The 60,948-nt window shown below is 43.0% G+C and overlaps 1 long non-coding RNA gene across 1 annotated transcript; it reads left to right on the top strand.

The window, feature by feature from the left end:
- Positions 1–5,476: 5,476 nt before the first annotated feature.
- Positions 5,477–49,306, top strand: LOC148142131 (uncharacterized). Its single transcript, XR_015752200.1, has 5 exons — positions 5,477–5,794; positions 6,223–6,441; positions 6,642–6,692; positions 45,007–45,527; positions 48,852–49,306. It is a non-coding gene; the product is annotated as an uncharacterized LOC148142131 (long non-coding RNA).
- The last annotated feature ends 11,642 nt before the right edge of the window (positions 49,307–60,948 follow it).

Raw genomic sequence — 60,948 nt, 5'->3', positions numbered from 1 at the left:
AAATACACACTTTGTAAATTAAGTTTCCTTAGGCGCTGAAGGATTTTACAAGTCAGATGCTCATAGGCACTGTACGATCTCTTATGGTTTGTGTGGTTATTATCTTAAGCTGAAATATGTTTTTAATAAAGAAATATAAACAGCTGGTCTGGGTGGAAGATTGCTAACAGTAATTGTACCAAGTTTTTAATTTTGACTCTGCATAAATAAGTCTGAGAGTCCAAAGATATTTCATCCTGAAAGTTTCAATTCCTAATTTAGCCATCATTTGAGCACTAAAACTTTCTGGTACAGATGTTTGAAAGCAGGTCGTAATGATAACCCCGACAGTTCATAACATGAAGCAAGCATTTCTGTTTTCCCCTTGGCTCCACCAGAGGAAGCCGACTTATGTGTGAGACTTGGAACTTTGCAATGTCTCACTCATTCAAGTGTAACAGTGACAGTGAGTCTTGGCAGGATATTCAACCACAGTAGCCATCACAGGAAAGTTTGAACCCACTGACATCCAGCAGCCACTTTGCTGTAGGTGGTTCAGGAGTCAGGAGCGTTCGGAACACCCGTAATTTCTCCTCTTCCTGACTTAAAAGGTGCGGAGGCCTGTTGTTGAGCTCCTGTTACCAAATCAAGTCAACAAAGTGAACACAGCACAAACAGCGACCTTGGTTCCACAAGGTTGAAGGATTGCACAAGACTACATGTCTTTCACTGGACCAACAACTAGTTGCACATCTTTGCCCTCAGCTCTAGCCAAATAAGCCAATGTGAGGCATGATGCGTATCTTCCTCATGGATTCTCTACCTGACGTCAGGCTTGATCCACAGTCTCCAACAATGGGTAAGGCAAAGATCCTGAGTTCAGCTCTGCTGGCATAGGGATCGAACCCTGGTCTGTGGTACCAGCCTGGTCCAGCTACCTGATTGCTGGTGCTGCTGGAGAATACTCCTGCCCTGAGATTTGCTTCCATCACTCGGCTAACCATGAATCTCTCCCACTCTTACTGCCTCCCAATGACAGACTTTGGAAAAGTTACTGAATCACAGAATTGTTACAGCACAAAAGAACACCATTCAGCCCTCATGCCTGAACTGGTTCTACACTGAGTGCCAAACCCCCTGCCTTTCCCCTGTTCCACTGCACATCATTTCTACCTGAATATCCACACAATGACCTCTTAACTGCCTCAATTGAACCCATCTCCATCACATTTCCAGTCAGTGTATTGCACACTTTAAGTGGAACACCACCACCTGCAAGTTCCCCTCCAAGCCAGTCACCATCCTGACTTTGAAATAAATTGCCATTCCTTTAGTGCCACTGGGTCAAAATCCCTGAATTCCCTCCCCAAGGTCATTATGGGTCAAACTACAGCATATAGACTGCAACAGTTTAAGAAGACAGCTCACCACAATCTTCTCAAGACGGAGCTTGTGGTGGCATGGTGCTCAGTAGTTAGCACTGCTGTCTCACAGCACCAGGGACCCAGGTTTGATTCCAGCCTTAGGTGACTGTCTGTGTTGAGTTTGCATGTTCTCTCCCTGTCTGTGTGGGTTTCCTCTGGGTGCTCTAGTTTTCCCCCACAGTCCAAAGATGTGCAGGTCAGGTGAATTGGCCATACTAAATTGTCCATAGTGTTAGCTGCATTAGTCAGGAGTAAGTATAGGGTAGGGAGGTAGGTTACTCTTCAGAGTGTCGGTGTGGACTTATTGGGCTGAAGGGTCTGTTTCCATATTGTAGGGAATCTAATCTAACTAGGGACAGACTCTAAATGTTGGCTCAGCCATGAGTGAATAGAAAAAAACTACCCACTGAGTGAAATATTTTTCTGACATCATCCTTACTTCTTCTGCACATTATTTTAAATATTTAGTCCTCTCCACAGTGATTGTAATGAGGTCAGCCAGGTGGACTCATAGAATATGAGTTCCCTGATTTGGGCTGTTAACCTGGTCTGATCAGGGAGTCCTGGCGGACAAATATAAACAGGAGGGTCAGGGATTCTGCTCACTCTAGGAGCCAGCTCTGTGCTAGCTGGGACGATGTCGTGTGTACTATCTATGTGTAAATAAAGGGTGACTTGGTGAGGGGAGACTGGCCTCTGTGGAGTTATTTCACTCTCATTCTTTCTTCTCTTTTATGAGTGGGAACATCTCTCTATCTCTCTCTCTCTACTTCATTCAGCCTGCTCATGATTTTGGAATGCTCTGTCAAATCAATTCTCAGCATTCTTGCCTCTAAGGAGAACAGTCCCCAACTCAGCAACAAACTGCTTGTCTGGGCTATGAACTTTGCAGTATGAAGCCGAATTTTCTTTTATTTATTCCTAGGACGTGGACATCATGTCAGCATTTATCAGCCATCCCTAATTACCCTTAAACTGAGTGGCTTGCAAAACCATCTCAGAGGGCAGTTAAGATTCAAAAGCATTACTGTGGGCCTGGACTCACATATACGCCAGACTAGACACGGATGGCAGAATTCTTTCCCTGAAAGGCATTGGAAGGTATTTATAACAATTGAAAGTGATTACTGTTAGAGTGGCTTTTTAATTCCAGATTTATATTGGATTTACATTTCACCACATGCAGAGGTAGGATTTCATCTCATATAGAGAAAGTGAGGACTGCAGGTGCTGGAGATCAGAGTTGAAGAGTGTGGTGCTGGAAAGGCACAGCAGGTCAGGCAGCATCCGAGGAACAGGAGTGTCGATGTTGCAAGCATAAGCCCTTCATTAGGATTGAGGGGTAGCCCAAGGGATTTTAGAGAAAAATGAGAGGGGGGTGGGGCTGAGGGCAAAGTAGCTGGGAGTGTGATAGGTAGGTGAAGGTGGGGGCTATGTCGGAGAGGAGGGTGGAGCAGATAGGTGGGAAAGAAGATGGACAGGTCAAGAGGGTGGTACCGAGTTGGAGGGTTGGATCTGGGATAAGGTGGGGGGGTAGGGGAAATAAAGAAACTGGTGAAATTGACATTGATCCCATGTGGTTGGAGAGTCCCAAGGCGGACGATGAGGTGTTCTTCCTCCAAACATCGGGTGGCTGGAGTACGCCCAGTATCCCCAGAGCATTAGACTGGGAATCTGAATTTCTACTTCAGTGACTCTCTCTCCATGTGACTTGAACCTGGAGCATCTGGCTCTGATGCAGGGACACTACCCATTGTGCCAGAAGATCAACACAAAGCGTAGAAGAAACAACATAAAGATTTATTAATCCAAGTTGACCACCAACCTCTAACTCTGTCTATTTTTGTTTTGAATATTTGTCTCCAACTGTCAACCTATCTGTCTTCTCTCATGCTATCATTTTACCTTTCCCTCTCTGATATATTTGTATCATTGACAATCAGAGCTGTAACCACTGACGCTCAGTAGCAGCAGTGTGTATTATCTACAAGATGCACTGCAGAAACTCACCAAAAGTCCTGAGACACCGCCCTCCAAACCCACAGCCATTTCCATCTTAAAGGACAAGGACAGCGGATACATGGGAACATCACCACCTGCAAGTTCCCTTCCAAGCTGTCCTTCACTGTCCAGGCTTGGAAACATATCGCCATTCCTTCACTGTCGCTGGGTCAAAATCCTGGATTTCCCTCCTGAAGGGCATTATGGGTCAACCCACAGCACTTGGACTGCAGCGGTTCAAGAAGGCAGCTCACCCCCACCTTCTCAAGGGGCAGTAGGGACTGGTAATAGTTGCCCAATGTACCAGGAATGAATTAAAAGAAAACTCACTTCTCTCCAGGGATTCCATGATGATCTCTGGTGAAGGCCTCACTGTACTAATGTCAACATTCACTGCTTTTGGTGGTTTCCTGGCAATGGAGAACTGTTGGCCACTGATTGTCTCTCACTGTTTGGCAGGTATGACTTTCACTGCTGGGACCCTTTATCCTAGTGATGGCCAGTCTCTGGCTAATTTGTTTGGGCCTCTCCCACCAAAGCACCACAGACCTCCCAGAGGCCATCCGCTCTGGGAACACATACTTCAGCTCAATGCAGAAACATTCATACACCCACCGAATATTTGAGTGAGGTCATTTAACCAATATTTGTCAGTGCTTGTGGAACTGTACCCCAGCTTATTAATTGCCTCCCAGTCAGGAAGGGGGAAATTTAAGAAAGAAGTCATAGGTTTGGTTCATTAGAATAAAATAATTCCTTCAGGATGCTGTAGCAACATTCATCAAACAAAGCGATCTTTCCCTCAAGGTCAGTCAGCACAGAGCAGGCACAGGATGTGATATTGTACTATGTAAAAACCTATTGAAGATTTAATCTAGAATCTGATCAAATACTGCACTCTCCCTGAAGCAACAGGAAACCCTCTATAAATTAACAGTTTGGAGCAAAATGCCAGATTATCTGGTTGATATTAAAATAGAGCTTACACTATTTATAAGTGAGTTTATCCCTGAATTGGGAATTTGCGATGCAAACTTTGCTCCTCATTTTGGTTGCTCCAACAGTGTTCTTGACCAGTGAACCATTTTTATTTTCTTGAAAGCCTTGTAAATCCTATTTTTTTGCTTCACACAATCTTTTCATCTCCTGTCCATAGATTTCAAACTAAAGATTTAATTAGAATAGTTTGAGAATCTGCTTGTCTGCCTGTTAACGCATTCTGATCTCTCTTAGCCATCTTTTCAGGTTCGGTGATATCAGTCACCCTTCATTGTTTGTTTGTGTTACTACCATGTGGTCACAAATTTGCACAGTCCTTCAAAGAAAGGAAGGAATTGTAAAACAAAACCTTACATTCTATTTCAAATCAACTGTATGCTTCACATCTAAGGCATGAAGGTAGCCTTTGTATTGGACAATCAACTGTTTCCCATCTATAAATGTTATTTCATTCATTTTGAGGCGATAACTTTGTTTAGTGCTTGCAATGATCATGGTCCCCAAACCATAATTACAATGTTGCTCACCTCCATACAACCCAACGGCTGTTAATTTGTTTTAATGAACTTCTCATGATTTCTATAATCCTGGTTCTTCCCACCTGCTGTCATAATTCCCAATGGGAGATCAAGAGAGCCAATACAGAATTTAATTGTGGTCAATGATTGTGTTAGTCAAGGCCATTGGCAAAACAAAAATGTTCTGTCTTTCTGCAATATTGCTCTCCCTCAGCCTGGGTAGGTTTATTCATTAACTGGATGTGATTAAATCTTAAGAGCTTCACATAAATAGACTTCATACTGTATTTCACGACAGCCAAGGCAGTGAGAAAACAGATATGGGGTTTGACTTGTGACGGTGACCATGAAAGACTGTTTAAAAATCTCTCCCTTTAAAATTTCACTGAAGTTAAACTCACAAGGTCAAGATTTATCCCAGAAACAAGTTTCAAGTGCAGAGTAAACGTGTTTGTATTTTGCTAACTGGTTAAACTTTATTGGAGTTGGCTATTGTTTCTAAGAAAACAACGACTTGCATTTTATTCCATACTAATGAATAGTTTGAGATTAAATTCAACTCGTTGTGGCGGGACTCGAACTCTTGTCTCTCTGGACCACTGGTTCAAGTGGCTGGACTACTTGTTCAGTCATTACCCTATGCAACTGCATCCCTAAAAAGCACTGAGTCCGCAAATAATCAGCTGATGTGTTTTTGTGGTATTGATTGGGGCCAGGACCAGGGAGAACCATCTGAGAACATGGACGTCTCATCTGGAAGATGGCAGTTCTGACAGTGCAGCACCCCTTCGGTACTGTGTTGAAATGTCGGTCTAGATGCTTGGTCTGAAGTATCTGGAGTGGGTCGTGAAACCAAAACCATCTGAGTCTGAGGTGAGAGTGCTACCCACTAAGCCACAACCATAGATCAAAATGGGGTAACTGTAGAAAAGGAAAGGAAATAATACCTTTTATAATTGGATTATATCTTATAAATATGTGTAAATTTACATTACAAAATGTAAAGAAAAACTAATATTGGAATGGTGAGTTGATTAAAATAGCCGTTAAGTCTTTACACGTTTCATGACTATGTTAGCATCATTGCAAAGGCATTATTCGAGTAATCTTCCTCTTCATCAACCACAAACAGCTAGAAACAATATGACACATTATGGCTCCTTTCCTCACATTCATACATTGCTTAAGGAGTTTATGGGCATGTTTCTATCTCTTCAGAGAACTTATAGATTTTATTATTTTATTTTAGAAACAACTGTTTTCACCTGCAACTTTACATGTGTATCTATTCTCACTTCCAGATACAGAGCTGTTTGTGATCTATCGCCCACACTGTGTATCGGCTCAATGCTATTTTCACTTGCAATAAATTGTGACTGGTGAGAAGTATGCAGTTGCTCTTAAAATAGATGCACCATTACGCTTCCTTTATAACTGTACTCATGCAAGAGATATGATTCAGAGACAATCAAGAGCTCAACTTTTCTCTGAACCTGATGAAAAACGAGAGTGCGACTCAGGCAAGTAAAGTGAAACTGAAATCAAAGGGCTATGGTCCACCCTGTAGAAAAATAGCTTATATTTACATCAGGTTTTCAGGACCACAGACACCTCAAAGAGTTTTACAATAGATGAAACACTTTTTGAATTAAAGTTGGTGATGTTGGAATATTCAATGTGCATCTTTCTGAAAGTAATAGTATTAATTATGTTTTTTCAGATTGCCGTCATTCCGCAAGTGGTGGAATTCTGAAGTCAAGAGGCTTCCCAGGTAGACGTTAGTATTTAGAATTGAGCATAACAGCTAATAGAGCTCCCTGATTTGACTCAATCTCATAAGGAAGCTGGCCTTCAACCACCAGTGTATTGTCAGAGTCATCTAGACTTGAAACATTGGCTTGCTTTCTCTCCATGGATGCTCCCAGACCCACTGTAATCTCCAGAGTATTTTTGTTTTCAGATATTTTCGTACTCTAGTTAGTCTGAAGACCATATCATTTCATTTTCTGTGGTTTTGATTGTGGATTGAAATGGAAAGGAGACTGTTTTAAAACCAAAGGACAGTGAAGGAATTGCTGCATTTCTAAAATCAGGTTACTGAGCCTTATAGTGTGGTATTTATGTTGCCACTTTGCTCAAACAAAGGGGGAAGCCATTCTGATGTGGCTCAGCTCCAGGGGATTTGATGCAGAATGAGATTCGGCTAGCAACAAGTAGATGATTGGTTTGTGCAAATGTGACTAGTCATGGATGCCAAAGCCTGAAGACAACTCTCTGATTGGTTCCTGGAAAGCTGAACAACTGGTGTGTATGAATGATGTGGTGAGAAAGCCTTATGATTGCTGACAGGGCAGTGTAGTGTGTGTGTCTTTCTCTCTCTCTCTTTCTCTCCATTTCCTGTGAAGAAGTGAAGGAACCTGGAGAGAAGAGATTAAAGACCAGAACGTCCTGACAAACCAAAAGGATTATTTCGGTGAGCCATGTGCACTGGTGTTATTGAATTATGGTTCTCATTTTTTTCCCTCCAACCAATTTGTTTTTGTTTGCCTGTATATGTACATAAGTGTGTGGGGGGGTTTTAAAAGGGCATTAGAATTTTAACAAGTACAGCTATACATTGACAGCTCATAACTGTTTACTTGTGATTATAATTTACTTATTTGTAGCTCTTATTAAGTACGAGAACCTGCTCAGTGTTTTCTGTTAAACTGATTCCAACAGATGGGCAAATGGGGGATTTTGTTTACTTTGATTAGATCATTAACTTTTGTTGCAACCTCAGGAGAATTGGAGCTTGACAGGCAGTAACACTTTCCCAAGTGGGTTGTAAGATTTGTTTAAAAGAAAGGCATTAGATTTATACGGAAATTCTTAGAAATGGATCAACTGATACGAATGAGGAATAAAGGGTGCTGATTTGATAGTCTAATGAGTACAATAAATAGTTGTGATTTGGAGATGTCGGTGTTGGACTGGGTGTACAAAGTTAAACATCACACAACACCAGGTTATAGTCCAACAGGTTTATTTGGAAGCACTAGCTTTCGGAGCTTTTCTCCGAACCTGATGAAGAATCAGCGCTCCGAAAGCTAGTGTTTCCAAATAAACCTGTTGGACTATAACCTGGTGTTGTGTGATTTATAACTAAATAAATAGTTGCTGTTGCAATAATTGGTTCTAACCTCACCGTAGCCAGGACTTTTTCCCAAACGTTAGTTGTCACAGACTTTCTCTCTATTTTGTTTAGCGTCTGAGCATGAATTGAAATAGTGTAACAAAGAAATAATTAATCATTTTGTACTATAAAACTTGTACACATGTACACACAGACATGTACACATACACGTAAACATCCACATGCACATTTTTATTAATTTTTTTGTCTTTTATAAATCTTTGCTTCCCACTCTCTTCAGAGAGCCATTTTCCCTCTAACCAGCACAGTGATTTTGACTGGAAGTGACAGTCTAAGTCATCACTTAACTTTTAAAAGGATTCCTGACCACAACAATGCAGCACAGTATGTATCTCCTCTGGGTAATGTTTAGCATTCCTTTCAATGTCAGCTGGGGAGAAGCTAATTTTTTCTGATCTAAGTATCAAGTTTTTTACAATGTTATTAATATTATTGGGAAAGCAGATACCCTCATTTTCCGAAATGTTAAGGAAAAAATTCTGCATGGGACAGAGCACTGGAGATTGATCCAAGCTTTTATAGAATCGCTTTGCCATTGACTTTACCAGGACCAACACAACATGTAGTCACTAGTCTGTGGGCTTTGTATAACGTTTCCCACCCCACAGATACCAAGCAGAACTCTGACCTTAGTTTATGTCTCAATTCACTGCCTTCAGTTTCTCCCCTCCTCTGATGAGTTATGAGTGATGCTTCACCCTGATTCCCAGAGAGCTGGTAACCTTTTCATATCTCATCTGTGCAAACATAGAACAATGCAGGCAGAAGGAGGCTATTTAGCATCTTGTACCTACATTGACTCTTTGAAAGAGTTATCCAACCCGTCCCTCTCCCTGATCTTGATAAGAATGTAATGTTCACCCGACAAGCATCTATTCAAATCCCTTTTTTAGGTCACGAATGAATGTTCTTCCATTGGCTTTTCATGCAGCGCATTCTAGAATTGAATTGAATTAAATTGAATTTATTGTCACGTGTACCGAGGCACAGTGAAAAGCTTTGTTTTGCAAGCAATGCAGGTAGATCACATGGTTAAGTAGCCTGGATGTGTAAATAATAGGTAAATAGCAGCAAAAACAAAAGCACAGGTACAGGTGAATGTTAAGAGCTTGTGAGTCCATTCAGTATTCTAACAACAATAGGGTAATAACCGTAATGAAACCAGCTGGTGCACGTGTTCAGGCTTCTGTACCTTCTCCCCAATAGTAGGGGTTGTAGAGAAACATTGCCAGGGTGGGATGGATCTTTGAGAATGCTGGCGGCCTTTCCTTGACAGCGGGTCTGGTAGATGGATTCTAAAGATGGGATGTTGGCCTTTGTGATTGTCCGGGCTGAGTTCACCACTCTCTGTAATGGTACAGTTGCCATACCAGGTAGTGATACATCCAGACAGAATGCTCTCGATGGCGCACCTATAAAAATGGGCAAGGGTATTCGCTGTCATACCAAATTTCTTCAGCTGCCTAAGGAAGAAGAGACATCGTTAGGCCTTTGTAACCAGACCATCCACATGAAGAGTCCAAGATGATCACTCCCAAGAGCTTGACACTCTCCACTTGTTCCACCTCTGTGCTGTTAATGTGTTGGGGGTGCATGAGTAACATCCTGCCGAAAGTCAATAACGAGTTCCTTGGTTTGGCCAGCATTGAGAGCTAGGTTGTTCTCAGTGCACCATTTTTCCAGGTCTTCCACCTCCTGTCTGTAGTCTGTTTCATCACCATCTGAGATTTGACCAAGTTCATCAGTGAACTTGTAAATGGTATTAGTCTGGTATTTGGTGACACAGTCATGGGTATGCAGTGAGTATAGTAGGGGGCTGAGTACGTACCCCTGGGGGGGGGCACCAGTGTTGAGTGTTAGTGATGATGAAATATTGTCCCCAATCTTCACCGATTGTGGCCTGTGGGTCAGGAAACTGAGGATCCAGTTGCAAAAGTAGGGCTTCGTCCAAGATCACTAAGTTTAGTAATCAGTCTCAAGGGGATAATAGTGTTGAAGGATGAACTGTTGTCAATGAGTAGGATTCTTACATAGCAGTTCTTGGTATCAAGATGTTCTAGGGAGGAGTGAAGGGTAAGTGATATGGCATCTGACGTGGATCTGTTGGTCCGATAGGCAAATTGGAGTGGGTCAAGAGTAGTGGGAGGCTGGAGTTGACTAATGCCATGAACAGCCTTTCAAAGTACTTCATGACCACTGAGGTTAAGGCCACTGGACGGTAGTCATTGAGACATGCTGCATGAGTCCTCTTAGTTACAGGGATGATGTTGGCCCTCTTAAAACAGGCAGGGACAATGGCCTGCTGCAGGGAGAGGTTGAAGATGTCCAAGAAGACATCTGCAGTTGATCTGCTCATGCTCTGAGTGCACGGCCTGGTACTCCGTCTGGTCCCATTGCTTTCCTTGGATTCACATGAAGAAAAACTGATCTGACCTCTGATGTAGTAACTGTTGGGATAGGTACGTCAGGGCTTGTCAGAATAGGTGTTACCTCTCTGCCAGAATTCTGCTCAAAGTGAGTGTTGAGATGATCTGGGAGGGATATGTCATCGTCTTCTATCGTGCACTACCTCTTTTTTGGAACCTGTGATATTATTCAGTCCTTGCCATAATTGCTGGAGGTCTGTCTGGGTCTCTAGTTTGGATTGGTATTGGTCCTTGGCTGTCTTAATGGCTCTGCAAAGGTCATACTTGGATTCCTTATATTTGAGTGGGTCTCCTGATCTGAAGGCCTCATGCCTGGTTTTTAGCAGGTTTTGTATTTCCTGATTCATCCAGGGTTTCCAGTTGGGGAACACCCGGATTGACTTCCTCCACACACTTGCTGATAAAGTCTGTGATAGTGGTGACATACTCATCCAAGGTACCTGCTGCATGTTTGAACACGGTCCAATCAGCTGATTCCAGACAGCACCAGAGTTACCCTCTGCCTCCTCCGACCAGCACTGGACCTGTATCCGTGAGGGCAGTCTCCTGCTTGAGCTTTTGCCTGTAAGCCGGGAGAAGAAACATGGCATTGTGGTCGGAGTTTCCAAAATGAGGGGGATGGAGTAGTGGGCATCTTTCACAGTGGTCTAAAATGTTCGGGCCCCTGGTGGGGCAGGTAATGTTCTGGTGGTACTCGGGCAATACCTTCCTTGGATTGGCTTGATTGAAGTTGCCTGTCACAATAAACCGATTACAACAACTTGCCCAGTAAAACTCATCTACTGATGTCCCCACCGCCACCCCCAACCTTCTTTTGCCAATTTCAGTTGTGAATAAAATGGCAAAGGAAGGCAAGGCAGAGATTCTGTGAGTAACCAAGTATGCACAAAGTAAACAAACATTAACAGAACATGACAGGAGCCCTGAGATGCACCCTGGTCCAAGAACTGGGCTCCCATCTCTGGCAGCAGCATTACAATGAATTGTGCTAGTCTGCTCCACAGTGCAGCATTGAGGTGGAGAACTGTATTGTCAGTGGCAAAAACAGAAATTACTGGGAAAGCTCAGCAGGTCTGGCAGCATCTGTGAAGAGAAATCAGAGTTAATGTTTCAAGTCCAGTGACCTTTCCTCCTTCCTCAAGAAAGGTCACCGGACCTGAAACATCAACTCTGATTTCTCTTCACGGATACTGCCAGACCTGCTGAGCTTTTCCAGCAACTTCAGTTTTTGCATTGTTCGTGGGTCAGAGATATACCATGATGATGCTATGAAGACACCTCCCACTTGAAGAACAGTCAGCTTGGCAAGGTGTTGATAGAGTCCTTGCACCAAAGCATCTGCAGTCAGGAGACCAGACTTGTCCACAGCTACAGTTACCACAGAAATGGGCAAGGAGAGGAGCCAGCATTCCCACTTCTTGTCATTATTTCAAAATCCTTGCAGGAATTTGGACTTCAGACATGGACAAGCGAAGCTCGGTCTCAGACATGGAACTCTCATAGTCGAACTGTCCAGTATCCAATTTGTTTTTACGGAGGCACAGCCTAGCTAGAATCTCTGAATGAGCTCTGAAGTGGTGATTAGCCCTGCTGCCTCCCAACGTCGGCATCCTGGGTTCAATTCCAGCCTTGGGTGGCTGTCTTTGTGGAGTTTTCATATTCTCACTGTTTAAGATGGGTGCTCAGGTTTCCTCGCCCAGTCTCAAAGATGTGCTGGATCGATGGATTGGGCACGGTAAATGCAGGGACAGAGTGGGATGCTATTCAGAGGGCAGGTGCAAACTCATTGTGCCAAATGGTTTCTATCTGCACTGTAGCGATTCTCTGATTTTAACTGCTCCCAGTCAGATAAGACCTGATTTTAACTCACTCAAAATCACAGTACAGAGTTATAATCAGGCCTGGTGTCTTCAAAGGAGAAAAGAAGAGAACTGGACAGTGAAATGATCCCATTTTATATCATTTTTTGACCAGAGAGGGATGAGTATTTGCCCTTTTTATCTTTGGTGCAGTGTTGTATTTTTAACTGCAGCCAGATCCTCTTTAGCTGAAGTGTTTTCTTTTAAATTGTAGCCACATCCTCTTTGAAACTGTCAGACTTTAGCTGAAGAAGTTAAAGGCTGTTTACATATTAATGAACCGAAACATGCAACCCATTCTAAAAGATGAAAGATTTAACAATCTAGGTTTGGTCAATATATCATTTCAGCTGCACAAAGCTGTAACCTTTTGCGATAAATTCTGTGTCTTATGATCCTACTCCACAACCACCTGATGAAGGAACAGCCCTCCCAAAGCTAGTGCTTCCAATTAAACCTGTTGGACTATAACCTGATGTTGTGTGATTTTTAACTTTGTCCACCCAGTCCAACACTGGCTCCTCCACATTGGAGTTTCCTTTTGTCACTCTTAAGGACCTGAGTCCTGACTGGGCTCCCCACTGGGTCTTGGCCTGGAGAAGGGTAAGTGTTTGCTTTTAAACATCTTGTTGCACACACTTTAGACAATTCTGATCCTTCAGTGTAACCTAATCAGAAATGGCAACACTCAAAACTGTGAAGACAGCAAGCTATGCATTTATTTCAATTTGTTGTGACCTCCGCTGTTGTTGCCCATTTGTGGTTCTATAATTATGGCAGGCATTTCAGAGTCATTGTGCCATATAGTCAGATGGCTTTCTGTTTCCTGTGACAGTAATTCTTTTTCAGTTTCCTTCAACATCGCTTCCCTGATTATTTCATCAGCTCTCCCCATTTAAAGGATCAGTATCTTTAAGTAAAACTCTTCTGCAATTCTTTACAGCAGGGAAAGGAACAGTGTGCTACTCAGTTCTGTGGAGTCAAATGAGTACATGATTTATTCTAACATCATTGTCATCGAATTGTCAAATCCTATATTGCAGGAGGAAGCTTTTCAGCTTGTTGTGTCTCATGGAAAGAGCTATCCAATTAGTTCCATTCGCCTGCTCTTTGCCATAAGCCTGCAAATTATTTTTGTTTTGAAGCATTTATCCAAATTCCTTTGGAAAGTTCAATTTGGATTTGCTTCCATCATCCTTTTAGGAAATAGTTTCTTGATCATAGCACCTAAGTGAATAAAAGTTTGAAGTAAAATTGTGTTCTAGATTTTTGAGTAAATCATGCCAACACCTTTATTACTGGGTTAGGAGGAGTGAATCTGCTCTTTTCCTTGTCTCTCTCTCTCTCCTCTGTTAGTCAGAACAATGTTTGAATTCGAAAAGGAAAGTGATATTGCCAATTTTATACACACATATAATGATTGTTAACAAGAGGTTTAAAGTGTGTAAATAAGTAGAATTAGTTTTCTTGAAAAGCAACACAAACACACAACTTCTGAATCCAGGAAAATAATATAAAAATTCTGCAGACTTTTAGCTTACAAATAATCTGGCCAAGTAACAGTTAACTGTTAAGTTGACAAAAACAAAACCATTCACAGATTGTCCAAAATATGATCCAAAGCCAAAGCCACAAGCTGTCAGCATTTGGATGTCATCCTGAATCAGTTGTAGCTGGCTGACTTTGCTTTTCTGGAGATAGTTATGGAGATTTCAAATTATCTTTCAAAGCACCACTTGCAGTGATGAGACCTTCCAGTGGGTTTTCAGCTCCCACACATTGATGGGAGGGCTTCCTGAGAGAGTGAAAAGACAGAAAGGGCAAACGCTATTGCTCCAGATAAGTTGTCACGCTGATGGTATGTGCTCAAAACCTGTAGCACCCGTAAACCAGGCCATGTGTTCTCTGCCTGAAAGTATTGTAGACTCACTGACTCCATTGAGCAGTATGCCATCTTTGCAAATCTGATATTTTTCCTTGCTGCAACCAGTCTGCTTTTCTTTGCAAAGGACTTATTCCAAAACGTCTGAATCAGAAAAGAGCAACTTAATTAGAAAAGACAGACAACAGCAAGTCAGAGAACGAGGTAACTCTGAAGAATTAATCTACATTTATTTCAATGCAAGGGGCCTTACCAGTAAGGCAAATGAACTTATGGCATGGGTCAGAACATGGGACTAGGACATCATGGCTATTACAGAAACTTAGCTGAAGACTGGACAGGACTGACAGCCCAATGTTTCAGGTTTTAGATGCTATAGGAAAGAGAGAAAGAAAAGCAAGGGAGGAGGGCGAGTGGCATTTTTGATTAAGGAAAACAATAGTCAAAGAGAAATTGAGGAGCAAATATGGAGGGAGAACTCAGATATATGTGAGAATATATGGTTGTAATAGTGAGGGATTTTACTTTTCCAGATGTTGACTGGGACTGCCATAGTGTTAAAAGTTTAGATGGTGCGGAATTTGCTAAATGTATTCAAGAAAATTTTATTTCTGAATATGTAAATTTTCCTATTGGTAAAGAGGCAAAACATAACCTTCTCTTGGGAAATAAGGGATTGAGGGTGAGCTTACCAATTAGATACAAAATTGGCATTATGGTCGGAGACAGAGGGTGGTGGTGGAGGATTATTTTTTGACAGAAGCCTGTGACCTCCAGGGATGCTCCACAATGATCGGTACTGGATTGACTTTTGTTTGTCATTTATATAAATGATTTGGATGAGAATATAGGATGCATGGTGAGTAAGTTTGTGGATGACACGAAAAATGGTGGCATAGTGAACAGTGAAGAAGGTTATCTAAGATTGCAAAGAGATCTTGATCAATTTTGTCATTGGACTGAGGAGTGGCAGATGGAGTTTAGTTTGAATAAATGTGAGTTATTGCATTTTGATAAAACAAACAAGGGTCAGACTTAGACAATTAATGATAGGGTCCTGGGCTTCAGGTAGATAATCTTTGAAATTTGCATCACAGGTAAACAGTATGGTTAAGAAGGCATTTAGCCTTCATTGCTCAGACTTTTGAGTATAGAAGTTGGGATGTCATGTTGGGGTTGGACAGGATGTTGGTGAGGCCTCTCCTGAAGTTCTGTGTGCAGTTCTGGTCACCCTGCTACAGGAAGGATATCATTAAACTGGAGAGAGTTAGAAAACATTTACTAGGATGTTGCTGGGAATGGAGGATTTGAGTTATAAAAGTAGGCTGAAAGTCTGGGATTTTTTCACTGGAGTATAGGTGGTTGAGGGATGACCATATAGAGGTTTATAAAATTATGAGGGGCATAGAAAAGGTAAATGACAAAGGTCTTTTCTCTAAGGTGGGGGAGTTAAAAACTAGGGGCAATCGTTTTAAGGTGAGAGGAGAAAGTTTTAAAAAGGACACGAGGGGCAACTCTTTTACACAGAAAGTGGTTGTGTGTGGAATGAATTACTCGAAGAAATGGTGGATGAAGATACAGTTCCAACACGAAAAGAGATTTGGATAAGTTCATGAAAAGGAAAGGTATGGAGGCATATGAGCCAAACACAAGCAGGTGGGACTAGTTTAGTTTGGGAGCATCGCTGGTGAGGACTAGTTGGACTGAAGAGTGTGTTTCCATACTGTATGAGTCTATGACTCTTAGTACAAGGTGTAGATATATGTATAGTCAATGGTATTCTGAATTCATATTTCAGACAATACAATTTCATAATATATTCCTTTAAACAACGGTTAACAAAAATACAAAGGATGTTGAAAGCAATTTCATAATTCTACACAACTGACTGTTGAAAGCTAGTGTTAAAGGTTAGATACTCAGTTTGAATAAAAGGCATATCCTCACTTTGGCATTTGGGGTGATCACTCTCCTGATGGCTCAATAGCTTTCTGGTTATTTTCAACCAAACTGTTATAGAGTCACAGAGTCATAGAGATGTACAGCATGGAAACAGACCCTTCAGTCCAACCTGCCCATGCCAACCGATATCCCAACCCAATCTAGTCCCACCAGCCAGTACCCAGCCCATATCCCTCCAAACCCTTCCTATTCATATACCCATCCAAATGCCTCTTAAATGTTGCAATTGTACCAGCCTCCACCACTTCCTCCAGCAGCTCATTCCATACACGTACCACCCTCTGCGTGAAAAAGTTGCCCCTTAGGTCTCTTTTATATCTTTCCTCTCTCACCCTAAGCCTATGCCCTCTAGTTCTGGACTCCCCGACCCCAGGGAAAAGATTTTGTCTATTTATCCCATCCATGCCCCTCATAATTTTGTAAACCTCTATAAGGACACCCCTCAGCCTCCGACGCTCCAGGGAAAACAGCCCCAGCCTGTTCAGCCTCTCCCTATAGCTCAAACCCGCCAAACCTGGCAACATTCTTGTAAATCTTTTCTGAACCCTTTCAAGTTTTACAACATCTTTCCGATAGGAAGGAGACCAGAATTGCACGCAATATTCCAACAGTGGCCTAACCAATATCCTGTACAGCCGAAATATGACCTCCCAACTCCTATACTCAATACTCTGACCAAAAAAGGAAAGCATACAAAACGCCTTCTTCACTATCCTATCTACCTGCGACTCCACTTTCAAGGAGCTCTGAACCTGCACTCCAAGGGCTCTTTGTTCAGCAACAGTCCCTCGGACCTTACCATTAAGTGTATAAGTCCTGCTAAGATTTGCTTTCCCAAAATGCAGGCCCTCGCATTTATCTGAATTAAACTCCATCTGCCACTTCTCAGCCCATTGATCCTGTTGTAATCTGAGGTAACCCTCTTCACTGTCCACTACACCTCCAATTTTGGTGTCATCTTCAAACTTACTAACTGTACCTCTTATGCTCGCATACAAATCATTTATGTAAATGACAAACGGTAGAGGACCCAGCATCGATCCTTTTGGCACTCCACTGGTCACAGGCCTCCAGTCTGAAAAACAACACTCCACCATCACCCTCTGTCTTCTACCTTTCAGCCAGTTCTGTATCCAAATAGCTAGTTCTCCCTGTATTCCATGAGATCTAACCTTGCTAATCAGTCTTCCATGGGGAACCTTGTCGAAGGCTTTACTGAGGTCCATACAATCACATCTACTACTATGACCTCATCAATCTTCTTTGCTACTTCTTCAAAAAACTCAATCAAGTTTGTGAGACATGATTTCCCACACACAAAGCCATGTTGACTATCCCGAATCAGTCCTTCCAAATACATGTACGTCCTGACCCTCAGGATTCCCTTCAACAACTTGCCCACCACTGAGGTCAGGCTCTCCGGTCTATAGTTCCCTGGCTTGTCCTTACTACCCTTCTTAAACAGTGGCACCACGTTTGCCAACCTCCAGTCTTCCGGCACCTCACCTGTGACTATCGATGATACAAATATCTCAGCAAGAGGCCCAATCACTTCTCTAGATTCCCACAGAGTTCTCGGGTACACCTGATCAGGTCCTGGGGATTTATCTACCTTTAACCTTTTCAAGACATCCAGCACTTCCTCCTCTGTAATATGGACATTTTGCAAGATGTCACCATCTATTTCCCTACAGTCTATATCTTCCATATCCCTTTCCACAGTCAATACTGATGCCAAATATTCATTTAGTATCTCCCCCATTTTCTGTGGCTCCACACAAAGGCCGCATTGCTGATCTTTGAGGGGCCCTATTCTCTCCCTAGTTACCCTTTCGTCCTTCATATATTTGTAAAAACCCTTTGGATTCTCCTTAATTGTATTTGCCAAAGCTATCTCATGTCCCCTTTCTGCCCGCCTGATTTCCCTCTTATGTATACTCCTAATTCCTTTATACTCTTGTAAAGATTCACTCGATCTATCCTGTCTATACTTGACATATGCTTCCTTCTTTTTCTTAACCAAACCCTCAATTTCTTTAGTTATCCAGCATTCCCTATACCTACCAGCCTCCCCTTTCACCCTGACAAAAATATACTTTCTCTGGAGTCTTGTTATCTCATTTCTGAAGGCTTGCCATTTTCCAGCTGTCCCTTTACCTGTGAACATCTGCCCCCAATCAGGTTTTGAAAGTTCTTGCCTAATACCATCAAAATTGGCCTTTCTCCAATTTAGAACTTTGACTTTTAGATCTGGTTTATCCTTTTCCATCACTATTTTAAAACGAATAGAATTATGGTCGCTGGCCCCAAAGTGCTCCCACACTGACACTTCAGTCACCTGCCCTGCCTTATTTCCCAAGAGTAGGTCAAAGTTTGCACCTTCTCTAGTAGGTACATCCACATATTGAATCAGAAAATTGTCTTGTACTCACTTAACAAATTCCTCTCCATCTAAACCCTTAATACTATGGCAGTCCCAGTCGATGTTTGGAAAGTTAAAATCCCCTACCATAACTACCCTATTATTCTTACAGATAACTGAGATCTCCTTACAAGTTTGTTTCTCAACTTCCCTCTGACTATTAGGGGGTCTATAATACAATCCCAATAAGGTGATCATCCCTTTCTTATTTCTCAATTCCACCCAAATAACTTCCCTGGATGTATTTCCAAGAATATCCTCCCTCAGCACAGCTGCAATGCTATCCCTTATCAAAAATGCCACTCCCCCTCCTGTCTTGCCTCCCTTTCTATCCTTCCTGGAGCATTTGTATCCTGGAACATTAAGCTGCCAGTCCTGCCCATCCCTGAGCCATGTTTCTGTAATTGCTATGATATCCCAGTCCCATGTTGCTAACCATGCCCTGAGTTCATCTGCTTTCCCTGTTAGGCCCCTTGTATTGAAATAAATGCAGTTTAATTTATTAGTCCTACCTTGTCCCTGCCTGCCCTGACTGTTTGACTCACTTCTGTTCTCAACTGAAGAAGGGCTTATGCCCGAAACGTCGATTCTCCTGTTCCCTGGATGCTGCCTGACCTGCTGCGCTTTTCCAGCAACACATTTTCAGCTCTGTTCTCAACTGTACCAGTCTCAGATCGATCTCTTTCCTCACTATCTCCCTGGGTCCCACCCCCCCCTCCCACCTTACTAGTTTAAATCCTCCCAAGCAGTTCTAGCAAATTTCCCTGCCAGTATATTAGTCTCCTTCCAATTTAGGTGCAATCCGTCCTTCTTGTACAGGTTACTTCTACCCCAAAAGAGATTCCAATGATCCAAAAATGTGAATCCTTCTCCCATACACCAGTTCCTCAGCCATGCATTCATCTGCTCTATCCTCCTATTCCTGCCTTCACTAGCTCGTAGCACCGGGAATAATCCAGATATTACCACTGTCAAGGGCCTCCTTTTTAAATTTCTGCCTAACTCTCTGTATTCTCCCTTCAGAATCTCAACCTTTTCCCTTCCTATATCGTTGGTTCCAATGTGGACAATGACCTCTTGCTGGCCTCTCTCCCCCATGAGAACATTCTGCACCCTCTCTGAGACATCCTTGATCCTGGCACCAGGGAAACAACACACCATTCTGCTTTTTCTCTGCTGGCCACAGAAACACCTGTCTGTACCTCGGACTACAGAATCCCCTAACACAATTGATCTCTTGGAAGTCGACGTACTCCTCGTTGCATTAGAGCCAGTCTCAACACCAGAAACCTGGCTGTTCGTGCTACGTTCCCCTGAGAATCCATCACCCCCTACATTTTCCAAAACAGCATACCTGTTTGAAATGGGTATATCCACAAAAGACCCCTGCCCTAGGTGCCTACCTCTCTTACCCTTCCTGGATTTAACCCATCTATGTGACTGTATCTGAGACTTTCCCCCCTTCCTATAACTGCCATCCATCACATAGTGTTGCTGTTGCAAATTCCTCATTGCTTCTATCTGTCGCTCCAACCGATCCACTCCATCTGATAAGATTCGCATCCAGCAGCATTTATGGCAGACATAATCCACAGTAACCCTTAAACTCTCTTTAAATTCTGGCAAGAAGTACATATCACTGCAAAGGCCATCTTTGCTCCTTCACAATCTATAGACCCAGAAAATAACACCGTCTTATTTCTCTACAAAACACTGCCCCAGCTATGGCTTATATTTTAAGTTTAACTAAGAGACTTATCTCCAAAAACATATAATCAAGAAAGAACCCACTGTACTAAGTAATACAGCCTTTCTCTTGGACAGACTTAAAACAACAAATAACTTATCTGATTCTGTGCTGTGAACTTCACCCAAACTGGTTCCTCCAAGATTAGTTGTGAATTTCACTGTTTGTTAATTTTCCCAGATGCACTCCGATGTCCAGCAACCCATGAATTCAAAAACAGCAAAGGCAGTAACTGTGCAGGTTCTCTCTCTCTCTCTCTCTCTCTCTCTCCTGCACTGTCCTCACCATGTGCTCAGACATATCAGGTTAGACGTTTGGGGTAGGTGGGAGTTGAACCTTGATGTTCTAAGATAGACATTAGTGGGCACTGGTGGACACTTGTGAGTAATAAATTCATTTGAAAGTAGAAAAGTCGAGAGAGCAGAAGGGAAGGAGAAGGGAGAGGAGGGGAAATTTGTTGAAGAAAATTGGATGGAGGAAAAATGCCATCAAAGACTTCCTTCCAAATCAGTAATCCTGGCATTATTCCACAAAGCGAAGTCTATTTTGAGAAGTCTTTAAGTGAGCACTTTGTTTTTTTTGTAACTGATAGTCACACCATAGCTATTTAATCCTACCCACAGATGTTATAAAGGATACCTAGCTTGTGAACTGTACCTTGGATGGAAAATGAACTGTTGTTCCTGAACTCCTTGATGTGCGCCACAATTAAGTTATAATTGACAGACTTGATTTTGCTTTGAATTTTGTTTAGCAAAATTACAATGCTAATCCCAATGGATACCAATCGTGGTTACCAATGTGGTGAGTAGTGGAAAGGAAGCTTTTTAAAACTGTTACATTGACATTTATGGCAAAGCCTGCCTTGATTGTCCATCCCTAATTACTCTTGAGATAGTGAGCCACGTTCTTGAACTGCTGCAATCTTTGTGCGATGTAGTTACACTGTCAGTGCAAGTAAGGAGGGAATACCAGGATTTTGAAGGAAAAGTTTGATGTTTGGGTGGTGAGTGGCTTGGAAGGGAACTTGCAGGAATTAGTGTCTCCATGCATCTGCTGCCCTTGTCCTTCTAGGAGATTGAGGTCACAAGGTATGTAAGTCCCTCTCTATGACGCTTTGGTGAATTGCTACAGTGACATTTATACATGATACACTGGGCGTAGGTATTGGTGAGAGTGAATGTATAAGATAATGGATGGGATTCCACAAGAAAGTTTCATCATCAGTGCAGTCCTTTAGACATTCAAGCAATTGAGAGAAACTATGAATTGCATTGCACAGATAATTGCTCCTGATCTTTTAATAGGTTTGGATACCACGTGGTTCTGAGGTAATGCCAGAGGTTACCAGTCTCCTAACCTGAATGTGCTGGTCTGAATTGCCTCTGCCTGCTAATGGAACAGAGCAATGCAGTATTTGAGCAAAAGGATGAATTGTCACACAAGTCTAATCTTTACTGAATAGTGGACTAGGATCAATGGGCTTCAAAGTCCAGTCCTGCCCCTGTTTCCTGTGTTCTGAATTTCTGTTTCATTCCTTGGTCCATCCAACATGACTCCAATTTTCAATTGTGAAAGAGGATATTAAAGTTATTACTACAGACACCTAAATTATTAATTGTAAGTTGAGATGTAATTGCAGAGTAATGCGGCCACTGCTCTATCAGAGAGTGTGGGTGATTCCCTGGGAATGTAATTAGCTTGAGTGCCTCAATTCAGCCTGAAATACACCTTCAATTGCGCAATATGTGGCTTCAATCTTCTTCAGCTGAATGTTACATTTCTAACAGGTGGAAGCAGGCATCCCATGACATTTACAAAGAGGATTAGCCTCCTTTGAAACGTTATTACTGCAATCTTCCCAAAGCAGGTAGATAGCAGGGAAGTTCTCTGTCTAGCGATATTACAATCTGTCTCTGTCTCATTCCTAAGATAAGCAACTTCTGGGAAATATCCTGATATAATTTTTACTAGGCTTTACTAGCTTGTGAAATGACCATTGCGGGTAGTTCTATCAAGCAGGTACTTGAAATTTGAACTAAAGTCAGAATATACTGCCATACACTCCAGTTGTCAGGGAGTGTCTGTGAAGAGAAAAAAAACAGTTTATGTTGGTGACCTTATCACCAGAATGGATGGAACAAGTAGTTTCACTCTGTGTGTGGGCGGAAGTGGGTACAGCAGGTTAGAGTCAAGATTAGAGTGGTGCTGGAAAAGCACAGCAGGTCAGGTAGCATGCAAGGAGCAGGAGAATTGATGTTTTGGGCAAAAACCCTTCATCAGCCCTTTCCTGATGAAGTGCTTTTGCCCAAAATGTTGATTTTCCTCACTCTGTGTGTGGCCTTACAGACATGCACCATCAAGATAATGTAGGCCCTTACTGTGTTGAACAACGTTGCAAGGTTTGGTCTGATACATGAACTGCCTGCTGTGCTTCCAACTTATTAATTCATCATCTTGATATGCTGGTATGGTATACATGGCACTTTCTGTGGTCACTCCTTCTTGGGCATCAGAATGTGTGACAAATAGGTCCCTGCTCAATAGATATTCAAGTAAAGTCACCATAATCCTACTCTTTATTAGAGAGACACAACTAGTGGCAAGTTTAACCTGAGGGTCACCAGAAGGAGCAAGGCTGAGGAGGTGCCACCTTCACAGTAACCTCAGCTGGTACGGAAATTGAACTCTCACTGTTGATATCACTGTACATCACAAATCAGCTGTCCAGTCAACTGAGCCAACTGGTCCCCTCTCCAGTAAGAATGGTCTGAACAATAAAGAGTGTAATGATTTGCTATTGAGCACTGTGCTGCATTTTCCCTAAAATCCTATAACTCTTCATTTCCTCCAACTCTTAATCCATTTCCCTTTCAAAGACTACTATTGAATTATATCCACCACCTTCGTAGACAGTACTTTCCAAACCCTAACCACTCACTGCTTAGAGAAATGGTCCCTGAAGTCAACTTTGGTTCTTTTACCAAGCACTTTGAGATCTGTGTCTTCTGTTTATTGACCAGCACTTAAGCCTTGGTTAGAATGGAAAAGGGAGAAAATTATTGTCACATATTAGGAATAATGCATGAAGTTAGGAAATAGAGGCAAAACTAAAGTACAAAGAGTTAATGCGAGAGATAATGTGCAAAAGTATTGAGTTTTGAATTTGTGCTTCTTTTCTCAGGAGACGCTGTTACAATTTTAAACCTTCCCTCGCCTCCTCCTCACCCTTATTGTTTTCTCCCAAATTCTTTTCCACAGAATTATAAAAAGTAATGCAGGGTAGGTTTGAGCTGTTTCTGGATGACCGTCCTTGAACAAAAGGTTTCTGCTGGCTAATGATTACTCAAACTCAAACACAGCAGGCATGGCACGCTTTCTCTGTCACTTTCTCTCATCAGCTTGGAAACATGATCTGGGAACTGGGAGCAGAAGACGTTGCCCCTGATTTGAAAGAAAGACTTGCATTTATACTGTGCCTTTCACTCCTCTACCTTTTTGTCAAAGCCCCACAAAACTGTCGAAGAATTCTGCAGGGAATAACTCACCTCTGGACTCCCCGCAACCTGTTCACAGCCTACAGTTTGGAATGTCTTAGAATACTCGCTACTTGCCTGGATGGGTGTGAATACATCACTTTCGTAGAATAGAATTCCTATAGTGTGGATGTAGGCCATTATCCCATCAAATCCACACCAACCCTCTGAACAGCATCCCACCCAGACCCACCTTTGTAACCCTATTTCCCATGGCTAACCCACCTAGCCTGCACATCCATAGACACTATGAGCACATTTTCAGTCTGGCCAATCCACCGAACCAGTCTTTGGACTGTGGGAGGAAACTGGAATAAACCCACGCAGACATGGGGGGAATGTGCAAACTCCATGCAATGTGTCGCCCAAGGTTAGAATCGAACCAGGGTCATTAGGCTGTGAGGACAGCACCATGCTGCCCACCCACAAAGCAGTCTGCTTAATTGGTACCTCCTTCACAACATTCCATATTCATTCCCTCCACCACTGATGTTCAGTAGCAGCAGCATCTGCCATCTTCATGATATGCTGCAGCAACTCACCAAGGCTCCTTCAAGGGCACTTTCCAAACACATGACCACATTCATCTCGAAGGGCAAAGGCAGCAGGTATGTGGGAACACCACCATCTGCAAGTTCATCTCCAAGCCACTCACCATCCTGACTTGGAAACATATCACTGTTCTTCCAGTATCACTGGCTCAAAATCCTGGAGACCACCTCCCTAACCGCACTAGTGTGTTCCTCACAGTTTGCAGTCATTCAAGAAGGCTGCTCACCCCCACATTCTCAAAGGAAATTAGAGCCGGACAATAAATACTGGCCTACTAATGAGGCCTACGTGACATGAATGAATAAAATTTAAAAATTGGTATTTATTCAATTCCATTTTGAAAGTTACTTTCCTCTGTCCTAATAACGGCCATTCTGACTTGCTTACAATATTCTTGCCAATGGAAATAGTTTGACATTATTTAGTCTTTGAACCCTTTTATAATTTTGAACAATTGCCAATGGAAATAGTTTTTACCTTATTTACTCTTTGAACCGTCTTATAATTTCTATTAATCTGCAATGACCTAAGGAGTAATTTTGTCCTGTTTGGCACTAAGAAACGATATAGCTAGCTTCTGGAGAGACAGATCAAATGGTGATAACGTGTCCATCAAACTGCATCACACTTCGAGTCAAAATGCAGTAATGAGGCAAAATGGTTACAGAGAAAGAAAGAAATGGATAAAATGCCTGAGCTGCCAGCCTCACTACCTCATGGAACATCCTGTCAAATATCTATGGGTCAAGAATCGACATCTTCAGGCACGTGAAGACTCACAGCAGTAATCTACAACTTAAGTGGATGTCATCTTTGGATTGAGGCATTACTGACAGTGAGCTGATAGAGAGGGTGACTGAGATGGAAAAACCAGAGGCTGTGGTATGAATAATTTATCACAACACTATCATTCCATCCAGTGCTCTCCAAGTTAAATGTGGATACTTGCTGTATGAAATTATACTTGCTATTCTAACCTATCTCTTACTAGTGGTACCAATGGATAACAGCTTCAATTCATAGTTTGGATTTTTACTGCATCTCAGTAATTGAACAAAGAATTGTCTGTGAAGAAGAACTTTGAGAAAGAGACATTGTGAAGGGAGGTTACATTGACCATTGCATCCAATTAGACAAAGTGCATTGCCACTAAAATACCTTCATTAAGAAATGCAGACTGTCTTTGTGTGTGTATTACATGCTGCAGTTTCCTGGCATATTGCTCCATGGAGTCTCCTAGATTAGGGATACGCATTCATGATTCCTGATGTGCAATTCATCTACATCATAGTCTTATCATCAGAGGGAATTTTCACAACAAAGACGATTTTCACAGCAAACCACAGCTTACAGTCCAAGGAATTGTCCAGAATTTCCTAGATAGCACTTACTAACCATCTAATTTTCAGCTGAGCTGTGCAAGAGAAGCTCTTTCTGCTTTGAAATGGAGGCTGAAGATCCTGTGGGTATGCTGTGAAGATAAGCAGGGTCCTGGTCAGTACTTGTCCCTTAATCAACATTGCTGAAAAACATCAGACTACATTCCTGTTTATGGGAATTGCAAATTGGTTACTGGATTTATTACAATGCTTTAGTATCTTCAGTTCAATAAATACTTCATTGGTTGTTGAAAGGTTGGCAAATCTGGTGGTTTTTGAAATGTGCTACAGAAGTGAAAGACTTCTTTAAATGCATTCTTATTCAGGATCTCAAAACAAAACAGCTCCTCACCCCTCTCTTAATTCCACTATTCCTAGAATTGTTACACCACAGAAAAGGACATTCAGCCCATTGTGTTTGTGCCAGCTCTCTGAATGAACACCCCACTGGTGCCATTCTCCTGCCTCCTCCCTTTAACCTTGCACATTCTTCCTTTGCAAGTAACTGTCTCATTCCCTTTTAAGTGCTTCAATCAAAACTATCTCCACAACTCTTTCAGGCAATGAATTCAAGACCCTGCGTAAGTATCTCTCCCTAATATCACCATTTGCTTCTTTTACTCACATTTTGTGCCCTCACATTCTCGATCCTTTCATGAGTTGGAGCATTTTCTTTCCATTTATTCTGTCCAGACCCATCACACTTTTGAATACAGCCATCTCTTCCATAACGCAATGTTTGTGTTCTTGTGAAACTCTGCATTATTGAAAAATCGTACTTTAGAAACAGCGCTTCAAGTATTGGTGATGTAATCGCATTAGAGCCAACAAATGTTTGAAAAGTTTGTGCTGTAGGAACACCGTCCCCAATTCATCAATCATGTTATAGCAAATTCACATTGACGAAACATGTGTTATAACAGAACAACTTATATTTTAAATGAGCCAACATCCAACTCCAATCTATTGCTGAACTATTACCTTTCATTTTGACATTTGGAGGTTTCCAAACTATCAATCTCCATCCATCACTCAGAATTCTCAATGACTGAGGGTGGTAGTGGAGAAAAAGAAGATTCTTAAAGATCTTCAGCTCAGCTTGAATTTGACCAGTTTCTTCCCTCGAGTCTTTCTGCGAGTCACTCACATGAGTCTGTGAAAGAAATCCACATTATCTGGTATCTTTCGTCTTCCAGGTCCTTTTTTGACAAAGGCTATTTTGTGTGCTTTGTTTTCGAAGCTGTCAACCACTTCAGCTAATGACAACAGTGATTGCATTTCAAAAATAATCGATTGGTTGGGATACTATGGAGGATAAAATGAGGACATTATATATAAATGCAAATTTTTCATCTCTGTATGCAGGTGTTATTTTTGCAGAATAAATACTCAATCATAATATCCTATGTATTAATTAACTTGCCAATGCTCCTATTTATACAGTAATAAAACTACAAAAATGTAATTATAACTGAAGTTGACAGTAACTGTGAATATTTTAACCATGAGTCAGCCTGGGTTGCTGTTTTGTGCCTGTTAGAATCTCACTCAAAGGAAGATTGGCATAATCTTATATCTGATTTCCGAGTAAGAAACAAAGATGAGAAAATGAAAACGGTTCAAGTTGCATTTGTTAAATTACCAACTGCTGGTTGTATAACTTAAGCACCAAAGAGTAAAAGTTCAATTTTCTTTCAGGATACAGTTGCATTTAAATTACATTTAAATTAAAGAATGTATTCCTAATGATGTGCTCCTGATTAGATCACAGTGAGGTGGAAATTGATGCTGTGATTGTCAAATTGCATTAAGTGCTTTCCTCAACACTCCTTTGGATCGAAATTCTTCATGGTGCCTTAATCACCAGAAAGTGTATCAATTAGTCTACTCGCTTAACCTTAGCATAGGATTGATTAACCAGGAGGTAGGTAGATTCTGTGGTTGGGTTATGTCAAGCTAAGCTAATACTTGGTCGAGTGTAACTCTGGATATCCAAAGCAACTTCCTCTTATATAGTATTATTAATGTGATTAAATGTCCCAATGAACACCTTGTATAAAACACCAACTGAAGGATAACATTTAGGAGTTAGCCAAGTGAAATATAGTCCAAAACCTTCATTTAAATCAGTTACTCTTTGAATGTTCTAATACTACCTCTTGGTGATCAAAACCCTGACTCCACACTCAGTTCAGAAGCTTCCTGTGCCAGTTACACATGGGGCAGATAGAGTCTCCCTCACATATCTCCCAGAAACGATGGGCCTGGAAGTGAAAAGGCAACTTAATTTGGTGGCACTCCCATCTCCTTCTTGCCTTCACCAGAAGTCCTGGATATTAAGGCCCATGGTAAGCCAATTCAGGCCCCTATTAAATTAATTCATTTAATTCCATGCTGAGCTACAATTATCTCAGCTCGAGCGGTGAGCAAATGGGGGGCTGCCCATAGGACTGGAAAACTAGTGAGAGCAGCCTGTCAATTAGACCGGGTCAGTGGTCCGTCAATCTGAACTGATTTGTGCACAATCAAAAGCCTTGACATATGCAGAGAGCTGAGAGCTGCCTCCCTGCCTTTGGCTGGTCTCGCCCTCTCTCTGAGCTGCAGCCCCAGAAGCCTCCTATCTCCTTACCTTGATGTTTACGGTCTTGGTCATTCTTCAGGTAACAGTCACAGCTTTCAGATTGAAGCAGACTGAAGAATGGAAAGCTCTCATGGGGCTGGCCTTCCACCCCCAAGTGACTAGATTCCAGAGGAAAAACGCCCACTGTCCTTTAAACTGCCTGACTGGAGGAAGTTAAACAGGTCTTTCTCTGAAGAGTCATCTAGATGTTTGAGTGAGGGAGTAAGGCACCTGACAAAAATGGAAGCAGACAAAGCACTAATATCTGTATGCATAATTTATTTCTTTCTGGAACTGGTTACCTGCAGCTACAGCTTAAAAGGTATTCCTCTGCATTAAATATAACTGAGCAGGAGGTTTCCCACCATTGTGTATTGGAAAGCTGGGAGAGGAAGACAGGGATGACCAAACAAGGCCTGGTGAAGTAGATTCGAGGAGGAGAGGAGATTGCAATGGACCAGGGCCAGTGGCAGAGTTTTACTGTCAATTGTCCCACATGGGACAAGAGGAACTCAGTCTAAGTAAGTTCAGTTGCCAAGACATTACAGAAAAAGTTTTGCCTGTGAACATCAGGAAAAACATCTCATGAATTCTCCTAACCACATTAATTATTTCCTTTAAGCATTGTGCTTTCCATAGAGAGCATGTCTCAGCAATCCATGAGCAACACTAAAGGGCACTGGGCCAAAGATAAGGTTCTATAACACTGCTGACCTTTAAAACACCATTATGTGGAATACTATTCCATGAAGTACATGATTGTTGAACTGAACATATGTAGATTATAGATTGTACATGGCACCTCAACACAGCAACACCTTGAACTTAAATTCCTCACCTTGTGTTCAATTCCCTCCAAGGCTTCAAGTCACCTGATCTCTGTAGCCTCCTACAGTCTTACAGTCCTTTGGGGTTACTGTTCTTCGGAACTTCTGGCCACTTGCACATCCTCAATTTTAATCGTTTCACCCTTGCCAGCCATGCACTGAGCTGTGTAGGCCTTAAACACTGAGGTTCCCTTTGTAAACCTCTCAATCCCTCTTTCTATCATTCCTTAACATCTTCTATGATCAGATTTTCGAGTCCCTTTTCCTAATATTTCCTTAAGTGGCTGAGTGTTAAGTTTTGTTTGGGAATGCTCTGGTGGAGTGCCTTACCCTGTTTTAATACCTTGAAGATGCTATATAAATGCAGGTTGTTGATGTTGTTATCATCCATGAGGCAACAGCTGTTAATAAGTCAGCAAAGCTCTGGTTTGAAGGAGCCTGCTGTGTATCCTCTGTTTGTGATGCTGGGTGACAGAAAAGTTGTGAACCCTGTCATGTATATGAAAAGCAGTGATCATGTTTTTAGCTGCAACGTATCTGTACGTGCTTATGTTTCAATGCATGTGCAAAACTTCAGTGCTTGTTGTTTGCTGCAGTGTTGGTTTTGTTCAGTTAAATACTATTCATATCAAGCAAATAAATAGCTCACTACCGCCAAGTGCTGCTTCACCCCATTCAGCAAACTGGGGGAGATTGGATTCTGTTGTCACTGAAAGACTCAGTGGGACTTAAAATTTTGCTTCTTTGTTTTTGGAAATGTATCTCCCTTGCTTTCATTTTCATGGACCTGCTCCAGAGACTAGGAGGTGGATTTTGACTGGGAAAACAGGTTTCCATGGAAACTGCAAAGGTGAAAGATGTTCTGGGCCACCGGAGACAGCACAAAGACATGGATGGTATGAATGATGAGACCTCAGCTAAATAGACTGGTCCATCTCCTATTGAAGGCAGGGGTGAGGATGATGCACGGTGAGCTGATACGAGCATGGCAACATTGAGCTGCCCATAATATCACTCCTGCTTGCCTCTTTAGTGACAACCTTCTGAGATATCAGAGCTCTTCCCATTTCAGCTTCCCATATTTTAATTGCTCCAGCATTGGAGGCCATGCCTTTAGCTGCTGAGACGATTAGAATTTTCTCCCTAAACCCTTCCATCTCCTTTTCCTCCTTTCAGACACTTCATAAGACTCACCTCATTGACCAAGCTTCTGGCCATCTGACCTAAACTCTTCTGTGGCTCAGTGCTGAAATGCATGCTATGGAAGGGTCACAGTCTAAGAATAACGGGTAATCCATTCAGGACTGAGTTGAGGAAAAATGTCTTCATTCAGAAAGCTGTGAACCTGTGGAATTCTCTCCCATAGGAGGCTGTTGGGGCCAGTTCGTTAGATATATTCAAGAGAGAGCCTTTGAACGTGGCCCTAGTGGTTAGAAGAATCAAGCTGCATGGAGAGGAAGCAGGAGTGGGGTACTGAGATTGCACGATCAGCCATGATCATATTGAATGGTGGTGTAGCCTCGAAGGGCTGAATGGCCTCCTCCTGAACCTACTTTCTACGTTTCTTTTTTTCTATGTAAGCACTTTGATCTTTAGTGCAACTGTGCAGGGCACTGGTGAGGCTTGCATTGGAAGCTGTTCAGAGAAAGTTAACCAAGTTGATTGCTCAGATGGTAGGATTATTTTATGAATCCTCAGATGGCAGGGTTATTTTATGAATCCTCAGATGACAGGGTTATTTTATGAGGAAAGATTGAGCAAGTTGAGCCTAGGCTCATTGGGGTTTAGAAGGATATGAGGCCATTGTATTGAAACATATCAGGTTCTGAGGGGATTTCACAGAGAGGTATGTTTGCTCTTGATGGGAATCTAGAACTAGGGGGCTCAGTTTTATAATAAAGAGTTACTCATTGTAGACAGGGATAAGGAAGAAGTTCTTCTCTCAAAGGAATGCTAACCTTTGGAATTCTGTACCCCAGAGAGTCCTGGAGGCAAGGTCTTTAAGACCCAGGTGCACAGGTTCAAGGGTTACAGGGACCAGGCAGGAAAGTGCAGTTGAGGCCAAAATCAGATCTGCCATGATTGTATGGAATAGTGGAGCAGAGTTGATGGGCTAAATGGCCAGTTCCTTTAATCTATCTCGAATATTCTTATTTCTTTGCTCCCTCACATCACTGTCTATGCCAGGGTTTATTGACCATCTCTGGTTACCACTTTCTCAAGGGCAATTAGGGATGGGCAATAAATGCTGACCCAGCCAGTGATGCCCACCTCCTGTGAATGGATAAAAAAGTACATGTGTGTAATTGTAACGTTCCATGCTTTAGCTAGCGGTAGGCTAACTTCAGCCGTACTGACTGATTGAGACAATGACACTTCCTGAATGAGACTCCTCACTGAGGGAAACCACTGCCCTATCAGGGAGAGCTGATTCCCACTGATATTGCATCACTTAACTGAAGAATTGTAATCTTCATAGGGCAGAAATAGCATGGGGAAATATTGAGCCATGTGAACAGTTGATTAAGTCCTGTATGATCTGTCCTTCTCAATATTGCTAATGGCTGCAATCCACCTGCTTTTATTCTGGCACAAAAGACTGTCCTTGCGTTCAAAGATGATTTTACAATATGAATGGACTGAGCAGAAGCAGATTTGAATATGACAAATTGTTTCCTCAGGCTATCTGTTGCAATAAAAGGTTTGTGTGTTTGACAGGAGATCATGGGTTGAAGAGCTGAAACCCCTGGTTTAAAAGCTTCAAAAGCTTAAAGAGCTCCAGCGCCTAAAAATAAAGCAAAAGGTCATCACATGGAATGATCCTTGCCAGCTATAAACTGCTCGCTACAGCCATCAACTCAGAACAGGCTTCTTATAAGGACGTGAATCAGCAGACTGCTAGGGGCAGATGGAGTTCTTGACATGGTAAAGAGTTACTGTACACAATGGAAAGTACATTTTGCACAGAGTAAAGAACAGAAAATCTCAGTCATAGCTTGTTCAGTGACTTATTATAAACGTGCTAGCACATTGTGTGCTCTTTCTTTTTTGTCACAAGTCATGATAACTTTCCATCGAACTGCTAGGAGACAGTTCAATATCCAACCTCTCTTTTATTGTTATATGTACTCCATTGTAGGAGTACAGTGACAAGGCAACTTCACCTGAGCACTGAGTGCCTCACCAGGCTATGGGAGTACCTGAAACATTTCACACTATCAGTAATGTCAAACAAAAGGATAAATTTGAATGATTGCAACTCTGAGATAGAAGCGTGGGGCCTTTTAAAAAGTGCAACAGCTTAAATTCTCCCAGTTTTGAATATATTATGATACCATTCACTTCAGCTCCAAGAACAATGGAACCTTCCCAAATGGTGAAAATTTAGAAACAGTCCAGGTCCAAAAAGGCTTGGGGTTCTGGGTATGCACATTATCAAACAATCACAGGTAAAAAATAATCTGAAATGTGGCTCAGTGGTTAGCACCAGGGACCCAGGTTCGATTCCAATCTCAGTCTGTGTGGAGTTTGCACATTCTCCCCTCTGCGTGGGTTTCCTCCCACAGTCCAAAAATGTGCAAGTCAGGTGAATTGCCCATGCTAAATTGCCCAAGTTCCCTGGATGCTGCCCGACCTGCTGCGCTTTTCCAGCAACACATTTTCAGCTCTGGTCTCCAGCATCCGCAGTCCTCACTTTCTCCTCTAAGACAATAGGCATAAAGTTGGTAAATGGAGTATAATGTAGGAAAATGTAAAGTTGTTTATTTTGGAAGGGAGAACAAAAGAATAAACTATTATTTAAATAGAGAAAAAACGCAGAATGTGCAACATATAGGGATTTGGAAATGCTTGTGCATGAAACGTAAGTGGATAGGGTGGTAATGAAGGTGTATGGCATGCTTGCCTTTATTGGTCGGGGAATTGAGTACAGGATGTTATGTTGCAGTTTTATAAGACTTTGGTTATGCCACACTTACTGTATTATGTTCAATTCTGATCGTCACATTACAGGAAGGATGTGGAGGCTTTGGAGAGGGTGCAGGAGAGGTTTACCAGGATGCTGCTTGGATTAGAAGGTATGAGCTATAAGGAAAGGCTAGATAAACTCGGGTAATTTTCTTTGGAGCAGCAGAGGCTGAGGGGAGACTTAATGGAAGTCTATAAAATTATGAGATGCATAGATAGGGTGATTAGTCAAAATCTTTTTTCCAGAGTTGAAATGTTTAATACTACGCCGGAATGCATTTGAGGTGAGAGGAGGAAAGGCCAAAAGAGATGTGGGGGGCTGTCTTTTATGTAGAGAGTGGTAGGAGTCTGGAATGCACTGCCAGGTGTGGTATTGGAGGTAGATACGAAGGGACGTTTAAGGAACTTTTAGATAAGCACATGAATTTACAAGGAATGGAGGGAAATGGACCAAGGGCAAGCAGACGGGATTAGTTTAATTTGGCATCATGTCCAACACAACATCATGGGCTGAAGGGCCCATTCCTGTGCTGAACTGTTCTACGTTCTGTGAAACACAGAAAGCTAGTAGACAGGGGCAGCAGGTAATCAGGAAGGCAAGTGAAATGTTGTCTCTTATTTCAAGGGCGTTGGAAAATAAGAATAAGGAAGTCTAAGTGCAACTGTACAAGATGTTGTTGAGAGCACATCTGCAACACTGTGAGCAGTTTTGGTTCCCTTATCCCTTCAATCAAGTCACCCCTCTCTCTTCTAAACTGCAGTGAAAGCAAGCTGAGTCTATCCAAATGCCCCTCATTAGACAGCTCAGTAATATTTCAGGTATCAATCCCCTCAAACCTCTGAAATCTTTCCAATAAGGAAAGATTTCATTTCATTGGAGGCAGTTCAGAGAAAGTTCACTAGGATGATCCCTGGTATGGAGGGATTGTCTTATGAGCAAAGCATGAATAGATTTGGTCTCTACTCATTGGAATTTGGAAGAATGCGAGGTGATCTCATTGAACCATATAGGATTCTTAAGGAGCTTAATAGTGTAAATGCTGAGAGGATGTTTCCTCTCATGGAGGGATCCAGGACCAAAGGGCATGATTTGGAGATGCCGGTGTTGGACTGGGGTGTACAAAGTTAAAAATCACACAACACCAGGTTATAGTCCAACAGGTTTAATTGGAAGCACACTAGGACCAGAGGGCTTAGTCTCAGAATAAAAGGGGCACCAATTTAAGACTGAGATGAGGAGGATTTGTTCTCTCAGAGAGTTGTAAGTCTATGGAACTCCATGACATACATAACTGTGGGGGCAGAGTCCTTGTGTATATTTAAGGCAGAGATAGATTGTTGATCAGGAGTGGAATCAAAGGTTTGGGGGAAAGCACAGAAAAGTGGACGTGAGGAATATTGAATCAACCATGAATGTACTGAATGGCAGAGCAGGCTCGCAGGGCCGAATGGACTACTTATGTTCCTATTTCTATGGTCTAATGGTCTTATGCTAGTTTGGGACTATGGGACTGGAGGGCATTGTCAAAATTCTTAGTGACAGACCTTTCAGAAACAAAACACCTACAAGCCTTGTGGTCCACATGAACTTCACAGTAGGTAGAGTTGTTAAATGACCTAAGAAAGAGGCTACTAGTGAGGCAGAAACTGAGTTGGTGTTAAGTTTCCAAAGTTCCATAGATTTGGGAAAGATTCCATGGACTAGAAAGTAGGAACCATCCTCCATATTTATGAAGGCAAGTGGAAGAAAAAAGGAAACTAAAAGCCAGTTAATTCCATGTATGTTTTGGGGAAGATTTAAATATTGTTATTAAGAATACATAGCTATGTATTTCAAAGAAAACTGAAGGTAAAGGAGAAGCATGACCATAGTTTCATCAAATCATCTTTAACCAAATTTTTGGAATTATAACCATGGGGTCTGTGCTGGAACTTCAAATTTATACAATTTACATCAATGCCTTAGATGAGGAGAGTGAAGATGTGGCAGGTTACACCAAAATAGGAAGGCAAATATGTTGTGAAGAGTAAAAAGGAAGTGCAGAGGGGAAGAGATGGGTTATGTGATTGGGCAAAAATCTGGACGATGGAGTATAATGTGGGAACATGGGAGACTGTTCACTTTGGCAGGAAGAATGAAAAAGCGGAGTATTATTCAAACGAAGAACGACTGTGGAGTTCCAAGGAGCAGAAGGATCTAGGTTCGAATGTCTGAGTCCCAAAAGGTTAGTATATAGGTATAGCATGTAATCAAAAGGCTAATAAGATGCAATCTTTTATTATGAGAAGAAATGAACATAAATGTTATGTTTTAGTTATGTGGGTGTTAGTGACACTACATCTTGAACACTGCCAATTTTGGGTCTCCTTATTTAAGGAAGGACATAAACACATTGGAGACATTTCAGAGGTTTGAGTGGATTGATACCTGAAATATTACTGAGCTGTCTAATGAGGGGCATTTGGATAGACTCAGCTTGCTTTCACTGCAGTTTAGAAGAGAGAGGGGTGACTTGATTGAAGGGATAAGATCCCGAATGGACTTGACAAGGCAGATGTGAAAAGGATGTTTTCTATGGAGAACAACTCCAGAACTAAGGGGCACTGTTTAAAATTTGGGGGTCATCTGTGCAGGCCAGAGAGGGGGAGAAGGGGACTTTGAGACTCTCTACATCAGGAGGTGACAGAGATGGGATGATTGAATATTTTTTAAGGTGGAGCTAGACAGAATCATGTTAAGGAAGGGAATCAGAGGTTATTGGAATATGGAATTCAGAATACCAACCAGTTGGGCATGATCTTATTGAATAGCAGAGTAGGTTAAGATTGCCAAAGTAATGGAGCTTTCTTCAGTAAATGACAGTGATGCTGGAGTAATTGATAATTTCAAACAGAGATTGAGGTTTGTTAACTAACTGATCACAATGAATATTGGAACTGTCAGAAGAGGCTAAATGGTGTCCTCCAGTTCTTTTGTTCTCATTCACAGGAAGTAATTTTAAACAGCAAGGTAATTTAAGAAAAATGTCTTTCATGTGACAAGGTCATCATTATCAAGCTCAGAGTTTATTTTCCAACCTTAATTAGCTTTGACAATATGGTGGTGAGTCTCTTCTTGAACTGCTGCAGTTATGTGATGTAATAATGACAGAAAATTTGTTATCTCTCTCAACTTTCACTTCCAGAGAAAGGTGGATAGTTGGAGTCTCTTTCCCAGGTTGGAAATTTCAAATACCAGGGAGTACAGGCTGAAGGTGAGATGGAAAATGTTTAAATGAGATGTGCCTGGTAAGTTTTTTATACAGAGGGTTGTAGGTGCCTGGAACGTGCAGCCAGAGGAAGTGGTAGAAACAGATATGACAGCAAAGTTCAAAAAACATTTAGACAGACATGTGAACAGGCAGGGAAAAGAGGGATATGGACCATGCAGGCAGATGGGGTATGTGGGGAGTTCCTGGACTAGGGGGGATAGGACAGTGTCGAGGTAGGTAGAGATGAATCCTCCCACTTCCTCCATACCAAAGGGGTAGCCATGGGCACACGTATGGGCCCCAGCTGTGCCTGTCTCTTTGTTGGCTACGTAGAGCAGTTGATCTTCCGTAATTACACCGGCACAACTCCCCACCTCTTCCTCTGCTACATTGATGACTGCATTGGCGCCACCTCGTGCTCCCGCGAGGAGGTTGAGCAATTCATCAACTTCACCAACACATTCCACCCTGACCTTAAATTTACCTGGACCATCTCTGACACCTCCCTCCCCTTCCTAGACCTCTCCATCTCCATTAATGACGACCGACTTGACACTGACATTTTTTACAAACCCATCAACTCCCACAGCTACCTGGATTACACCTCTTCCCACCCGTATTCCCAATTCCTCCACCTCCGCCGTATCTGCTCCCAGGAGGACCAGTTCCACCACAGAACACACCAGATGGCCTCCTTCTTTAGAGACCGCAATTTCCCTTCCCACGTGGTTAAAGATGCCCTCCAACGCATCTCGTCCACATCCCACACCTCCGCCTCAGACCCGACCCCTCCAACCGTAACAAGGACAGAACGCCCCTGGTGCTCACCTTCCACCCTACCAACCTTCGCATAAACCAAATCATCCACCGACATTTCCGCCACCTCCGAACAGACCCCACCACCAGGAATATATTTCCCTCCCCACCCCTTTCCGCCTTCCGCAAAGACCGTTCCCTCCGTGACTACCTGGTCAGGTCCATGCCCCCCTACAAACCACCCTCCCATCCTGGCAATTTCCCCTACCACCGCAGGAACTGTAAAACCTGCGCCCACACCTCCTCCCTCACCTCTATTCAAGGCCCTAAAGGAGCCTTCCACATCCATCAAAGTTTTACTTGCACATCCACTAATATCATTTCTTGTATCCATTGCTCCCGATGTGGTCTCCTCTACATTGGGGAGACTGGGAGCCTCCTAGCAGAGCGCTTTAGGGAACATCTCTGGGACACCCGCACCAACCAACCACACCGCCCCGTGGCCCAACATTTCAACTCCCCCTCCCACTCTGCCGAGGACATGGAGGTCCTGGGCCTCCTTCACCGCTGCTCCCTCACCACCAGACGCCTGGAGGAAGAACGCCTCATCTTCCGCCTCGGAATACTTCAACCCCAGGGCATCAATGTGGACTTCAACAGTTTCCTCATTTCCCCTTCCCCCACCTCACCCTAGTTCCAAACTTCCAGCTTTGTACTGTCCCCATGACTTGTCTGGAATTGTCCTACCTGCCTATCTCCTCTTCCACCTATCCACTCCACCCTCTCCTCCCTGACCTATCACCTTCATCCCTCCCCCACTCAGCTATTGTACTCTATGCTACTTTCTCCCCACCCCCACCCTCCTCTAGCTTATCTCTCCACACTTCAGGCACTCTGCCTTTATTCCTGATGAAGGGCTTTTGCCCGAAACGTCGATTTCGAAGCTCCTTGGATGCTGCCTGAACTTCTGTGCTCTTCCAGCACCATGCAGGCAGATGGTATCAGTTTAGAATGGTCAGCACAGACATGGTGGGCCAAAGGATCTGTTCCTGTGTTGTACTGTTCTATGTGCATATTTTCGGCAATAGAAACTAAAATTGGGAGAGATATCAAATGGTCTGCTAATTCAGTATTGCTGTTTAATAACCTCAGTGTGTGTCGGGATCATGTGAGGATATCTTTCTCTTTGACTTTGATCCCCTCACTTTATTGCAACAACAGGCTGACAAGAGTTCTGCAACTTTGGAAGTCATTGCACAATTACTGCCCAGCCATTTCCTCCGCCCCTAAACAAAACTTAAGTTTCCTTACCCACTTTGCCCTTTCGTAACAACTGTAGGCATTTCCTGTTGTAAAAGCAGTGATTCTGAATAGAGTATTGTTATGTGACAGCAGTGCTTTTAGCTGCCATTCATATGCAGTTCCTGTATATGCATTTCACACTTTGCACATTTCACTTGCCCCCACTCTATAATTGTATTGACCGTGTCTCCTCACTGAATACTTTGATGATGATCAGTTTAGCCATTGCATGTGCAAAATGTGACATTGACTCATTATAAATCAGTAAAGATTAGGCCATTTTTATCAACTGATATCTTTTCATTGAAGAATATCAGAGATTGGGCTTTGTTTACTTGCTCCCTAATTTGGAGTTGCAATGTCAGGGAGCTGGTCAGAGAGCTAGAACTGTAAAAAGCATGGTGAAAGAGTGGGATACTAAGTCGCAGCTAGCAGCTGTGAAGGGCATGGAGAAATTTGGAGGCTGAATGGAAACATACAGCAGGTCTGAGGCTAGGGAACCTGCAGTGAGTAACTCACCTCTGAGTTGACCATGTCCCAGACACAAGTCAGGAATATGATGGAATACTCCCCACTTATCTGGTTGAGTGCAGCTCCAAGAACACTCAAGAAGATCAAAACCATCCAGGACAAACATAGAAAATTGGAGCATGAGTTGGCCATTTGAGCCAGCTCTGCCATTCAATATGATCAAAGTGAGAAGTCACATGACACCAGGTTATAGTCCAACAGGTTGATTTGAAATCACAAGCTTTTGGAGCGCTGCCCCTTTGTCAGGTTCTAGTCACTTCACCTAACAAAGGAGCCACACTCTGAAAGCTCATAATTTCAAATCAACCTGTTGGACTATAACCTGGTGTTGTGTACCTTCTGACTTTGTTTACTCAAGTCCCACACTGACACCTCTGCATTATGCAAGATGATCAGCCAACTCAGTCACAACCACAGAGAATGCTGGAGAAACTCAACGGATCTAGCTGCATCCGTGAAAAGAGAAACAGAGTTAATTTTTGAATGCAGTATGACTCTCCTTCAGAACTTCAATTTGCCATTATCCAATTCAATGCCCTGATCCCACTTTTCCCCCATCGTCTTTAATGGCTTTAGCCTGAAGCACTATACTTAATATCTTTACACCCAAAACGTTGTCTTCCCTACCTCCTGATGCTGCCTGGCTTGCTGTGTTCTTCCAGCCTCCTGTGTGTCTGATATCTTTCTGAAAGAATTCAATGTTTTTGGCTCAACCACTTTCTGTGGCAGAGAATTCCACAGGCTCTCCACTCTCTGGGTGAAGACATTCCTCCTCATCTCCGTCCTAAATGACCTACCCCATACCTTTAAACTGTGATCTCTTAGTTCTGGACTTTCCAGTCATCACAAACATCCTTGCTGTGTCTATCCTGTCTAATCTCCTGCTGGAATTTTACAGGTTTCTAAGTGATTCCCCCTTCATTCTTCTAAACTCCAATGAATAATAATCCCAGCTGATCCAACTCTCTTCATACTTCAATCCAGTCCAGGAATCAATCTGGTAAACCATTGTTGCACTTCCTCCATAGCCAGACCATGTTTGCTCAGACCAAAATTGCACACAATACTCTAGATGTGGTCTCTCCAATGCCCTGTACAATTACAGCAAGTCATCCTTACTCCTGTACTCAAATCCTTTCACTATTCAGGCCACCTTACAGTTTACTTTCTTCACCATCTGCTGTACTTACATGCTTATTTTCAGCAACTGGTGTACAAGGACACCCAGGTCTTATTACACCTCTCTCTTTCCCAAACTGTTGCCATTCAAGTAATAATCCACCTTCCTGTTTTGGCTACCAAAGTGAATAAACTCATATTTATCCTCATTATACTTCATCAGCCATGCATTGGCCCATTCAATCTACCTGTCTAAATCACACTGAAGCATCTCTGTGACTCCCATACAAGATTACTCTTCCACCCAGCTTTGTGTCATCTGCACATGTGGAGGAATCATACTTAGTTCTCTCACCGAAATCATTATACATTGTCAATAATAGGGTCCTCGCACTGATCCCTGCTGAACCCCAATAGTCATGACCTACCACATAGGAAGAAATCCATTTATTCCAATTCTTTGTTTCCTGTCTATCAATCAGTTCTCTTTTCATGTCAGTACGTTGCCCCTAAACCCATATACTTTAATTTTACTTGCTCATCTCTTCAGTGGATCTTGATGAAAGTGTTATTAAAGTTCAAACAAACCACATCCACTGGATCCCTCTTACCAAGTCTACTAGTTACAGCCTCAGAAAATACCAGTAAATTTGTCAAAAATGATTTTCCATTTGTAAATCTGTACTCACTCAATCCTATCCTGCTACTGTTTTCCAAGCACTCCACTGTTAATAATGGACTACAGGATTTTCGGACAAAGCAGACCATTTGAATTGCACCCACATCACAACTATTCATTAATGTGCCAGCAGCAGTGTATAGCATCTCCTACTCGATTTGCAGTAATTCATCGTGGCTCCTTAGACAGCACCTTCTAAACTCCACCTGCCATCTAGAAAGACAAGGGCAGTAGATGCCTGGGAATACCATAACCTGCAAGTTCCCCTCCAATGTGGACTTCACCAGTTTCCTCATTTCCCCTTCCCCCACCTCACCCTAGTTCCAAACTTCCAGCTCAGTACTGTCCCCATGACCTGTCTTACCTGCCTATCTTCCTTTCCACCTATCCACTCCACCCTCCTCTCTGACTTATCACCTTCATCCCACCCCATTCACCCATTGTACTCTTTGCTACCTTCCCCTACCCTCCCCCTGACCTATCACCTTCACCCCCACCCCCATTCACCTATTGTACTCTATGATACTTTCTCCCCAGCCCCACCCTCCTCTCATTTATATCCCCACCCTTCAGGCTCTCTGCCTGCATTCCTGATGAAGGGTTTTTTGCCCGAAACGTCGATTTTCCTGCTCCTCAGATGCTGCCTGAACTGCTGTGCTTTATCAGCACCACTCCAATCCAGAATCTGGTTTCCAGCATCTGCAGTCAATGTTTTTACCAAGACACACATCACCCTGACTTGGCAATATGTTGGCATTCCTTCACTGTTGTTGGGTCAAAATTCTGATACTCGCTCCCGTAAAGCACTGTGGGTGGCCCAACAGGGCATACACTTTTGTGCTTCAAGGACATGGTTCACCATAACCTTCTCAAGGACAACTAGCAACAGGCAATAAATCCTGGTCCCACCAGTGATGCCCACAGCCACTGAACAGATAAAAAAGTTACAGCACAAACAATGGCAGTCACCTACAAGAGCATCTCAGCTTAACATATGAGGAACATTTGAGGACTCTGGGACTATACGCGATGGAGTTCAGAAGGATGAGGCAGGATTTGATTGAAGCTTACAGAATACTGAGCGGCCTGGACAAATTGGATGTTAGGAAGATGTTTCCATTGGGAGGAGAGACAAGGACCGAGGGCACAGCTGAAGAGTAAAGACCATTTAGAACGGAGATAAGGCGAAACTTCTTCAGCCAGAGAGTGGTGAACCTGTGGAATTCATTGCCAGAGAAGGCTGTGGAGGCCAGGTCATTGAGTACATTTAAGACTGAGATATAGAGGTTCTTGACTGTGAAGGGGATCAAGGGTTATGGGGAGAAAGCGGGAAAATAGCCATCATTGAATGGCGGAGCAGATTTCTGCTCCTGTGTCTTAGATCTTGTGGGATAATCAACCCATTCCTTATCCTTTTCCCTAACCCTGCCAATTATTTCTCAGTAAACTAATGCAGGAGAGAAAAGGCTAAAAAGATTCAATTACGAGGATAGATTGGAGAAGCTGAAATGTTCTCTGGAGATGAACAGGTCAAGGGGGAGGTGTGACAGAGAGTGTCAAACCCATAGAATTCTGGACATAGTAACAGTGCTTGGGGTCTGCCTAGGTAGCCTGGGTGGGACCAGTCAAGGTTTTCAAGAAGGGAATTTGGATGATTATCTGAAGAGAAACATTTCATAGGATGTTGGGGTTAGACTGGGACTAGCTGAGTTGATTTTGATTGTGATGGGGAATCATTGCATTGCATCATTCTATGATTTAGCAGGGTCTGTTAGCATCTGGGGAGATCGAGTAAGTTACCATTTCAGGTTGATGACCTTTTGTCAGAAACATCAGAACTTTCTTAAAGCCACTTTTACATCAGCATTTGTTTGGATTAGCCTTTGAGGAGGCTGTGAAACAGCTCCTTAACAATGATACCACTAAACCTCCTCACTCTCTCCCAGTGACAGAGCCACAGACCCACGAAAAATTGTCCGATGAGTCTGTCAATGGGACAAGGGAACTGGATGTCATACTGGATATAAATACTGAGAACAGTGTTGAATAGCACAGACTCCCTGAAATCTGACCTGCACAGCTCCAAAATGAAAATGGGTTCTTAACTGTATCAAGTGCATGATTACCTTAAATTAAAGCCACTGGGTTAGTGTTGTTTCATACAACCCTGGGAAGGGGGTTGGTGTGGCAGAAATTAACTTTGAGATGCTAAATCTCAATTGAAGTACCAGCAAGAAGACAAACACAGTTGCGGTGCAATTTATATTTATGAAAACAATTTCAATAAATTTGCATCTCCAGTATAATTCTTCCCTACAGCATTAATCTTTGAGAGTACAGTCAACACTTACCCATTGTGTGATTCAGTGTATTTTCAGACAAGCCATGCAATGCAGAGAGAATTTTTTAACTCTTCATGGGCGCTGATATGTTGAAAGTCCTTGGTGTGTGTGTGTGTGTCTGTCTGTCTGTGCCTGCGTGTGTATGTGTGTACGTATGTCTGTGTGTGTATGTGTGTGTGTCTGTTTGTGTCTGTGTGTGTATGTCTGTGTGTGTGTATGTGTGAGTGCCTGTGTGTCTATGTGTATGCATATGTGTCTGTGTGTGTGTATGTTTGTTTCTCTGTGTGTGTATATGTGTGTATATGTCTGTGTGTGTGTATGTGCGTGTGTGTCTGTGTGTGCATGTGTATGTGTGTGTGTATGTGTCTGTGTACATGTCTGTGTGTGTATGTATGTTTGTGTGTGTGTATGTCTGTGTGCCTGTGTGTGTGTATGTCTGTGTGTGTATGCTTGTGTGTGTGTGTCTGTGTGTGTGTCTGTGTGTGTGTGTCTGTGTGCGTGTATGTGTGTGTATGTGTCTGTGTGTGTACTTGTGCTTTTGTGTGTCTGTGTTTGTGTATGCATGTTTGTGTCTCTGTGTGTGTATGTATGTTTGTGTGTTTGTGTATGTGTCTGTCTGTGTGTCTGTGTGTGTGGAGGGGGCCATCACATGCAGATTGGTTTTCTTTTGTCTCACTTAAGCCCCTTTGATCAACTGATGACTGAGCACTTGAGTAGGGAACTCAAAAAAGCCAAGGGTCTCTGGAGAGCTGGGATGAACCAGAGAGAGTGAATAGAAAAGCTGTCTGCCGCATCCCATTGTGCAGCCCCTAAATAGACCACTGTCCAACAATGGGAGCATGTCATCAGTCAGTGGGGCATATGCCAGTTTATTGCTTTGCTAAAGACTTGTGAAGAGAGACCTTTATTTGTGGGGAGACAGCTTTGACATTTTATCTTTGTGTTGAGAATGTGTTTTGTTTTGAGCCTTTAAAAAGGATTTTCTTTTAGAGGAAGGTTTTGGCTTCAGTCTCCATATTCACCTCTGCAAAACTGCAAGAATGCCTCCCCTGCCTCTAATGTTTGACCCTACATTTATCATTGCTTTTCCAGGGCAGATGAAGCCATCAGTGTTTTGAAACAAATAATATCAGTCATAATGAGAATGGATATTCCTGTCTTATTAATAATATGCAACTTAAGGTAAAGGCTTCAAAGTAATGCTTTTTTGTAACAATTAACTTGCTTCTAATGTCAGCTATTTTTATGTCTGTTTGGGCCGAAAGATAATGTGGTTTACATGATCACAATAACATTGTTTCCTGATCCTGAAAGTATGTCAGTCATCAATTATAGTCATTTTTTTACAAATGACTACTCTCCAACTCTTAATTTTTTTAACATGAGAGGGGAAAGATTTAAAAGGGACCTAAGGGGCAACTTCTTCACATAGAGTGTAGGGTGTATCTGGAATGAGCTGCCAGAGGAGATGGTGGAAGCAGATACAATTCCAACATTTGAAAAGCATCTATATGGTTTACGAACAGGAAAGGTTTAAGAGGGATATGGGCCAAATGCTGGCAAATGGGACTAGATTAATTTAGAATATCTGGTCAGCACGGACAAGTTGGACCAAAGTGCCTGTTTGCATGCTGTTCACCTCTATGATTCTTTGACTAGAAATGCAATCCCAATGTTCTTGTCTCTTTGTGAACAAAATTGCCATTTTGTTTCTTTTATTTCTTCCTTCAGCAATGTCTTCTGTCCGAAACAAAGGATGGGCTGAAATTTTGCCTGCGTGAGATGGAGATGGATTTGTTGTGTTCGCCCCTTCAACAGAAGCAAGCTCTTTTGCCAAAATCTGAAGGCTGTTCAGCTAAAGATACATCAACCGGACTCATTGAAGCTAGTTGAGTTCAACTCTTAACTGAATGCAAGAGGGGCAGTTTGGTTAGAAATTCAGTATTCCACCATGACAATATTGAAACATTCCTGGACACTTTTCATATGATTGCCAGCAGCCAGTGATGGATAACAATGGAGGAATGCAAGCCTCAATGCTGAAACCAGCAGTCGTGCACCTTAGTGCTTGAGAGACCAGCTGATAAAGCAGGGCTCAAATCTGGAGAGTTACACTTGCCTGCCCTGACAGCTATGACTGTAACTATTCCTCTATCCTCAGAGTTAGAAGTTCGGGGTTCACGTCGCACTCTGTTGCTGCACTATCAGAGATGGAAACCTGTGCCCTCTGCTATGGTGGCATTGGTGGCATGGTGAGAGAAGTTGCGATGGGGGTGTAAGGGGGTGGTATTCATTTAATCAGATGGGAGAGTGACAGGTAGAGACCTGGCAATTAATGTCCATCTAAGGGATTCCTCCAATCAATGCTGGTATTCACTCAGCAATATCTGAGGACTTGATATATGGGAACTCAAATTAGCAACTCCTAAAGGATGCTCCTCAGTTAAAGATACTCAGGTGATCTGGTCAGTATCTACTATTCCTAATGGGAACTTGCTGTGTGCAAATTGGTTGCTGTGTCTCTTAAATTGCAATAATTACCATATTTCAGAAATATTTCGTTGCTGAAAATGCATGTCAATGTCCTTTTGGTCTCGAAAAGTGCTATTCAAAAGCACATCTCTCTTTTAATCCTGAGCCTGCAGTGTAATTATCCAATAAACTATTAATAATCCTATCCTGTTATATTTAACAAATGACCTTTCTTTAGGCTTGAAGGGCACCTGTGAGCTTACAGAATTCTCGGATGCTTAGCTCATCATTGTACTTTCAACGAGTTTAAAATCCTCCAATTCTGCAGGATAAGCAAATGAAGAAGACATTATGGATGTTTAGATAAAACTGGAAAATATCATCAAGGGTTATGGAATAAGAAAATGCATATTTGTTTCAAAATACTATTCCATCATCATGGATTCAATGTAATTTGTTAAATTTTCCAAGAAGGAAAATAATCATGAGTAATAATTCCATGAATAGGATTTCTTCACATCCCCCAAATACAAATCAATGGAAAGCTTTAGCAAGTCTATACTTAGCTCTCAAACCTTAAATCCCTTTCCTAAGCAGATACTTGTCCAGCTCATGTTTAAAGCCGCTTATCAACATGGCATTAATTATTTTGGATGAGAATCTTTTCCCAAACTAACATAGTCTTCCATTTCTAGAACTTGTCGGATGCAAAAGGTTTACCCCGTCCTACCACAGATCATTATTTATAATACCTCTAGGTAATTTATTCTTCATGAAGTAAGTGTATTGGAAGCATTTCTGAGATTTGTCAGAGGAACGCAATAACAGTTCTTTCAAAATAAAAACCAAAAAGAACTATGGATGCTATAAATCAGAAACAAAAACACAAATTGCTGGAAAAGCTCAGCGGGTCTGCACTTCAGAGGAAGGGTCACTGGACCCAAAACATTAACTCTGATTTCTCTCCACAGATGCTGTAAGATTTCTTTCATTTTTTGTTCATGTGATGTGGGCCATGCTAGCAAGACCAATGTTGATTGTCCATCTTGACCTGCCCTTGATAAAGGGTTGATGAATTGTGCCCTTGAACTCGATGTGGTGTAGAGGGACATCCACAACAAAATACAGAAATTACATACGGAGAAATTACAAACTTTTGACCCACTGGCTGTAAAGGAGAAGTGATATAATTCTAAGTCTGGATCGGGATCTTGCAGCATGCGGGGAATGTTTGGGGAAGAAGGTAGAAATTAGAAATTGGTGACCCACTTTACTGGTTAACCTGGACAATAAAATTCTCTCCAAGGCACTGCCAATTGAGTCAAGTCTGCTCTGGGTTGGTGGTCAAACCTGCACTGTACCCTACCCCTAATCAGGAATATGATTGGCTTTGTGCAGGATGGGGGGTAGACACCTAAATCATCAGTTTGGACTAGGAGGAGGTCTTTGTCAGAATATCATGCACTAACATGGTGGGTGTAATCTCCAAGACACGGATCAGGGAAAGAATCTGCAACTGGATTTGATAGCTCTACACAAGCATCAGTACCACAGCTTCAATTATTTGGTGGGGAATTGGAAAGGTTTCCAATGAAATGTGAAGTCAGATACTGCTGTCCTGTCTCTCTCTGTACTGACTCTTTTGCAGAGGCCTTCATGAGGGACGCTAATGAGCTAAAATGGGCTATAGTCCCCGACAATGGAACCACTCGCATTAAAGTCTCTCTACGTGGATGACCTTACTGTCGTTAGCTCAGGTCAGCTGCCAGTGCAAACACTGACAAGCCTACAATTTGTACTGGCTTTGAGAATCAAAGTTAACCCTGGCAAGAGCAAGGTTGTGTTCTTTGGGAACTTGGCTCAACTGATTCTTTGTTCTCTTCATTGTAAAGTAAGATTACGTGGAGATGTTTGAGTAGGGTTTGGAGGCACTGCAGCAAATGTCAATGACTGGGAGGAGTGAGTAGGTGAAACTAAAACTGAGCATTTGGGAATGATGTCGCCTTTCTGTTGCAGGTACAAACCTGGTCATCAGATATGCTTGCTGCACCTGGCATAGCCTGGCTCTTATCCCATTCCTATGCTGTGGTGATCCCATGGAGCTTTTTCATTTTGGCTGGAAATTAAAAATGGATGTGACTGCAAGGACACCATGTACAACCCTGTGCAGTGAGGTGGGGAATGTATGCAAAATCACCCTCACCCTGATGGCCATTTTTGCATGTGGCTGCTTCAAGGCGTGAGTAGACCCTCACCACACAGATATCAAATCATAGAATCCCTACAGTGTGTAAACAAGCCATGTGGCCCACCAGGTCCACACCGATCCTCTGAAGAGTAACCCACCCAAACCCACTACCCTACCCCAATTACTGTACAGTTACCCATGACTAATGCACATAACTTATACATTCCAGAACACCATGGGCAATTAATCTAATCTGCACAAACTTTGGCTGTGGGAGGAAACCAGAGCACCATGAGGAAACTGACGCAGACACAGGGAGAATGTGCAAACTCCATACAGACAGTTGCCCGAGGCTGGAATCGAACCCAGGTTGCTGTGAAGCAGCAGTGCTAACCACTGAACCACCACACTGCCCCAAATGTCAGCAGGTGCCTGATGTTCTCCCCTTTCCACTTTGTTGTAATAGATGGCTCTGACCATTTCATCAGGGAACATCATTCAGTTGGAGGGTGCTGTAATGTATGTCCCTCATGCAGAAGCTAATGCTGAAAACTGCACAAACCCATCAGACAGTGGCCTTGTAACCCGTGTAGGAAAAAAAGATGGTGGATCCTGTCCAATGGTTTGCTGAGCAGGCTATCAAAGTCACTTGGCAGGATATCAGACAAAACTTTTAAACAAGCATCGGAACATAGTTTGGCTGGTATTAGTAGGGCTCTCATCACCAGAACCTCCTTGTAATTTCTGACATTTCATCCACTTTACATATTGCCCTCAAGGTGACTGCAACATGGAAGAGACATTACTCACCTCTTCTGGAATGTGCTTCAGCAAAACCAGTCTGGAAAAAGATGCTATGATTTTTGTCGAAGTTAGTCCCAAACAGCTACATAACATGGATCTTTTTGCTCTACAGGCTGTTCCCAGGGATACGCACTGAGATAAACTTCAAGTGCCCCTACAGGACCATCCACTAATTGGAAGCTGCTCTTTTGTCTTACGTGAAACCTATTGGTCTTCCATGGAAGAATACTGCCCACAACTGAGCGTTGCAAACTGCTACATTTGGAGATCAAGGACTACATAATGAGGGATGTACTGTTACTTGGGATCACTACCGTAAAGCCAGAATGGGGAAAGGCCACTATCAGCTTCCATAGTGTACCCAAGGATGGGAAGCTCAGTAAGACTCTGCGGGTGGTATCTTTGTCATTGAATAGATATTGTAAACATCATGCAAAATTGCAATTGTATTCAGACACCTTGGATAGCCACGTGCTTTCTGGAAAGAACTTATGCAGTTTTTTAAATGTAATGTCCAACTTGTTATGGAATGCAATAACATTTACAAACTTTTATGAGTAAATTGTAGTTTTAGAGAAAACAAAATTGTAGGTGCTGGTGTTCCTATAAGTTGTCTGCTCTCTCTCTGCTTGATGATAGAAGTCACAGGTTTGGAATGTGCTACGTGACATCACTTACGCCTCTCACATCATCGCTGATGTCACACGCTCAGTGACTTCCGCCACCCCTACTGCCGTGTCTGCCATCACTTCCGCCCCCACCAACGCCACTCACCTGCATTCTGCTGACACGCTCCCCACAGATCCTACTGTCACCATTATCGGCCCCCAGAACCCTGAGGGGAACCCCACCCCTGCTCATGACTCCACCCCCATTCTCCCCACCATCACACCCACTGCAGCTACTGGCTCCGCTCACACTCCCAGCTCCACACCCACACCAGCTCCCAGCTCCCAGCCCTGCCAAGTTTTCACCATCCCTCCAGACCTTCCCTTCACTGAGGATGAATGCTCAGTCCTCAGCAAAGGACTCACCTTCATCCCCCTCTGTCCACGCATCAATGAATTTAATACACGCCGTGACGTCGAACACTTCTTCTGCCGCCTCCGCCTCCGAGCTTACTTTCACAAGCTCCTGCCTACCTTCCAAAGAACCCTTCACCCACCTCCAACACACTGCATCCACCTGGACGTGGACACCCCGCGCTGGCCTATTACCTGCCCTCGACGTCTTCATTTCCAACTGCCGCCGGGACATTAACCGCCTCAACCTGCCTACCCCCCTCCCCCACTCCAACCTCTCACCCTCACAACGCGCAGCCCTCCAATCCCTCTGCTCCAATCCCGACCTCACCATCAAGCCAGCAGATAAAGGGGGCACAGTGGTAGTCTGTCGCACTGACCTCTACACCGCTGAAGCCAAAAGCCAACTCGAGGACACCTCTTTCTACCGTCCCCTCGACCATGACCCCACCTCCCATCACCAAACCATCATCTCCCAGACCATACAGAACCTCATCACCTCAGGAGATCTCCCACCCACAGCTTCCAACCTCATAGTCCAGGAACCCTGCACTGCCTGGTTCTACCTCCCTCCCAAGGTCCACAAGCCTGACTACCCTGGCCGACCCATTGTCTCAGCATGCTCCTGCCCCACTGAACTCATCTCCACCTACCTTGACACTGTCCTATCCCCCCTAGTCCAGGAACTCTCCACATATGTTCGGGACACCACCCACGCCCTCCACCTACTCCAAGACTTCCGTTTCCCCGGCCCCAACGCCTCATCTTCACCATGGATATCCAATCCCTCTATACCTCCATCCACCATGACCAGGGCCTCCAAGCCCTCCATTTTTCCCTCTCCCGGCGTCCCTAACAGTACCCTTCCACCGACACTCTCATTCGTTTGGCCGAACTGGTCCTCACCCTTAACAATTTCTCCTTCGAATTCTCCCACTTCTTCCAGACCAAAAGGGTAGCCATGGGCACACGTATGGGCCCCAGCTATGCCTGTCTCTTTGTTGGCTATGTGGAGCAGTCGATCTTCCATAATTACACCGGCGCCACTCCCCACCTCTTCCTCCGCTACATTGATGACTGCATTGGCGCTACCTCGTGCTCCCGCAAGGAGGTTGAGCAATTCATCAACTTCACCAACACATTCCACCCTGACCTTAAATTTACCTGGACCATCTCTGACACCTCCCTCCCCTTCCTGGGCCTCTCCATCTTCATTAATGACGACCGACTTGACACTGACATTCTTTACAAACCCACCAACTCCCATAGCTACCTGGATTACACCTCTTCCCACCCTACCTCTTGCAAAAATGCCATCCCGTATTCCCAATTCCTCCGCCTCTGCCATATCTGCCCCAAGGAGGACCAGTTCCACCACAGAACACACCAGATGGCCTCCTTCTCTAGAGACCGCAATTTCCCTTCCCACGTGGTTAAAGATGCCCTCCAATGCATCTCGTCCACATCCCGCACTTCCACCCTCAGACCCCACCCCTCCAACCGTAATAAGGACAGAATGCCCCTGGTGCTCACCTTCCACCCTACCAACCTAGGCATAAACCAAATCATCTGACGACATTTCCGCCACCTCCAAAACGACCCCACCACCAGGAGTATATTTCCCTCCCCACCCCTTTCCGCCTTCCGCAAAGACCGTTCCCTCCTTGACTACCTGGTCAGGTTCACGCCTCCCTACAACCCACCCTCCCATCCTGGCACCTTCCTCTGCCACCGCAGGAACTGTAAAACCTGCGCTCACACCTCCTCCCTCACCTCCATCCAAAGCCCTAAAGGAGCCTTCCACATCCATCAGAATTTTACTTGCACATCCACTAATATCATTTATTGTATCTGTTACTCTCCTCTACATTGGGGAGACTGGACGCCTCCTAGCAGAGCGCTTTAGGGAACATCTCCGGGACACCCGCACCAATCAACCACACCGCCCCGTGGCGCAACATTTCAACTCCCCCTCCCACTCTGCCGAGGACATGGAGGTCCTGGGCCTCCTTCACCGCCGCTCCCTCACCACCAGACGCCTGGAGGAAGAACGCCTCATCTTCTACCTCGGAACACTTCAACCCCAGGGCATCAATATGGACTTCAACAGTTTCCTCATTTCCCCTTCCCCACCTCACCCTAGTTCCAAACTTCCAGCTTAGCACTGTCCCCATGACTTGTCCTACCTGCCTATCTTCTTTTCCACCTATCCACTCCACCCTCCCCCCGCCCCCGACCTATCACCTTCATCCCCTCCCCCACTCACCTATTGTACTCTATGCTACTTTCTCCCCACCCCCACCCTCCTCTAGCTTATCTCTCCAGGCTTCAGGCTCTCTGCCTTTATTCCTGATGAAGGGTTTTTGCCCAAAACGTCGATTTTACTGCTCCTCGGATGCTGCCTGAACTGCTGTGCTCTTCCCGCACCACTAATCCAGAATCTGGTTTACAGCATCTGCAGTCATTGTTTTTACCCTGTAAAAGGACCCTTGGTGAGTTACTGTCCTGAATCTTGTAGATGGTCCACACTGCTGCCACTGTACATTGGTAGCAAAAGGTGTTAACATTGATAGTGAAGTATAGGGTGCTAATCAAGTGGGCTGCTTTATCCTGGTTGGTGTCAAAATGTTTGAGTAGTGCCTGACCAGTACCTTTTCTTTTCATTCACAAAATGTGGGGGTTGCTGGCTGCACCAGAACTTATTGCCCATCTGTGCTTGTCTTAGAGAAAGTGGTGGTGAGCTGCTTTGTTTTGCAGTCAATGTTCAAGAATTGACTCGCCACTACCTTCTCAGAGGCAATTAGGGATGGGCAATAAATTCTGGACCAGCAAGTGACGTCTACATCCCATGAATGAAAAATAATAAAATAAACTGGTGAGGCACCACTCAAGAATTTCCACAATCCAGGATGAAGCAAACCTTATTGGGATTGTATTATAGACCCCCAAAAATTGTCAGAGGGAAATTGAGAAACAAACTTGTAAGGAGATCTCAGCTATCTGTAAGAATAATAGGGTTGTTATAGTAGGGGATTTTAACTTTCCAAACATCGACTGGGACTGCCATAGTGTTAAGGGTTTAGATGGAGAGGAATTTCTTAAGTGCATACAAGACAATTTTCTGATTCAGTATGTGGATGTACCTACTAGAGAATGTGCAAAACTTGACCTACTCTTGGGAAATAAGGCAGGGCAGGTGACTGAGGTGTCAGTGGGAGAGCACTTTGGGGACAGCGACCATAATTCTATTTGTTTTAAAATAGCAATGGAAAAGGATAGACCAGATCTAAAAGTTGAAGTTCTAAATTGGGAAAAGCCAATTTTGACGGTATTAGGCAAGAACTTTCGAAAGCTGGTTGGAGGCAGATATTTGCAGGTAAAGGTACGGCTGGAAAAGGGAAGCCTTCAGAAATGGGATAACAAGAATCCAGAGCAAGTATATTCCTGTCAGGGTGAAAGGGAAAGCTGGTAGGTATAGGAATGCTGGATGACTAAAGAAATTGAGGGTTTGGTTAAGAAAAAGAAGGAAGCATATGTCAGGTAAAGACAGGATAGATTGAGTGAATCCTTAGAAGAGTATAAAAGCAAGTACGAGTATACTTAAGAGGGAAATCAGGAGGGCGAAAAGGGGACATGAGATAGCTTTGGCAAATAGAATTAAGGAGAATCCAAAGGGTTTTTACAAATATATTAAGGACAAAAGGGTAACCAGGAAGAGAAAACGGCCCGAAAATGTGTTCTCTAGCTTCCCATAGAGTTCTAGGGTACACCTGATCAGGTCCTGGGGATTTATCCACCTTTAACCGTTTCAGGACATCCAGCACTTCCTCCTCTGTAATATGGACATTTTGCAAGATGTCACCATCTATTTCCCTATAGTCTATATCTTCCATATCCTTTTCCACAGTAAATACTGATGCAAAATATTCATTTAGTATCTCCCCCATTTTCTGTGGCTCCACTCAAAGGCTGCATTGCTGATCTTTGAGGGGCCCTATTCTCTCCCTAGTTACCCTTTCGTCCTTCATATATTTGTAAAAACCCTTTGGATTCTCCTTAATTCTATTTGCCAAAGCTACCTCCAGTTTCCTCTTTTCCCCTCCCCCCACCTTGTCTCAGTCCTAACCCTCGAACTCAACACCGCCTTCCTAACCTGCAATCTTCTTCCTGACCACTCCGCCCCACCCCCACTCCGGCCTATCACCCTCACCTTAACCTCTTTCCACCTATCGCATTTCCAACGCCCCTCCCCCAAGTCCCTCCTCCCTACCTTTTATATTAGCCTGCTTGGCACACTTTCCTCATTCCTGAAGAAGGGCTCATGCCCGAAACATCGATTCTCCTGCTCTCTGGATGCTGCCTGACCTGCTGCGCTTTTCCAGCAACACATTTTCAGCTCTGATCTCCAGCGTCTGCAATCCTCGCTTTCTCCTAGAGAATAGGGCCCCTCAAAGATCAGCAAGACGGCCTTTGTGTGGAGCCACAGAAAATGGGGTAGCTACTAAATGAGTATTTGGCATCAGTATTTACTGTGGAAAAGTATATGGAAGATATAGACTATAGGGAAATAGATGGTGACATCTTGCAAAATGTCCATATTACAGAGGAGGAAGTGCTGGATGTCCTGAAATGGTTAAAGGTGGATAAATCCCCAGGACCTGATCAGGTGTACCCTAGAACTCTATGGGAAGCTAGAGAAGTGATTGCTGGGCGCCTTGCTGAGATATTTGTATCATCGATAGTCACAGGAGAGGTGCCGGAAAACTGGAGGTTGGCAAACGTGGTGCCACTGTTAAAGAAGGGCGATAAAGACAAGCTAGGGAACTATAGACCAGTGAGCCTGACCTCAGTGGTGGGCAAGTTGTTGGAGGGAATCCTGAGGGACAGGATGTACATGTATTTGGAAACGCAAGGACTGATTCGGGATAGTCAACATGGCTTTGTGCATGGGAAATCATGTCTCACAAACTTGATTGAGTTTTTTGAAGAAGTAACAAAGAAGATTGATGAGGGCAGAGCAGCAGATGTGACCTATATGAACTTCAGTAAGGCGTTCGACAAGGTTCCCCATGGGAGACTGATTAGCAAGGTTAGATCTCATGGAATACAGGGAGAACTAGCCATTTGGATACAGAACTGGCTCAAAGATAGAAGACAGAGGGTGGTGGTGAAGGGTTGTTTTTCAGACTGGAGGCCTGTGACCAGTGGAGTGCCACAAGGATCGGTGCTGGGTCCTCTACTTTTTGTCATTTACATAAGTGATTTGGATGCGAGCATAAGAGGTACAGTTAGTAAGTTTGCAGATGACACCAAAATTGGAGGTGTAGTGGACAGTGTAGAGGGTTACCTCAGATTACAACAGGATCTAGACCAGATGGGCCAGTGGGCTGAGACGTGGCAGATGGAGTTCAATTCAGATAAATGCGAGGTGCTGCATTTTGGGAAAGCAAATCTTAGCAGGACTTACACACTTAATGGTAAGGTCTGAGGGAGTGTTGCTGAACAAAGAGACCTTGGAGCGCAGGTTCATAGTTCCTTGAAAGTGGAGTCGCAGGTAGATAGGCTAGTGAAGAAGGCATTCGGTATGCTTTCCTTTATTGGTCAGAGCATTGAGTATAGGAGTTGGGAGGTCATGTTGCGGCTGTACAGGACATTGGCTAGGCCACTGTTGGAATATTGCGTGCAACTCTGGTCTCCTTCCTATCGGAAAGATGTTGTGAAACTTGAAAGGGTTCAGAAAAGATTTACAAGGATGTTGCCAGAGTTGGAGGGTTTGAGCTATAAGGATTGCCTGAACAGGGTGGGGCTGTTTTCCCTGGAGCATCAGAGGCTGAGGGGTGACCTTATAGAGGTTTACAAAATTATGAAGGGCATGGATAGGATAAATAGACAAAGTCTTTTCCCTGGGGTGGGGGAGTCCAGAACTAGAGGGCATAGGTTTAGCGTGAGAGAGGAAAGATATAAAAGACACCTAAGGGGCAACATTTTCCCGCAGAGGGTGGTTCATGTATGGAATGAGCTGCCAGAGGAAGTGGTGGAGGCTGGTACAATTGCAACATTTAAGAGGCATTTGGAGGGGTATATGAATAGGAAGGGTTTGGAGGGATATGGTCCGGGCACTGGCAAGTGGGACTAGATTGGGTTGGGATATCTGGTCAGCATGGACGGGTTGGACCGAATGGTTTGTTTCCATGCTGTACGTCTCTATGACTCTAAGCTACTCACTTGATTGCCAACCCATTCAAAATCTTCAACATTTGTTTCCTTCGTCACTGATGGACAACTGTACATGATTATTGCTTTCCAGTTTTCTTCTCTCCTCTCTCAAGGATCTTACTTCAGTTGTGGTGATGTTTTCAACAATCCTCTGCTACCTCAGCAGCCTCAGTGAACAGCCACCTTTACTATCTAACCACACTAGCACACTAAGTGCTCGTGGGTGATTTGCCTGCGGGATGCCACAAACTGAGCTTGACGGTGTCCTCAACTATTAATCACAAATGGAATCTTTTCACCCAATGCACAGGTAGGGTCGATAGAAAAGTTTGGCGCTGACAGGGAGACACTTGGATTAGGGGAGACAGTCTGAAAATTGGAGATAGCTCTCTCTGGAGAGAAATAAGAGAATACTTCCATATGCCAAGTTTGGTAGATGTTTGGATAAACTTTCTTCAGAGTAAAATACATGCTGGATCAATCATTAATGTTACATCTAAGGTTGATTGGTTTCTGACAGCCAAAGGTACTAAAGGATATGGGGCAAGGTGAGCATATGAATCAACCATGATCTTACTGAATGACGAAATCGGCTGAGAGGGAGGAAGGACTCCTCCTGTTGTTATCTCCCTGACAGGTCACTAACAATGATCATGGGAGGAAACACTGGCTGAGTTTGCCTTCCTGACTCTGTGTACTTGAAGCCAATTGTTAGTGTCTGTATGATATTATTTGACATCTACCAACATAACATTGAATGGTAACTGAGCCTGGGAAATCTAAATGAGTTTGAAGCCGTTATAACCTGACTCAGTGAAATGGAGCTTTGACGGAGTTCCATACATATTTTAAAAATACCCAACAGTACTGTTAAAACAAAACATGCTTTATTTTAAATAATAAAGTACTTTAAATTTTATAAATAAATTCATTACAAAGCAATCAATGTGTAATGTAATACCATTCTAACCACTGGATAACAATATAGTGGTTTATATTACAATATAAGAGTAAACTGTACTGTTGTATCTCTAGTACAATCAATCAATTCTTCATTAACAACACACTTCAAAAGATTTCATAAAATGTTACATTATAATGAAGCTATTGTTATTCATTAATATTATAATCACCAACATTATAATGCAGCTGCTTGATTGTGTATATTGAATATGCAATTTTCTCCACAATTAATAACAGACTATTTCTCTATTATGTTAATCACGCTTTTCTTCATACATCCTTGTTTGTCTCTGATTTCCGCTGGTATTTGGACCCAAATTTGTAAACGTCACAAACTCGCCACAGTTACCATGGTGATAAGGTTGCAGAGGTCTGAGGGTGAGAGGAATTTCATCGTTGGGCCTTGTGACTGGCAGGCCCTTCAATGTTAGCCACCATTCTGGCTGACAAGAGAGACCTACTGCAACCGCAGGGTGTTTACAAGAGTCATGTGGACAGACTGATAGCAGCCCAGAGATTTTTGAAGCTGGGAGAAGCTTCTGGCTCCTCCAAAAGTAAACACCCTGCAAATTATGGGGATGTTTGATGTCATCCTACGGTTACCATAAAGATCATTAGACAGGTAGCTCACATCACAATAAAGAAATAAAGATGGGTCTGAAGTGATACCGTATTTCAGGTGACCATCAAAGTCACTTAGAGAATGGACCCAATCAATTTATAACATGGCAATTTTAGGTTCCAACTAGATATTATGATGATATTTTATCCAAATTAAAAATATATAATGTAATTTTTGGATGAATTATTTCATTTATTTATCGCAACATTGGCTGGACATACATCATGAGCTTTTTGAAAGGACCTCTTCCGAAGCAAAGAACACTAGCTATGCTTGTGAAGACAGGTTTACAATGCTTTCAGAGAGATATCACATGGCCCAATTTTGAATATAAATTGGTTTTGAACACAGACTAGTCAGAGAGAAACTGCCTGTAGGAAACAAATCTTTCCCTTTTCCAGAAATCATTCTCATCAAAGATTGTGACTTGAAAACTCACTGAAAGACCTCATCATTGCATGTGAAGGGTTCTTAGAGGAAATGTTTAAATGCAGGACATTTTTTAGGCCACTGTTGGAAGATTGCGTGCAATTCTGGTTTCCTTCCAATCAGAAAGATGTTGTGAAACTTGAAAGGGTTCAGAAAAGATTTACAAGGATGTTGTCAGGGTTGGAGGATTTGAGCAATAGGGAGAGGTTGAATAGGCCTGGGCTGTTTTCCCTGGAGCGTCGGAGGCTGAGGGGTGACCTTATAGAGGTTTACAAAATTATGAGGGGCATGGATAGGATAAGTAGACAAAGTCTTTTCTTTGGGGTGGGGGAGGGCCAGAACTAGAGGGCATAGGTTTAGGGTGAGAAGGAAAGATATATAAGGAGCAACTTTTTCACACAGAGGGTGGTACGTGTATGGAATGAGCTGCCAGAGGAAGTGGTGGAGGCTGGTACAATTACAACATTTAAAAGGCATTTGGTGGGATATGGGCCAGGTGCTGGGAGGTGGGACTAGATTGGGTTGAGATATCTGGTTGGCATGGACGGGTTGGACCGAAGGGTCTGTTTCCATGCTGTACATCTATGATTCTATGACTCTAAATCTACTCTACTGTCTCTAAAAAGAAGAGAGTGCATCAGCCTTGACCGATCCAGGGAGAAATCCCAGTACCAATAATATGGAAAGTAACTTCCACTGGAAACCATGATTTGGAAATATGAATAATTCTTTTTTCTGAATTTAAATGTTACTTGGCTGAAGTATTTTTCAGATAATATTCTGCAAAGCTTTGCATTTTCTTCCAGGCTTGAAGCAGTCTGCATGTGTGCGCATGCGTCTGGTCAAGAAGGGTATTTAGTCATATATACACATTTTAAACTTTCTGCCAATAAGTCTTGCATATTTTCATGATTATGTTTTTTCTTTGCAATAGAACAAATTCTTTATTTGTTAACTTAAGGAACCTGGTTGACTGGTTTCCCAAACTGAGATATGTACAGCCTCACGTTACAACTAAGCTGGGGGAGTGCAAAGTCACTCTGGTACCACCAATCAATAGGTCACAACAGAAAATAAAAATATAGTTCCCAGTTATCGAGATGGCCTACAGAATACTCTGTCTAGGATCAGATTGTAAGCAAAAAGGTCTATCAATCAGGTTTCTTTGATAAATTAAATTGTTGATTCATTATCAAACAATACTTATTGAAAGAAGTTGCAGTATCTGATTTTTAAAAAATTCATCCTCAGGATGTGGGCATCACTGTCTAGGCCAGCATTTTTTGCCCGTCCCTAAAGTTAGGCACATTATCCACTATACCACATGTTTGTCACTAAATCAAAGGTGCTATAAAAATTCTAATTGTTGTTGAATCCACAATCTTCTGGTTAAAGCGATGAGCTAAGCCAAGTTGAAATAGATTAGAATGTGACACTAAGCTGCAAGACAACAATGCTTCAATTATATTTTGCTTATTCAATTCATGGCATTTATTTTTCCAATTTCACTGCTTTGGTTATTTTTCAGTCATGCTATTTTTGTTGACTTTCTCACAGCTAATCCATTTCGAGAAGTGTTTTAACTTGACTCAGTTCACTAAGCAGTTGTGTTCAGTCCAAGCACACCTTGCATTTGCAGCTGCTCATTTTGACACAAATACTGAGCAAGGCACAAATATTCTTCTTCCATTGCTTATAGAAAGTACAGGGATGACCTTTAACAAGTTAAATGTAATGATCATGGAGTAGTTACTTTTAAAGAATACTTTAGGTGTATTTGAATTTTGTGCCAGGTAAACACATATTTATGAATCCTTAGATTAGAGTTGGGTGAGTGATAGAGAAATATCAGACTTAACACATGGGTTTTAACACAAGTCTTGGTCCACATAGGCGCCAGCGACAGAAGTAGGAAGAAAGGTGCAGATCTCATGCAGAAATTCAGGGAGCTAGGGTGAAAGCTTAGAGCTAGAACAAACAGAGTTGTTATCTCTGGTTTGTTGCCCATGCCACCTGCTAGTGAAGCGAGGAACAGGGAGAGCAGAGCTGAACACTTGGCTGAAGGGATGGTACAGGACGGAGAGTTTTGGATTCTTGGAGCTCTTTCTGGGCAAGGTGGGACCTCTACAGACAGGATGGTCTTCAGCAGAACTGGGGTACCGATATCCTAGGGGGGGATATTTGCTAATGCTCTTTGGGGGGGTTTAAACCAGTGCAGCAGGGGGATGGGAACCTGAATTGTAGTTCCAGTGTACAGGAGGTTGAGGGTAGTGAGGTCAGGGATAGGTTTACAAGGGAGTGAGAGGGCACCTGCAGTCAGGATGTTGGTTTGAAATGTATGTGCTTCAATGCCAGGAGCATCCGGAATAAGGTGGGTGAACTTGCAGCATGGGTTGGTACCTGGGATTTTGATGTTGTGGCCGTTTCAGAGACATGGCTAGACCAGGGACAGAAATGGTTATTGCAGGTTCCGGGGTTTAGATGTTTCGGCAAGAACAGAGATGTGATAGAAGGGGGGAAGTCTGTGGCATTGTTAATCAGGGGTAGTATTACAGCAGCTGAGAGAACGTTTGAGGACTGATCCATTGAGGTAGTTTAGGCTGAGGTTAGAAACAGTAAAGGACTGGTCACCCTGTTGGGAGTTTTCCAAAGGCCTCAGAATTGTTCCAGGGATATAGGGGAAAAGATAGTAAAGATAATTCTCAATAGGAGCAAGAGTAACAGGGTAGTTGTTATGGGGGACTTTAACTTCCCCAATATTGACTGGGTCAAGTAGTTTAGATGGGTCAGTTTTTATTCAATATGTGCAGGAGAGTTTCCTGACACAGTCTGTAGACAGATCAACAAGGGTGAGGCCATATTGGATTTGGTACTGGGTAATGAAGCCGGCCAGGTGTCAGATTTAGAGATAGGTGAGCACTTTGGTGATAGTGACTATAATTCGGTTATGTTTACAA

The sequence above is a fragment of the Chiloscyllium plagiosum genome, unplaced genomic scaffold (genome assembly GCF_037043375.1).
Source record: "Chiloscyllium plagiosum isolate Xiang-an unplaced genomic scaffold, Cpla_swu_hap1 HiC_scaffold_30, whole genome shotgun sequence".
NCBI lineage: Eukaryota > Metazoa > Chordata > Chondrichthyes > Orectolobiformes > Hemiscylliidae > Chiloscyllium > Chiloscyllium plagiosum.
The sequence above is the reverse complement of the archived record's forward strand: the minus strand, read 5'-3'. Positions and strand labels throughout refer to the sequence as shown.